The 61994-nt window shown below is 42.1% G+C and overlaps 2 protein-coding genes across 8 annotated transcripts; both read right to left on the bottom strand.

Annotated features, from left to right (window-relative positions):
• Window positions 1-1280: 1280 nt before the first annotated feature.
• NIPA2 (NIPA magnesium transporter 2) lies at window positions 1281-22409 on the bottom strand. 6 transcript variants are annotated; one of them, XM_074965692.1, is made up of 9 exons: window positions 22257-22409; window positions 20962-21045; window positions 18811-18999; window positions 13093-13183; window positions 8795-9018; window positions 6650-6706; window positions 5331-5421; window positions 3964-4124; window positions 1281-2836 (listed from the first exon to the last, which is right to left on the bottom strand). In XM_074965692.1, exons 5-9 carry the CDS (start codon window positions 8973-8975, stop codon window positions 2199-2201), a joined length of 1128 nt encoding a protein of 375 aa, XP_074821793.1. In that variant the 5' UTR covers window positions 8976-9018; window positions 13093-13183; window positions 18811-18999; window positions 20962-21045; window positions 22257-22409; the 3' UTR covers window positions 1281-2198. The 6 variants fall into 6 exon arrangements, with proteins under 6 accessions (XP_074821793.1, XP_074821811.1, XP_074821801.1 ...); XM_074965710.1 differs by having other exon boundaries at window positions 18899-18999; XM_074965700.1 differs by lacking the exon at window positions 18811-18999.
• Window positions 22410-30082: 7673 nt separating this feature from the next.
• NIPA1 (NIPA magnesium transporter 1) lies at window positions 30083-49662 on the bottom strand. 2 transcript variants are annotated; one of them, XM_074945404.1, is made up of 5 exons: window positions 49466-49662; window positions 42594-42641; window positions 36105-36195; window positions 34657-34817; window positions 30083-32723 (listed from the first exon to the last, which is right to left on the bottom strand). In XM_074945404.1, exons 1-5 carry the CDS (start codon window positions 49626-49628, stop codon window positions 32212-32214), a joined length of 975 nt encoding a protein of 324 aa, XP_074801505.1. In that variant the 5' UTR covers window positions 49629-49662; the 3' UTR covers window positions 30083-32211. The 2 variants fall into 2 exon arrangements, with proteins under 2 accessions (XP_074801505.1, XP_074801514.1); XM_074945413.1 differs by lacking the exon at window positions 42594-42641.
• Between the last annotated feature and the right edge of the window lie 12332 nt (window positions 49663-61994).

Raw genomic sequence — 61994 nt, 5'->3', positions numbered from 1 at the left:
TTAGGGGCCATTTCTGACATCTTTGTTAATTTCACTTACAGTTGTTGGGGGGAGGGGGTGCATGACCAACGCAGGGGCAGTTCTTTTCTGCTCCCTGGATGAGGCAATCTCCAATAGTATAGTACACAAAAAAATACAATCAAAATCAGGAACCATTTCTAAGTTCAGATCGATCCCATTCCCTCCCCAGCAGAGGATCATGGACTGTGATGTTTGTAGAGCCTCTTTGGGAAAAAAAAAAAAAAATAGAGAACATGGCGACAAGATGTTTCAGGTTTATTTTAGGCAAAGCAGTTTTGCTAAAAGCAACTAAAGATTCACAGGGAAAGCAAATAGCATAACAGAAAAAACCACAAAGGGAGGGGAGGGGAAAACTGGATATTCAGGGAAATTATTGTGCCTTCTTTAAAAGAAAGAGTAATTTTCATTCCACCCTCTTTATATATTGCATTAAACACCTGAAATATCCTTAGGACATTGGACCAGATCTTTTTGTTTTGACAAAACTTTCTCTAAGCATCTTGTATATTTCATGAAGGCTATTCTAGTTGTCCTTCATTCACCCCTGCCTTCCCCTACTACTAGCCACCCATAGGTGTGCTCCCTGCACCCTTTTATGTGCGTGGAAAGGAGATTACACAATCCTTGATATCTGACTTCCTTGGAACTAAGGAGGGGCTAGGGAAAACAGGGCACTGGCGGGCATGGTGCAGTGTAGCCCCTTGCCGTTTTTTTTTTTTTTGGGGGGGGGGGGGGACGACAAAAACCACAGCCAGCCAGGGGGAGGGGGCAAGGGGCAGCACTTCACCATGCCTGCCAGTGCCCTGCTTTCTCTAGACTCTCCCTCCATACTGACTTACTTTCACCTCTGGTGGCTATCACTAAAATCAGTGAAAGATCTGGACACCAGTTACCTGAGAGATGACCGCATCTTACCTGTGATTCACTGCAGTAGTTAAGATTATCTGAGCTATTCTTGCTCACTGTTGGAAGTGACCTTTCCAAGATTGCAGCAGGACTTTTGAATTGGATGGTTCTCACTTTTGGGAACTGACTCCCACTGACTGAGAAATGATATAAAGTGCATTCAAACACTGATTTGCCCTGTGTAAATCCCCCCCCCCCCCCACCACATACATTTAACCTACTACTACTAGTAGTAACTTTGCATTAGCACAAATAAAATAAAGCTTCCCACAGCTGCAATTCTACACAGAAGTGTAACATAGCAGTAGTTAAAAGCCTACAAATGGTCTTGGAAGGGAAACTCCTAACTGTCTAGGGTTTTATTTGTTTCTCAAGAAAATGACATCCAGCAAGCGTTTAACTGTTGCTGACAGAGTAAAAACCCACTACAAGACAGCAAGTTACATTTGTTAGGGAGGAGAGAATACAGGTCTGACAATTAAGAAAAATTTCATTATCAGCGTCTAAATGATAGATATCCTTTTTAGTTAGTACTTACCTTTTACATTCTACCTAACTTGATATTAAATTGATCTTGAAGACTTGCTAGGTTGTACAATTTCCTTTCCCTCTGAAGTATGTTCAAACAATTTAAAAATTCTTTAAATCAGTTTAAATAAAATCAAAACCATTCTGAACATACTCTTCCTGAGTCTTTACTGTTTCAAGTTTACTAGTGCCTCAGTAGTAATAATCAGTTAAACTAGTTTAGTTGACGCTTCCCACAAGCGCTGTAATTAGCTACTTTAGTGACATCTACTGTAAGTTGCTCCCTACACCTTTCAGTGCATTTCAGGTTAATAGTCTTACACTTCCATATGCTGAAACAGACACAGTGAATATTCGTTTTGCAAAAGATTCAGGTTCATGTCAACGTGCTTACCACCAATGCAAAATTAAAGCAATTTATTTTTGATATAGTTAAAATTGTCATTAGTGCAATAAGTCTTTAAAATGGAAAATTCAAATTAAAAATATTTACAAGTTTACACAGATAACTTAAGAGCAACAAAAACAAACCATCTACTGAGGTCATTTCAGTGTGTCTCTTTAAAGTAAAATAAGGCAAATTAAAACTCCATCACTATTCTTGGTCCAAACTAATCAAACCTAAAAATTAACGATTGTCTGTACATATTGTTCAAGTACATCATCTGCTTCCAAACGCAAACTCAGACATTTTACAGAAAAAAAAAAAAAGTTACAGAATTGTTCTTTTCTTAAACACATATTCAGAATGCTGCCAGACTTCCATTTCTCCTGGAGGGGACACTCTCATTGGAGTGTATTTCACCTACACAAGTTGAGCTTTCTTCGTCATGATTAAAGCATTCATATGTGGTTGGCAGAGTGCCATTGATTGCTCTGTCATCTTTCCGCAAGGAGACAGGCAGATTTGCTAGAGTGAAATTTACATCTTTAAAGGCATGCAATAAGAAGATCCCCACAATGATCGTGAGAAAACCACTGAAGGTACCAATAATGTCAGCAGCAGACATGTGTTGCCACTCCTTGAAAAGGATAGCAGAACAAGTTAAAACAGATGTTGTAAAGAATACATAATATATTGGAGTCACTATGGAAGTGTTGAATATATCCAGAGCTCTGTTTAAATAGTTGATCTGTGTGCTCACACAGATTATAAGACTTAACAGCAGAATCCAGGACAAAGGATGTTTTAGCACAGGTTTTCCTGAAATAAGTTCCTTGATAGTGATGCCCAAGCCTTTCACACAGGAGACTGACAATGCTCCAATTACAGAGCAGATTGTTATGTACACAAGAATGTTGGTCTGTCCATGGCGAGGTCCTACCACAAATATCAATATTAAGGACACAATGACGACAAGTGTTGCAAAAACCACAAAACCTGCAGTGGGGGGGAAAAAAATCACTTATTTATATACAGTACACAAGAGCATCCTGTTAGGTACCAAGAAACATAGTGCATATTTTAAGGGCAACAAGTCAAGGCGGATTTCTCCCCTTCACTTTATTAATTACATGTTCAAATGATGATTTTTCTTCTACAAGTCTTCCAAAATGGAGGCTACAACAAATCTTATGACAACTGATGAGCTGGCTAAAATAAGCATGGAACTACGATTGCTGGCATGCCTGCAATTCCAAACTCTACTTCTCTCCCAGGCTCTGAAATGAAGAATATGGCGCTAGAAAGCCAGCCTCCCTTTTACCGCACTCCTTGGATTATTAAAAAGCACAGAACCAGGGGTATGGAGAGCCCATAGGGTGTAGGCATATATCTGAATGCTGTCTGATTTGTTTTGATTTGGGTGCTTCACTCAGCAACAGGAATTTTAAGCCACCAATCGGACATGCTGATAATGCCCTCAAATAAGTCATATCACCCCTCAGTTTCATCTGTAAAATGGAGCTTTACCTTCTTTGTAAAGTGCTTTGAGATCTACAGATATCAACTGCTATACAAGAGGTAGGTATCTCATTTTTATTAGAATATAATGTGAAACATAGACAACTCTCTGACCTAAATTTTAGCTACTAGTCCTAATGGTAACCCTCTGATATTGTAAATTTTCCGCACAGTCTATGCTTCATTTTTAAAGATAGGCTCAAAATTACCTTAAACAGATGACGTTTCTTTGCAGAAAATGTAACAAGAGGAAAATAGCTGTCTGCTTCTTAGGTTAACATATTAAACTGCTAATTTATTATTCTTTCAGAACATACTTTTACTTGGACAAAAACTGACCTCATTGTTTAATCCTGATATTCTGTACAAAATAAATTCACTGGTATCCTTCAAAGCTCCTGCTAAGTCTATTGTAGAATTCAAACCCATATTTTATTTACAGATGTAGAAACACAGAGGTGGTCTTTAACTTTTTGGTACTAGAAATTTGCAACAGTTGCAACTGTAAATGAACCACAGTCCTTTTAGCAAAGTAGGTTAAACATACTTACCTTCCTACATTAGCTACCCTGCTACCTACAGACGAACTTGACATTTTCTCTCACCTGGATCTCCTAGCTTGTGGGACATTTCATTCAAAGTTTCTACCTCCTCTTCTTGTGGAGCATGAATGACCATCACAGTTGACCCTAATATACTCAACAAACATCCAATTTTTCCATGCAGATTAAGTTTTTCCTTTAAAAAATAGGATGAAAGAATGGCACTGAAAGGAAAAAACACATTGACAGATTATGAATCAGGAGATATTTAATTAATTTGCCCACAGCAGACATAAAAAAACAGTAGTGTCAAAGTTCAGAAAACACTTTCCTCTCAGTAATTAAGAGCTGGTAAGGTTCCAAATAAACAAAGAGGGCAAACAATCTGAATACAGAATTTAGTACATACTGCCTTACTATGCGGATAAAAGCTCTACAGCTCCCTTGTTTCAATATTTAATACAGTGCACAGCATCTAGTCATCTGCACCATTACTCATGTCCATACATTTCTATTAGACTAAATCCACTAATTAAATATATTAAGCGTAATTACAATAGTCTATATTAACATGTCTGCTATGCACTAGACTATTTGTAAAAGTCTAGCGGCCCAAAAGTTGTTTTAAATTATGCTGCCTCCTCAAAATTGCTAGGGAGAACGTTATACATCAGTGGCTCCCAAACTTGTTCCGCCGCTTGTGCAGGGAAAGCCCCTGGTGGGCTGGGCCGGTTTGCCCGCATCCGCATGGTTTGGCTGATGGCAGCTCCCAGTGGCCGAGGTTCGCTGCTCCAGGCCAATGGGAGCTGCTGGAAGCGGCGGCCAGTATGTCCCTCAGCCCACGCTGCTTCCCGCAGCCCCCACTGGCCTGGAGCAGCGAACCGTGGCCACTAGGAGCCACAATTGGCCGAACCTGCGGACGTGGCACGTAAACAAACTGGCCCGGCCCGCCAGGGGCTTTCCCTGCACAAGCGGCGGAACAAGTTTGGGAACCACTGTTACACATCATCCTCTCTATAAAATCCCTCTCCAAGACGATGTGGTGTACTGGTGCAAAATCCTTGAATCTCTAAAGACAAGTAAGATCCTGACTTTGATCAGGAATGAAAATTAGTTTATTAGTCTTGTCTTCCTTTTATTTGTGCACATCATAACTGGCTTCCAACCTCAAGCGATGCAGAAGACAGGAATAGCAGGGTGTTGCAAGTCAAGGTACACTGCTAGAGCTGTGCAAGGGAGCTTGTAGAGTGCTGACTCATATGATGCCTGGGTTAAGTCAGTGCTACCCCTTCCATTTTTATGAGTCCTAAGTTTAGTCAGAGTTAAGCAGAAAGCCATATTTAACAACTCAAAATAAGTGATAGAAATTTCTAAATACGTACTTCACTTCTACCTCTCTGAAATAGTGCTTCTTTCTAAACAGTTCTTACCTTACAAGAACACTGAGAGCTCCCAATGGAGTCACTAATGTAGCTGGTGCAAATGCATAAGCAGCGAAGTTAGCTACTTCACCAGCTCCCACTGCAGAATAAAAAAAGAATTAGGAAATCTTAACACATGTAAGAGAAACCTCTGAAACTGAACAAGTGTTCCCACAGAGAAGAAATTCAGCTAAAATGTTCAGCTGACATGGAAGTTTAATATAAGCAGAACTCAAAGCTAGCAGCTAGATATTCCCTATAACAAAAATAAATCTCACCTGTAATTTAGGCTAACCCATTTTTATTTAACAGCCTCCGCATTTCCACATCCTACTAACTCAGGTCATTTAACTCTCACATAAGCAAAATAATCTGCAATTGTATCTTCTATGAAGCAGTATATAAACTACAATGAGTCAAGTTAAATGCACACAGTCACACTGTTTAAGTCCAAAGTTTAGGAGATGTGTAAAAAGATTTAACAAAACCAAAGAGAAGGAGAGAGAGGAGGTTTCAAAATATTTTAAAGTAACTTTTTCAGTGAATGGTTTTGTTTTGGCTGGGGCTCTTGCAGAAGGGCCACATACACCCAGGAGGCAGGGATAAAGGAGACAGTCAAAGCCCTGCCACCTGGGCTGTTCTCCCCCCCTCCCAATCTCTCACAGGGAGGAAGCCCAGGCTCATGCCCCTTTTCCCCCTCCCCAATCCCTCACTTGGAGGCAGCAGAGCTCCAGCTGTCAGCCCTGGGTTGCTGCAGCAATGCAAAAGTAAGGGTGGCAATGGGGTGCTAAGTCTCTGCTGTGAAAAGTGATATTGATGAATATCACTTTTCACATTACCACCCTTACTTCTACGCTGCTACAGGTGCAATGCTGCCTTCAGAGCTGGGCACCTGGCCAGCAGCTGCTGCTCTCCGCTCTGCATTCAGAGCTGGGCAGCGGTATATGTACCGGGAAGACACACAGAAAGGAGATCAAATAAGTTTAAGAACCACTGGTCTAGTTTAACTGCCCAAGCTTAGTGAAGTGAAAAATCAAAATACATAAATGGTAAAAATTAAAAAGGGGTCAAATTCTCTGCTGATCAAGAAAAACTACTGAAAAAATTCACTGGAGATGTATCTTTTTACACCCAAGAATCTTATTTTTAATTTGATTTTAATTACAAAGATATTACTAATAATACAATTTATTTTTTAAAATATGGATTTTTATCTCAGTGTACCGAGGTATACGCTATTTCTAGCTTTGGTTATTGTGTATTCAACAATTTTTTTGAACATTTTGATATTTAAAATTTTTTAACACTGGTTATTTTTTTATATTTACTTGACAGAAGTCCAGCCCACCACAGCCACTCTTTAAGATATGCATGACCGCCTTGACCTGGAATTGGAAGAATGAGCAATTAATCAGCAATACATAGGGGCAAACGTCGATCACTTATGATTTACAGTTCTATTTAAAAAAAGACAAGAAAGAATTGTTTTCTGCCCATGTTATAAACATATATGCAACCACTCATTAAACAAACACCTGCACAATTTGATGCATAATCAGAGGCTAGGGTTGAAGTCAAAATATTTTCAACCTCTTAAAATGTGCAGATATTCCTGTGTAATTCACTTTAAAGATTAGTGGCGTATATATATATATATTTCTTTGGGACTAGAAATGGCATTACAGACCACACAATATTTGCCTATTCTGAAGTAATGTTCTAGATTCATAACAATGTTAAAACACAAATTAAAGAAAAGGGGATTTAACAGAGTCCCTATTCTTACAGTTAACGTAAATAGTTCCATGGTTTGTAATCCCAGTTGACTACTCATGTTCTTCCTTTTATACAGTAAATTAGGAGGATATCCATAGAAAGATACAACTTTATCTTGGGGAAACAGTCAATCGTGTAATCTAAGGAGCGTATGTGTATACACTAATGTACACACTTTAAGCCACACACCACCATGGTATTCAGGTGAACTTCAAAGGTAATGGCCATACAATGTTTGCCCCCCCAAACTGAGAACACACGTTCTGTGTTCACTCATACCACCACCAACTTCTCTGGAATCACCAGAGATAGAAGGTTCTAATCCATACACACACAATTAACCTTTTAGTTTCTTTGATACGCTGCAACTGTTTCAGTGTGGTCACTTAACTGGGTGCAATAGCACAGACCAGTTTCACACTGATACAATTGGTCAACAGAGGGCAATTGGTGTAGAAGGGCAACAGTCAATCCAACATCATCTTGCATATTTCTAGCCGTTTTCTATCTATCTCAGCTCTTATGTTGTGCCCGTCATTCTAGTATCTCAACACCCAATGCACGGTTACCCCGCTACTACTTCAAGTCTTCACCATATTTATCAAGTGCACAGTCAGTTGTAGCAAAAATCCAAAAAGTTCACAAATATCAATTGGATGGAAGCAATGCAATATTACCAGTTATTAGAGTTATTTGCCTTTGTTTTTGATGAAGTATATTAACTGCTATTAAATTGTCAATATAACCAATTCTTTTAGACTACATACACAACCCCTTTAAGAATTAAGTAAAATAACCTTATGTTTTTGTGCTACAGTAAAATATTTACCCAAACCACACAACCATCTAAGGTTCTGGAATGTCATCTTCCTGAACACTGCCCTTCCCCCCTCCCCCCCCCCCCTTTTTTAAATTAAACTTCAGCATTTCTGACATAACGAAAGTCTTCAGGAGACAGTTTAGTTTTAGAAAATGAAAGCTGTGATGTATTCTGATCCAATACTTTGACACAATTACACTATTTATTATGAGCCCATCCATTTCGGCAATCAGGATCGATCGTATTAGTTCCCAAATCATTTTCAAGTACAATTCAAGGTGCAGTTTAGACCTACAAAGCCCTGATTTGGGTCCTACGTATCTTAGAAATTGCCTCTTTCATCTCTATCTCCATAGAGGAGATCATCTGAGACAGTCAAACTGACAGTTCCTAGGTTTGTTAACTTGGAGGCAAGCACTCTCATTGTAGGGGCCCTGACTCTGGAATTCATTCCCCTCCACATCCTCCAACAGGCCAGTATGTTGATCTTCCAATTACACTGTGAAGATCATCTCTTTAAAGAGGCTTTTTCCTAGGGGGGAGGGGGGATGTAACCAGGTTTATTCTTAACTGACATGTTTTTGATTAATATATGCAAATTTATAGTTTGTTTTGGAAATGTACTTAGAGGGCACAAACTGAATATATTACAGAAAGGGATTTCACCCTTTACTATACCTAATAACAAAACTAGAAATAATGCAGAGTCCAGTGAAAATACAGAAGCTGAATATTTTAGGTCTAGAAGTTTCATCTCTCAATAAGGAACCAAAGTAAATCAATACACACAAAAAATTAGAGTGAAAATTCAGTAGCCATTCACAAAGCATTAAAATAAAATTAAAAACAGGCAAGAGTTCTCAAATGCATACTATACCTGCTCTCATGGAGCCCTTCCTGGCCAGCCGGAGGAGACCTTTCTTTTTTAGGATGAAACTCCCTCCAATGAAAATGCTGGAGCTCATAGCCAACACGAGACCAATATAGAAATCATATTTTCCTCCACTCTGGATCATTTCGTAAGCTACTGAAGTGTTCAAAACCGTCACATCGATCATGGAACAGAAGAGCTGCTGTTACTGGAGACAGGGTGATGCAATGCTGAAACCCGAACAAGTGCATATTATCACATCAGGATTTCATACAAATAAATCGCACATCTGTTTTCTTATGGAAAAACACCGTCTGCAGCCAACAAAGATGGCAGTGTGGCTGGGCCTGCCCCAAAGAACCTGAACTCTAAAGGCAGATAACAAAAATCAGACAATACACTGGATGAAGGTGCATACTTGAGGCAGGGGTGAAATAGGACAGATTAAACTGATTAAAGGTTTTGAGGAAGTTCAGAAGAGCATCTGGCACTCCAGATGAGAGTTCACACTACAAGAAGCAACAAGGAATGATGCTTGAAGACAAACGTAAGCAGATCCATGTATTTTCAAACATATAGTGTGTGTTTTTTCTTCATATTCACACAGTTCCATTCCATATAACACACACAAAATATCGCTATTTACGTTAAAATTAATTTACAATCTGGGTTTGAGTTAAGACAGCCACAGCATCCCAATAGCCATATAAGATTACTGGAACAATGGAAGAAGAAAGGTTACAAAGGATTGTTCAAATCATATGGTAGTTCAGTTAGCACAGACTCTTTTTCAGGATGCATAAAAATAGTGCCTTTAAGGAATAACATAGCAGAAACTGCAATAGCCACCAGTAATCTTCTGTTTACCAGTAGTCTTTGCAAGGGTTGTTTTTCTCAGTACAAGTATAACAAAGCATCCCTGATGCTTAGCTACAATGGCAATGAAAGAGTTTACTATGGAAAGGCCTTCACTCAGACTATTGGAGTCTCAAGCCTAGTTATGTGGAGAACCGCAGCAAGGGCCCAGGGAAAGTGTCAATAAACAAGAACTTTTAGAACAGGACTCAAAATCTTCAATAATGCACTCCTGTTTCTGGCAAGATATGACAATTGTCTATTTGCTCTAAATTATATTACTTTTCTGACACATGGTGCAATAAAGATATTGGAGTTTCTTTCTGAGACATTAGATTTTGGATTTTTAAGATATGTGCATAAGCAGTCTTAAAACACTGAAATGTTCTGCTTAATTATATTTCGAGGTGGTTTACTAATTTCTGCCAAGTATGACAGGGAATGAAGATTTCTCTCATTTCCACTTTTAAGTTGCAAAGAATCTTTTTAAAACAGCTGACCAGTAGAGAGCACTACCCTGATATACTCCCACAAAAAAAACTGGATAAAAACAGCATCAAGTTTCTATATACTGGAACTGTAGAGGGAAGAGGTCAACAACGTGTTGAAACTTACAGGAATATATGAAATTTTCATAATATTCCTGGTTCACATATGTAATATATGTTCCAGGTATAAAAGAAACTAGCAAAAAGTGCAAGCCAATTTAGCATGTATATGACCCTAAAGGACGGTAATAAAATATTTCTACTTCAATGTTTATTGCCAAGCTGAATTCAGAGTCTCTGCAGACACTGTAAAACCATACCACAACCTACTGCTATTTCCCAAATGTGCAGGAGGTGTGAGGGGGTGCTAAGGTGCTGGTGCATCAGGGCCCCAACACTGGTACCTTGGCTGAGGACACACCATGCTGCGAGGAGCCCCTGACGCACTAGTATCTTGGCATTCACACCAAGGTCTTATCCACAGCAGGTCATATGGACAGCCCCGGACCCCCACTCAAATACCATCACCCCACAATCCTGACTGCCCCCTTGATTCACATGACACACCTTAAAGGAAATGAGGGATATGAATGAGTAAGCAAGACTATGGTTCTCCCTCCCCCACTATGCTTCCTTAACTCCTCTAGTATATTAGGTTTTTAAACATCGATATATATCAGTGTTTCGAGGTTGAATATGGTAAGGCAGTAGGTGGGCATGGTCAGAGAATGTTCCGAGATGGCGCAATGGGTGGGGAAGGGGCTGACAGAAGCAGTGCTGTGTAGGATAGTGAAATATGGGGGCAATCCAGGTTGTGCATGGAAAAGTGGAATGAAGGGAAAACAGGACTCAGTCAGGGAGTATGATGGAGTGCAACTCTGTGGTAGGCCAGGATGGGAAGAGGGTCACAGGAGACATTCAATCGCTGCAGGGAGAGCATGCAAAAGAGAATACACAATAATGATTAATTTTCAGTGTTTCTACTCGTTAAAAAATTGGGAAATTCCCAGACAAGACCTCTCTGACTTTGCTCGACTGTCTAACCCATGAATGCAAAACTGTAAGAGAAATCAGTTTAGCTTGGCATAGCACCCCAATACTCCACCCCTACCATAACCCCCTCCCACAAAAAAAAAATCACCCCGACCCACACTGAGCTAATATTCCTATCCTTGTCTGCCTGCTGGCAGCTTTTGAGGGAAGGTTAGGGTAATACTTTTGAAAGCAGGGTCCCTTCCATTCCCTGTTGGGAGAATTATGTTTGGTCAATGTTTTCCATTTTAGAAATCTGACAGATATTCATACTGATCAGCAGCAGGTTTCCAATCCAGCAATCTCTACAAAGTGGATGTGACAAACTGACAGTGCTCCTAGTATTCTACTATACCCTAAATAAACTTTATGAAATTAAGTTAAATCTTACTGAATTAGTGTTAATACCTTTGAGGTACATTGTCTTAAAAGTGCAATTGTGCATGTGTTATTTGGGCATTGTATGTACCTTTTCAGTAGGGAGGGGGATGCTCATATACTTTCCGCCTTAATAAGCCCTTTGAAACCACTCCGCCCCTCCCACCCCCAAGAGGTTCACAACCCCTTCAAACTGGATTTTCTAGGGAACGACAAAGGAAGGGGTTTTGGATAAATAGCCTGTTTTTAAACTGTCTCAGTGCCTTCTTCCTGATCCACCAAACAGACAGAGGGCCCCAACCCTTAGCAAAGGATTGGAAGGAGTGGCCCCATAAGACTGTGTTTGTTCCGAGCTGAAGCTGTGATAAACTTGTCACCACAAAGGAAACTTTGTGGATGGGGTAATGAAGTACTGCTCTTACCAGAGCTCATGCTAGGGTTGGGGGATCATCTGGTAAGCTTATTCACACACATGTAGGTTCTTTTATTCTTTTAATGTTTTCTCTGGAATGACTTTTACCTTAAGAATAAAATAGGGTTGCACAGGAAGTGCTGGGTGGTATCTTATAACTGTAGCAATTACACCTGCTAACCATCTCCGAAGAAAAAGCAAGCAGCTGTCACTGTGCAATCTGCCTATGGTGGGAACAGCACAGTGAAGGCAGGGAACAGTTCAGCTTAGAAATACCCTGATCTGAAGAGAGAGAAATAGGTCTCCACTCAGAAAGGCAACAGCAGGGGAGCTGCACGGCTGAGAGTGGGTGCCCCTGCTGGACCACTGAGGTGGAAATACAGGTGCAATCACTCTGAACTGTGACAGTGTTTATGAATAATGACTACACTCCCTAAAACTTGGCTATGTCATTCATTTCATGCGTCTCTAGTAAACAATTCACAAATTATAGATTTTAAATAAAGCTAAGGTGCCGCTGCACCCTCCTTCCCCCAACATATAATCAGAACACAAATATTTTTGACTCCTCAATCAAGTGCTTAGTTGTGGAAGGCTTAATTTTTAATAGAACAGACCAAGGAAAGACAAAAGGTATTCAAATAATTCTAACTAGAGGAGGTTATCTTATATGGCTCAATCTAAAAATTGATTAACAGAGCAACTGAAAAGTCAGTTTATTTGCTGCAAGTCCATTCAGACGTGAAATTAATTTTTTTTATTGGAAATAACCTAGTGTGCTGTCCAATCTTCATAGATGCACCCACATAGTTCAAGCACCACTCTGTTTTCTTAACATGCAATAGTGCTTCAGCAAATACCAGTATAACAACAACTTTCAACACAGCTGTTTCCTGCTCAAATATCTGTTGGGTTGGGAAAACAGCAGGAGTAACTGTTCCATTCACAAAATATACCCATTGTATTGGCAATGCTCAGAATAACATCAGGTGAGCAGTTTACAAAATACAAAAGAAAAACAAACACTTTCCTTAGACAAAAATAGTTTTACTGCATACAAAAGAAGATTTTATCACAAGAAATCCAATCCCAGTGACTTGTACTAGGGGTATCGCTTGTTTATTGAGTCGTTGACTTACCTGTTTATAGCATAACAGAGCCTTTGTAATACTCTTGATAGAGCTCAGAATCTGTTTTGACTTTCTTCTAAATGAACTTGCATTCTTCCATCTTTTATAAATAAATATAAAAATGAATACATTTAAAGACTAGCATTTATGCAAATCCTTGATGCTATAAACAAAGGACAGTACAAGTCTTTAAGTGCAAAAAGAGATGCAATCCCCTGGTGAAGAAAGGCTCATTTCATGTAGTGGAGTGAAGAAAGATAGTCCTAAATGGCTGTCTCCCACTCCTCAATCTCAGCTGAGAGGAAGTGAAGAATAAGGTCAGAACAAGCCATATACCCCTTAAAGGCAAAGGCCAGGATTACATTAGAAACTACCAGCATAGCAACATCAGGTACGGGTATGATTTTTTATGCTATTTTTATGTCAGCAAAACCCTCCTTGCACAGATCACGTTACACTGGCGTAAAAGAGCTTTTGCTAGCATAGCTATTGGTGAAATGGTATATAAACTATATCAGCAAAGGCACTTTTTTTTGCCAGTATAAGCTTCATCGATACTAGGGGCAAGATTACACTTAAAACACTGTCGCTGTAGCGCTTTAATGAAGATGCTCTAAACCAATGGGAGAGAGCTTTCCCTTTGGCACAGTTAATCCACCTCCTTGAGAAGTGGTAGCTATGTTGGCAGGAGAAGCTCTCCCATCCCCTTAGTGCTGTCTACACCAGGGATTAGGTCGGTATAACTATGTTGCTCCTGGGTGTGGATTTTTCACACCTGAGCGACATAGTTATACCAATGTGTCTGTAGTGTAGACCTGACCTAGGAGGGTTTTGCCAGTATAGCTACAGCAACAAAGCTTTTAAATACAGACTAGGCCAAACTCATTTTCTCCACACCTTCTTTTTTAGAAGACAAGGGGATAGGACAAAGGTGGGCAAACTATGGCCCACGGGACCCTCCTGCCCAGCACCTGAGATCCTGGCCCTGGAGGCTAGCCCTGGCCCCTCCCTCGCAGCCTCAGCTCACTGCACCGCCTGCGCAATACTCTGGGCAGCGGGGCTGCGAGCTCCTGGGGCAGCGCAGCTGCAGAGCCCAGCCTGAGCCGGTGCTTTGTGCTGCGTGGCTGGCTCCAGCCAGGTGGCGCTAGCCACTGGTGCTCCAGGCAGCGTGGTAAGGGGGCACGGGGGTTGAATAGAGGGCAGTCTTAAGTCTTTTACCGAGGCAATTTTAAGGATTGCAATTTTGCAAAAGAAAAGCTTCAAAAACAGACTTCAGCGAGAAACTGTTGAGCTTGAATTAATATGCAAACTAGATACCATTAACTTGGGTTTGAATAGAGACTGGGAGTGGCTGGGTCATTACACATATTGAATCTATTTCCCCATGTTAAGTATCCTCACGCCTTCTTGTCAACTGTCTAAATGGGCCATCTTGATTATCACTACAAAAGTATTTTTCTCCTGCTGATAATAGCTCATCTTAATTAATTAGCCTCTGACAGTTTATATGGCAAGTTCCACCTTCTCTGTACGTATATATTCTTAATATGTTCCATTCTATGCATCCGATGAAGTGGGCTGTAGCCCACGAAAGCTTATGCTTGAATAAATTTTTTAATCTCTAAGGTGCCACAAGTACTCCTGTTCTTTTTGCAAATTTTTTTGGGCATAAGCTTTCGTGGGATAGAACCCACTTCATCAAATGCATGGAGTGGAAAATACAGGAGCAGGTATAAATACATGAAAAGATGTGAATTGTTTTACCAAGTATGAGGTTAGTCTAACGAGACAATTCAATTGATAGCAGGATACCAAGGGAGGAAAAATAACCTTTGCAGTGGTAATGAGAGTGGCCCATTTCAGACAGCACTGTGACTGGTTCTCACTTGAGCTAGGCTAACTTCTGAGAAGTACCTGACTGTAGATAACTAACTCTGCAGTGAAGACATATGATGTGAAAGGCAATATTTGAGCTAGACAGTTAAATCTTTGAAAAACTCTGACCATCCTGAAGATTTTTTCTCTCTCAGTGGACCATCTCCCAGAAGGTGGAAAATGAAATGGTTTTGCCAACTTCTCTTTGCATATTTGTCTTCAAAAAACTGCTTTGGAAAGCTGGGGAGGGGATTTAATAAGTATATCAAGATGGACAAAGAAGAAGTCTCCCTGTAAACAGCAATATGATGCTAGCAGGTGGAGAGGTCAGAAAGAGGGAATTGTTTTCAAGGGATGTAAGCTATTCACTTTTCCTTTTTCCTCTGTAACGACACAAATAGTTTAGCTTATTCAAAATGAGAGTCTAGATACATTAAGGAAACCAATATTTTTGTTTCAACTTCATTTTCATTCTGTTTTTAATAAATCTTGGTTTTACTAAGATGACTGTTCATGGGTAATTTCATGCAGCATCCCCAGAGAAAACAGATCCCCAGAACCTCAAAGGAGAAGAGCAGAGAGCGTCTGGAAACTACACCTCTCTCAGCCTTGGTGAAGGGGCATCGACAAAGCTGTCTTCTCCCAGTGACTTGTGCTGCCATTATGCTGAACACAAGGGGAGAAGCCAGAAGACCATGGAGAAGATATTGTTTTGGTCACAAATGGTGTAAATTTGCTAAGTGTTCTCTTACTAAGTGCACGGCCCAATTCAACAGGAAATTAACCCACTCTCACAAAGCTGGCCGCAGCTCAACTGTGGAAAGTCAGCTTGCCACTGAACCCATAAAGTTGTGACTCAGGGATCAGTTTACTTCTGTAGAATAAGAGCTTGGAACCACAGCCATCCACATGTAACAGAATATATACTGCCCTTAGGGAAGCATCTACTCATAGCCTGTCCATTGTGGAAAACTTCTGTGAAGTAGGAAAGAGCACCAATCAGCCGCTTGAAAGGAAACTCATTTGTCTTCAAAATATAATACAGGACTAGGCCACACCTGACAACGTAAGCCGTGAGAAAGCTCTTTGCTTTCCAAGTTGTTGTTCTCTATGTGCCAGTGGAGTAGCAAAGCGATATTTTCAAGAGACTTTATCAATTTCACATTCCTGTTTCAACATGAGCAAAGTGACTAAGTAACATTTACAGTAACGGTTCAATTTCACATTCCCACTCCATTAGGCCGTAGCAGCAAGCATCCAAATAGCAAAAAAAAAAAAAAGGTGATTTTCAAACTAAACCAAGTTTTTATTAAGTGGAGCCGATATTGATTAAAATACCTAAGTTTGTGAGAACAATGTGCACAGTGTAGCACTTGAAATATATGCAAAGAAGATGGAAAAAATAAAAGACAATGTAACCTTTCACCTTGTGCATGTTTACCTACAGCTATGACCATAAAAGTTTCCTTTTTTAAGCAATGAAAAGAGGAAGTGGCCTTACCTGGTAAAAGTTTACATGTTTAGAAAGAGATGAAGGGGCTGGTCTACACTGAACAGTTACGTCAGCCTAGCTATGGCTCTGAGGGTGTGAAAAATCCACACTCCTCAGAGATGTAGTTAAGCCGAAGTAAGTGTAGGCAGCGCTAGGTTGACAGAAGAATTCTTTTGTCGACGTAGCTACCACCTGTTGGGGAGGTGGATTACTTATGCCATCATCATAGGCAATGCCTACACTGAAGCGCTGCAGCAGCACCACTGTAGCATCTTAAGTATAGAAACACCAGCTAAAATCAATTGTGACTAAAACGTTCTAAACATTCAACAGTAAATGAAGGTGGTATTTCATGAAGCAAGTTAGGGAGCTAGTCTTTTTTGCATTTAAAATGAAGCAGTTGTAAGTCTAATACCAAGAGGGTCCTAACTTAGCCAAAACGACAAGTTTTATACCCTGTTTGCAAATGGAACACTGCTCATGGAGATGACTGTACTCTTTCCATTTGTGAGCAGAATTAATTGTTCCAACTTACCCTGTTTTGCCACGGAAAGTAAACAAAGCCACATCAATCACTGGACAGGGTCTCCTTTATTCTAAAATAATCCATGCTGAAAATACTAGATGTTATAAGAGTTGTGACATAGCTCTAGCATACAAAGAAGCTGTTAAACTGTCAAATATTATTACTTTTGAGGCCACATCTACATTGGAGAACTTTACAGTATAGGAATACCAGTATACTACACGGACAAAGCCAAAGCACTTAGTGTAGATGCAGCTATGCTGGCAAAGCTATTCTTTGCACCAATATAGTAAAACCACCCCACAAAAGTGAAACAAGCCATACACCTGTAAAAGCAGAGTTTTGACCGTATAACTTTGTCTACACTGGCGCTTCTGCTGGCACAGCCATGTCTGTCAAAGGATCACATCTCACTGACACAGCTATGCCAGCATTAGTCTGTAGTGTAGACCTGGCCTGAGCTACATCACTGTAGTGTAGATACTTACTATAACAATGGAAGATTTTCTGTTGCTGCAGTAAATCCATGCCATGAAGAGGCTGTAGCTAGGTTGATGGAAGAATTCTTCCAGCAACCTAGCAGCATTTACATTGTGAGGTAGGCCAACCTAACTACACTGCACAGGACATGACATTTTTCACAGCCCTGACCAACATAGCTAGGAGGACCAAAGTTTTAGGTATAGTTTCCTGTATAGGTACAGTCCTGAGAATGAAAAGAATTTAGTCCTCATAACATTATCTGAGTATGTGGATGTTACCATTCTGATTCATTTGAAGATATACTGATTTTTGTTTTCACAAATTTAGCAGAAATAAAACAGTTAAAAAATGCAAAGAGATTTGATTTTTAGAAGATTTCAATTTTAAGTTTCTGAAGGATTAATAAATTTAAAATAATTTTAAATAAATTTTAGGTGGCACTACCTAAGAAAATGGTCATAAAGATTGTGACATTTATTGAGTGAGACCCACTCAATAAATAAGTAGCAAGTACAAGATGTATGCACCACATGTACCACTTCAGCCTTTGAAAGAGATTGTAAGTGAGATTTAAGCAGCACATATGCCTGTGTTTGACCTTCTGCACAAAAACAAATTTCATTCTTTCTACCTATTGAATCACTATTCAATTTTTAATTTCAAAATTGGACTGTTTTCTTACAGATCTCTTACCTTTTGGATATACTATAGATACTTCTTCACATGCCACTTACCTTCCATTTTTCTAGTCAAATGGACCATACTGATAGAAAACGGAAGCTAACCCAAGATCTTACACTGACACTATTCTTTTTAAAAGTACCATGCTGAAGTGTCAATTTACTGAGCAATAAAATGTCTTGAAATTAATTGATTCTTCGAGTGCTGAACTCCTTATATAAAACTCTTAACTTAATTACATTAAAATATTGCTAAAATAACTGTTATGGTTAAGGAGTCTAAGATTTAAGTATTGTGAGTAAATGGATCCTCCACAGCAGCAAAATCAAGGAATACTTTCAGAATCAAGACCCTTTTAAAATGGATTAAGAAAGTTCACACCTATCTGTTTCAGCATGACTACAGATTTCGGAAAGAAGCCAAGTACCAGTTTTAAAACAGAATTTTGAAGACCTTTCCTGTGGATTTCTGTAGACTATTTCAGAAAATAATCCTGCATGCTTTATTCACAGATTTCTATTTTCCTAGATAATAATAAAGACTAAAATCTAAGATTTTCATTCAGAAACCATGATATTTAAATTCAATAAGAGTGCATTCTGAAAAACCTGCCAATACTAGGAAGTTTATCCTAAGGACCAAACTACACTAAAAGTGTTTGTAATGTTACCTGGACCTCCTCAACTCTTGCCATGTCTCCAAGACAATTTTTATTAGTTTGACATTGAAGAGCAGTATTGATATTTCACTTAGCTCACCCACGGAGGGGAAAGAGAAAATCTGTTGACACTTTTCATCATTTGCTTTTGTTTTCCGTTATGTAGCAGCAAAATGAAGCAAACCTACCACACTGCAACATCTGGGGAGGAAAGGAATAACGGATCAAATATACTATAGGTACTACTTCATCCTATTTAGCAAGTCTCTGTTAATCTACATATTTGCATTTTTAAAATATTCTGCAGTATGGAAACATGACATTTTTTAAAAAGATCCTTACGTGAGAGTAATAAGAAATATACCCCTCTTTACTATTGTCACTTTACACGGTAAATTAAGCATTTCAGTGAGAATATAGTTTTGATACTGGAAGCCTTTACTTTAATTTATACAATAAATTATATATATAAAATCTCTATGAGAATAACCAACAAAAACATCAAACAAATATTCTGAATATACGTATGTTAGAATGTTAACAGTAAAAGTACTATTAAGTTAAAGCCACCCCCTAGTTTAAGCATCTTTTGTCCATTCATGCCCCTTCTCTTCTTTAGTGTCAGGTACAGGTACCTCTAAAGAAGGGCAGCTGCAGCACAGCATGAAACCAAGAAAGACCAAAGAGCAGTTGATACAAGAGTGAATGAACTTAAAAGTCAAGTACCATTTTCAAGATGGTGAGATGTATGCAGAATGGTATGTATGAAGAGAGTATGTAAAAACTACTCTGGAAAAAAGTAATGCCACCTTAAATTTTCTGGTTAAAATACAATTCTCCAAATTTATCAAAGCAATTATATAGTCACAAGAGACCTATACAAAAGCATGTTAGCCATAAAATTCAATTGTGCATATACTACCCACCTATTATGTCAGGTAACTAAACTAAAAAGTGATTAAAATATAACGGTGATGTAATGAAGCATTAGTACAGAGACACTGAAAGCAACAGCTGTGTTAAAATTGGATTCTAAATATACCTATTAGTGTAAACACCTTTAAGTAGATCTTTCTCACTTCTTAAAACAATTGCCTAGCAGTTTAAGTTTTTATTAACAAAAAGTTAAAGCTGCAACTGACATGCTTTTGAAACCCCCCACATCTCAAATGGAGCAGGAAGGGCCCATGTTCCGGGGGAGGGCGGCTGCAGGGTGACCTCCAACCTCTGTGCAGCCAATGGCCTGTGCTCCCTACTGCCATGTTGGAGCCTCCATACTTATTTATTGACAAATAAAATTTGCAGAATTTTAAAATAGTGTGTGCACAATTTTTATTTGTTTGGTGCAGAACTCCCTCAGGAGTAGCAGGTGAAGTAACTCACCAGGGTTACCAGCCCCACACCAGGTGTGGGCAGGCAGGATCAGCCCGGCAGGACCTAAGTGTGGAGGGATCCAGGAGTGAGGGGAGAGGGTTCTATGTGGAGCAATCTGGGTGTGGGTGGCTCAGTGGGGGGATCTAGATGCACAGAGGCTCTAGCACTCTGCAGAGGGGGGTCCAGGTGAAGGTGGTTGGGACTCAGCAGGGGGTTCTGGGTGTAGGAAGATGGGGCTCAGGAGGATGGCTCCAGGTGCTGGGGGAGTGGGGCTTGACGGGGTTGGGGTCCGGGTGCAGCAGGTTGGGGCTCAATGGGGTTGGGGGGTCCGGGTGGAGGTGGTTGTGGAGTAGTCCAGATGCATAGGGGTTGGTGCTCATCAGTGTGTGGGTTTGAGTGTCTGGGGTGGGGTTCAGTTGGGGGAGCTGGATACACAGAAGTTGGGCGGACAGGGGAGTAGCTCCCTATACAGTGACCCCTCCCCCTGCAGTTGAAGAGCAATGGAGGCAGGAAGTGGGGGGGAGAGGGGAGATACAGAGCTGGGGAAGGTTTCTGGGAGTGGGTCTGACCCAGACCCAGCCGTTCTGTGCAGGGCAAGTGCACTCTTTCCTCCACCCCAGGTGGGACTAGCCGCTGAGTCCAGTGCAGAATGGGAGCCACCAGTCAGGGTGGGGCTGGGGCTCGGTGGGGCTCTGGATGCAGGGGGTGAGGCTTGATGGGGTAGAGATATAGGGGGTCCACAGCCCCAGCCAGAGCATCCCCAGCCCTGCACTGCCTGCAGTGACTTACCTCTCCACTGGCTGCACCCGAAATGACTTGCCCGTGCTGCTGGGTAGGGGAGCATGACTGCTCTTGCAGCTTCTCTTTGCTTCCCTGTCAGAAAATAATTTTTCTTCAGGGAAGCACAGAAATCTGCATGGGACATGCATTCTGTGCGTACGCAGTGGTGCAGAAAACACTCCAAGTTTTGTGGCTTGGCTACTACAGTAGCATTAGAAATATTCAACGCCACAGGAATTTACAAAAAAATCTGAGAACGCTACATTTTACAGAGTAGCTATTTAGAAAAGAACAGAGATAATAGGTTATGGCAGCGTTTGTAATGAGAAAAAGTAGAAATTCAGGTGACTAGTTTAAGGATGTCCTTTTGTCTACCTATAAGCTAGTCAGGGCAGGTCTGACATCTTCCTATAGATCTGTGTAGTACCTAGCACACTGGCTGCATTGTCTCTGGGAAAAAAAGGTGCGTTAACTTGGGTGAGTTAACATACACAAGCTAAAGCCTTCATGTACATATAAAACATTTGGATAAATGGTTTCAGATAATGAAGGGAAATGACAAAATATAAACCAGGTGTTCTCAAAATGGGGGTTGGGACCCCTCGGGGGTTGGGAGGTTATTACATGGGGGGTCGCAAGCTGTCAGTCTCCACCCTAAACACCGCTTTGCATCCAGCATTTATAATGTGGGGGGGGGGGGGCAGAGAATCTCTGCCACGCTGGCAGCTTTTCCCCTAAAAAGTTCCCACAGCTGCTGCCAGCGGGCTCAGCGCCAGCGGCCCCCGAGCACGGACGCGTTGCGCTGCTCACGGCGGCTGTCGCCAGGGCCCGGCCTGAGACGGGGGCGCTGGGCTGGGCGGGGCGGCGGGGAGGTTACGCGCCAGCAGCCCGACTGCCCGAGCGCGCTCGCCGCCAGCGGGGGCCGGCCCAGCAACGGCGGGAGACCCGCGGGGCGGCTCGGCGCAGGCGCAGCCCGAAAGCGGCGGCGCCCTCCCCCGCGCGCGCCTGTCATCGGAACAGCGGCTCCGGGTCGCTCGGTACCCGCCATAAGAGCGCGCGCGGGGGGGCGGGAGCGTTCAGACTGGGAGCCCCCAGGCCAGGGCGCCCTGCGCCACGTGCCCCCGCCCCGCCCATCGGTTATCGGAGGAGGCGGGGCAGGTTCGGGAACCAGCCTCGTTCCCAGGGGAGGACATGAACTACCAGCCCCCGCCTCTTCCCACGCAACGAGTCGCCGCGCGCGAGGCCCCGCCCAGGGGGCCGGAGGAGGGCGCGGCCCTCACCCCGGCCGCGAGTCCCCCACTCACCTGCGGCGGCTCCTCACATCCCCGCCGAGGGGGGGCCCTGGCCCGGCGCGGGAGGAGGGAAGGTGGGGCTGGTCCCTGCGCGCTCCGCTGCCATGGAGAACCCGGCGCCGACTCGCGACTCACTCTTCCGGCCCGGGCCGTCACAGCCGGCGGAAGGGGTGGGGCCAGCGCGGGGAAGAGGCAGCGGTGGCCCCGCCCCAGGAGCCCCTAACCACGTGACCACCCTGTGAACGGGGGCGGGGCGGGCGCTCAGGCCTGGCTCTGGCCGCGCGGCCGCCGCAGCCGGCCTGGTCTGGGGCCAACCCCCTGCGCCCGCTGCCTGCAGGCTGGAGCCCAGGGTCCGCGCTGCGTGGGGCCCGGGCTCCGAGGCGGGAGAGACGAGGTGGGGCAGGGAATATGGCTTAGGGGACCCGCTGCGGCGGGTGGGAGCCAGAAAGCGTTTTCCAGCCGCGCCCGGGGCGGAAGAATTGCTCTGTGCAAGCTTGTCTCTCCCCGACTGCGGTGGGGACGATAAAAGACACCACCTGCCTCTCCCACCGTGTCGCAGGAGGGGCAGGTCCTGATCTGCTGTCAGTGCCGGGAACCAGAGCTGGGGGCACGAGCTCGCCTCCTCCAGCAAACATTAGTGCTACCATGAACTGGACAGAAAGGAGCACAAGGTGGGGAGGCGAGTTATTGGATTGAGGGTACCTGTTCCTTTCCTAAAAGAAAAGGAGGACTAGTGGCACCTTAGAGACTAACCAGTTTATTTGAGCATAAGCTTTCGTGAGCTGAGAAGCTTATGCTCAGATAAATTGGTTAGTCTCTAAGGTGCCACAAGCACTCCTTTTCTTTTTGCGAATACAGACTAACACGGCTGCTACTCTGAAACCTGTTCCTTTCCTGACCAGCTCACACCCGCTCTCCCGCGCCAACCGTAGTTTTTATTTGTTTAAGCAACACAGATAGGCAAACCAGTTATCCCCAAACCCTCTCCCTCCCAGGCACAGTCCAAAAAATAAATTTAACCTTGTTTCAGACAAAAACATGAAAGTTTAGCCTACCCCATGTTTTATCATAAATCATTATGTCAAAGCTCAAGACTATGCTCTGTAACATGAAGTGTTCACAGTATCTCTGAATAATTCATAGCAGGTTTAGTTACATAACGTTTCAACCACGTTTCAGAAATACTAGCTGCCACATGGAGTGAATCCCAAATGTCAGGATGATGGTGACCCAACTAATCTAATCCATTTTTGCAGTGTAACTTCTCATTTAGACCCAGTCAGGAAAGTGATTCAAGTGTCTCATTGAATTTCACATTGAAGGTCTGCAGGGGCAGACTCCTTTGCAGGACTGGGGCCAAAATCCTTATGAATTCTGGACTAGATTCTCTGGCCTATTCTGGTCCCTTTGCACAGCTCAGGTGGTGCAAAGCAGGTAAAAGCTGCTCACATCTCTACAGCTAAGTACTCTCCTTATGCTGAGAGTCCCAAGCACACAGTCATATTAGCTGTTTCATAAGCCATACTTCCCACTCCAAGAGAACCCGGGGAAGGGCTTGTACTGTGGTGGGGAGAGGCAAGGGCAGATACCCCAGGTGGTGCATAGTCTCTTGGGTGACTGTTACCAGCTGAAAGTTTTAAAACATCTCCTAAAATATTCTAAATTCAATAAGGGCTGTAGCTGGCAAAAAATGGAACTTGGAATCAGGGAGCCCCCTCCCTGATGGGCCTCCCTCTACTGCACTTAGTAAACGGAGCACAGCAAAGAATCTGGGTTTCTGAGTTCACTAAGACAATAATACTGTAGTATGTCTTACCCAGGTTATTTGACATGTTACCAAATTACTGATTATCTTCACTAATATCAACAGAGTAAATTATCTTGCTGTCTCTATAATCTTTTAACTTCTTGCTAACATTCACATCTTATTTTATTCCTGTCAATATGTACATTTTATTTCCATTTGTATATCATAATGTTGCTATTCAGCGAAGAGTTAAAGGGACATTATTCAGGTTGACAGCCTCAAAATTCTCAAGCAGAATGTGCAAGAGATAAAAGCAGGATGAATATACACTTACAAACGCCGTTGTCTCACCCAGAGCAGGAACTCCACCTTAAGATTGTTGTAGCTCTCATTTTGGAATGTTTTTGGTAAGAGGAGTTGACTGTCAAATTTTTGGGCTTGTTAACTCTGGCCCCCTCTAAACCTTGTAGATAGAAATCCTAGGAACTTGTCTAAACTGAGGTAATTCGCCTCCAGTGCAACTCTGCTGTCACACCCCAAAACCCCCTCCCTCAGGGAGTCCCCTGGGAAGGCAGATCAGCATTGTATATTGCTGATGCTGTTGCTAGCATTGCAAAGCATTTTAGGGAGGGTCAAAGGTGTGTGAGTGGGGAATGAAAGATTCCTTTGCAGGAGTACAAGAGGCTGAGAGAGGAGGAGAAAAAACCAGAGGACAGGTTAACTCAACACTGCAGCTAGCAAGCTCAGTCCGAAGATAAGATGCTAACTCCAGCCAGCTCAAGGCCACAGCACACATCTGATTCTTAGCTGCCAGCCAAGAAAGAGAGGGGCCCGGAATCCACAGACCAATCATGAGAAAGGAAGATTCAACTGAACAGACACAGACCTGTAGAGCCAGCCCATAACAAGTGAGGCAAGCAAAGGCCAGCACAGAGGAAAACAAAGAGGACAACAAAGTCTAGCCGGTGTGTTTTGGAGAAAGTCGAGGAGACCACAGAAAGCTGGTTTGGACTGGCACAAAGAGCACCAGGAACAGAGGTTGTGGAATAGAACACCCCCAAAGGAGCCCAGGACTTAAAACCCTCTTGAAAGCTGGAGCAATTCGGAGAGCACAGCAGATCCTTGGACGGCCTGGGCCCAGGACAACACTCCCATCCACCTCCCCCCCTGCCTTCTTCCGACATTGCACGACCCAGACTGGCCAAGTCTGAGTGTATGTGAGAATATGAAAGTGGGTTAGGGCTTAGGGCATGAACTCTTTCTTTCTTCCCCTGAGTGACGTGGGAGCGTTCCCAACACTCTCTGCTGTTATTTTATTATTTTATTAATAAAGCTTTAAAATTTAGACACGGTGTGCCTCATCATCTCCTCCCCAAAAAGATCCTGTGACCCCAGCGTGATCAACTGTAGCCCCAGACAGACTGGTAACGAAAATCTGTCCTTCTAGTGATAGCAATCATGAAAGCAAAACTAATGTAGACAGGACACAGCTGGTTTTAACACAGTGCTACATAAAATAAGTGCCCTCCGTTTCTATATTAAAGCTTCCACTAATGGTGCACTGGTGAAGCTGCTTCAGTGGAGAATTACAGGTCTGAATTTTCCTAATATCAACATCCCTAAAGTACATATCATCCATCTTATTTCCTATTCAAAAGGTTCAGTGATCATGCATGTGGGAAGAGAAGTGTCAGCCTGTATAATTTTTTAGACTTTACATCTGATCACATCTGAATTATCACTGCCACCTTTGAATATATAATAGAGCCTGGGTGCACAGTCAAGAGTATTGACACTAATTGTTATTCACTACCCACAAAATACCATCTTTGACAGACACCTTTTTCCTTTTTAAAATTAATCCAACTCTGATTTGCAGTAGCAATGGCGTAACCCCTTCAACACAGGTAAAGAAGCTAACACAACAACATTAATCATTCCTGCTCATAAATCCTGCACTCAGAAAGACACACTTGATACTCACTTTTGTTAGCCTACACCATCAGACATGATAGTATAATGGTGACTCCCAAAATGTTGCCAATTTCACTATAGCACTGGGTCCAACTGAAGGCAGAATTTGATGGTCAGCCTGCATAATTTTCCAAGTGGTTTCTACTTTCACTTGCTGACACTCATTCAGCAATGGGGTTAGAGGTGTACCCTGCTAAACAACTAGCTAAAATATAGAAATGTATGGACAGAGTAAGTAATGACATTTGAGATACAGTTTGCAAAGGACTTCAAGCCCTGACAGGTATTTATATCTTAAGAAAAATGCTCAGTTAATCTGTAAACAAACTGCAATGGTATTAACATATTAAAGCCTTGACCCCTTGTTGTCAGTGTGCTTAATTCAATCATTCACATGACTTCTTCTATATATGTACATCTACCATTATTCAAGGCAGGACTCCGAGTTTTGTGGATGAACAAACGAAATAATTTTGGTTCATGCATCAGGATTAGGTCCTGTGGTGGCCAAGCCTGTGTGAAACAGAATATTTTCTTTATGATAAAAAGCAGAGCAGGAAAAAGTCACAAACAAGCATTGAGCTAGAAATAAGTTATTTATTTTAAAATGTTACAGATTAATAAATAGGTTAGTTATCAGAAACCTTAATAAATAGCCTTTTATAATTTACACAAGGCAAATACAACATGCCTATATCTATTTTTAAAAATCAAAGATAGTAAGCTAAACTTGTAAGCCATTAACAAATCTATATACACATTATTCGGAAGCTAAAATAGTCCATTTTCATTTTACCTGTAGTAACTATATTGCAGTAGTATTTAAGTAACCAAACCTCTGACACTGTATATTTGTTCCCATCCATTTTTTCCACATTCCATTAAAATTAATTTAAACACACACACATGGGGGGGGGAGGGGAGGAAAAGAGTCCCCTCATTTAAAAAATAGTTCAGGATTATCCCTTCTGTGTAACATTTTTTTCTCCGCAAAGTGCAAACCACCTGAATAGAAAAAATAAAAACTTATAATTCTTTAAAAACATTTCCCCCAAAAGTATTCTGGACTTTCCATTTCCTAATTTTCACCCTTTGCAATCTTTCAGTTTCAACACTGCTGTATGAAATACTTTGGCACTAAGAGTTCTGGAGCTCCTAAAATTATTAGTGCAAATGCTACGTGCACTAACATGTTCTGCAGCACTTAAACCCCATATTCCCTGGCCCCAAAGAGTTAATTACAAAGGCTAATCTCCTTGAAGGCAGGAAGTTAAGTATAATTAGATATAAATTTGTTTCACTAATAAACTTCAGCAGTTCTGTAGATTACACTATCTAAGGACAGTATGGGAAGTATTACAATGTCCTATGTTTAAGTAAGAAGGTGAGAGTGGTACATTTCACCTTTCAGTGCATTGCAGTTTGAGGTCCCTGTATTTATTTTCTTTAAATCCTTCTTGTAAAAAAAAAAAAAAAAGCCTCTTATTTTAAAATAAAAAGTGAAAGTAAAGCTTACAGCTTCCATTATTTTAACAAACAAAATCCAGTGCTTTCACTGTCAGTGCTAGTTACTTCAGAAAAATACATATACAGTCAGTCTAAACCAAAATTATTATTAGGAAGCATCACTTGTCATAGTGTATATAACATTCTTATTCATGTTAGTTTCAGGTGACTAATGAATAGGCTTTATTTGCACATACAGTATCCTGGATAATTACTACAAGAGCTATCTTTAGACAGTTTGCTTTTTATACACAGATATTTAGGGTTTAAGAAAAAACATTTTTTGGTTGTATCAAAAACGGTTCTATTCTTCTGTTGGATGTTTGGGGGATTTATGTGGGTAACACCTACTAATGATAATGGGGCCTACACATGTCAATCCTCCATACTTTGAATGGCTAATAGATCTCAAAAATCTATCTTCAACAGATTAAGAGCACTGTATATGTAAATATGTCTGATAAATTTAACAGAAGCCACAGACACTAAGAAACTCCTTTCACTGTGGAAATAAATATATTTTAATGAATCCCATCATTATCATCAGTCCACTTTACAACACTTTTTATGTATATCCTCTGTCATTTCTGCTTTGGAATCAGAATTTAAGTAATCTGGCTCTTGGCTATCGATATAAATAATTTATGAAGCAATGTGAAAAGGGTGGGCCCAGTAGCAGGAAGACCAAAGCTCAGGAGACAATTATTTTCTCCCTGAGACGATGGAACTCAGAAGTATTATTCAAAGGTGCTCCCTTGCCTTGGGGGAGGGAGAGAGAAGAACTGACAGTTCCCTTCAACAGTGCAATTTTTTTTAAATCAGAGAAGCAACATGAAAAGACCTAGAAAAGGTAAGAGGTCTGGGATAAGGGGAAGCGGAGAAAGAATGCCATCAACAGTGACAATACACACGTCAATATAGTTTTAAAATTAGAATTGAGCCAGATCCAGTTAGAGACAGAAAATAAAAAACACCATTATTTGCTGAACAAAGAGTAGCAAAAATAAATTTTTTCATTATTTATCATTCATGATGTAAAAGGCTATAGGTATAAATGATGTGCAAGGCCACTTGAAAAGCTTTTCTCTATATGTGCTGGCTTTTGGTATCTCCACTTCAAGAAGTTCAGAACATGGATGAGGAGGAGCTGGGGAGAAGAGGAGAATTCCTGCAGAAGTTTATCAGCTCCAAGGAGGATAGGAAGACCAAAGAATACAGCTGTTATTTCAGTCTTCCCCTGCATAGAGACTGCTTATCACAACTTGGTTTTAAGATGTGGAAAGAGGTTGCTTTGGGACAGGGTAATCTTGTTGGTTTGGGATTGTATAATTTTAAAATTTGCATAAGCACCTAGCATATGAGGATAGGCACCTTTTTAATAAATAAAAACTTAAATAAGCAAACATACTTGACCAAATAAGGACTAGTATGAGATATGAGAGTCATTTTCACTTTGAACTGAGAAAGAATTTGGATGAGTTTGCAGAGATTAATGGCTAGCATACCAAACCAATATGCAACCCTTAAACCCTGAATTTATGCTTTGAAAAAATGGCTTGACTACTTTTGAGAACAGCTTTCATTTGAAGAAGTGAATTACAAGTCTACTTGTCTATTTTTATTTATTTAGGATCCAGTTTTCAAACAGACAAAAGGGAACTACTACCATTTACAAAGTCACCCTTTAGAGTAATCAAGATATTTTCTTCCAATCAATACTATGTAAAAAAAGAACTCAGCCAAACCTTATTTAAAATTCAACACCTGATTCCCTCATCTAGAAAAATCCTGCCTAGAAAGAGTGACATACCCCCATATAAAAGTGTTTTTAAAATGCACAAAAATTTCCTTTTGTTTGCTAGTTCTTTTCTCCATTCTCCTGGCCTAATATCATAAGATATATTTCCATCATTTCTCAAGTCTAAATCATAACAGCTGAGATTTTTGGATGTAAAATGCTGTCTGTCCTTTCCTCCATGTATCAAATTATTTGATTTGATAACCCCAGTATTGTCAACCCTGTATGTTCACAAACTATGTCAGGCCTCCAAAAACCATGACACTGACTTAAAAATAATACATTTGGGGTTCTTTTTATTTGCCTTCAGGTTTCTGAACCTTTAGTGTTCCCTGGGGTTGCATTTTCATGATTTTCTCTGTAACTATGAGAGCTAGCAACTGACTTTTCTTTTAAATCAAAAGCCAAGCGTCTCAAGTAGTCACATGACTCCAGTGAGCTGGGGTTTTAAAACAAAACACCAATTATTGAGTTAGCAACACCTCTAAATAACCAAGGTTTGCATTACCTACAGCTAGCCCACAAACTTAACTATGGGATACTGTTCTTGACCTCTTGTTACACACCAGGGGTCGGCAACCGGTGGCATGCAAGCTGATTTTTACTGGCACACTGCTGCCAGCCGGGGTCCCGGCCGCCGGCCCCACTCAGCCTGCTGCCTGCCTGGGTGAACGGAACCCCAGGTCGGCAGTGGGCTGAGCGGGGCCAGCGGCCGGGACCCCAGCTGGCAAGAGCCAGCGGCCAGAACCCCAGACTGGCAGCAGGGGAGCCGCTGCCAGTCTGGGGTTCTATCTGCCACCCCGCTTAGCCCGCTGATGATCTAGGGTTCCAGCCACCGGCCCCTTGCCAGCCAGGGTCCTGGCCATCGGCCCCGCTCAGCCTGCTGCCAGCCTAGGATACCAGCCGCTGGCTCTGCTCACCTCACTGCTGGTCTAGGGTTCCAGCCGCCCAGCCCCCTGCCAGCTGGGGTCCTGGCCACCGGCCCTGCTCAGCCCCCTGCCAGTCTGGGGTTCTGTCGCGGGCCCCTGTAAATGTAAAATTTATTACTGGCACGCGAAACCTTAAATTAATGAAGACTTGGCACACCACTTCTCAAAGGTTGCCGACCCCTGTTATAGACTGACATCTGTAACCTTCTCAAATGGTGTCTGGTGACCCCCCGTTTTGTCTCATGAGAGATTCTGGACTGCCAGGTGTTCAGTAATTATATGCTACACAAATCTACTTTTATCTCCAAATTTAAAACAAAAGAATTTCTCTCTCACTTATTTTCAAGCTTTTGGTACACTCTTCCAATGACATTATGTATATAATGATCACTGATTACATTATACTATGAAAATTATTTTCACTCCAAGGACAAGATCAATACATCCTTCTGTGAATATCAGTAATTTCTCCTATTCTTTGACACATTCATATACTGTACTCCAGTCATCCAAACCAATTGTACCATGGCTTGGGCCACTTGCACAAGCCTTTAAAATACTGCTGCAGAACTATAACGCAGCTGTGAAATACTGGATCTGAATGCATGTGTACTGGGTTACTCAACTCCACCTTTCTAAAGGCCATAATCTTACCCATCCTTCTGAGTTAATGAAGAAATCTCACACCTGTACTTCTCACAAAAATTTTGCTCATAACAGTGCCAGTTCACAGCCTGATTTCATAATCAGCAATCTAATGACACATAAATCCATTTACTCATTATCCTGTTCTGAAGAACAATTTTGTCAATTAGCTACTTTATTAAATAGTTTCCTATATTCTGTTGTATAACTGGATTCTACATATACTGGATTGCTGTAAGTAGACCTCTTATCAGTTACTTCTCATTATGATTATAGATGTTCGCAGAAGCCACCAAAGCATCTCAGTATTGACTTCAGGCTTGGAAACCTTTCCAAAAATATTCTGACCTTTCTGTCTGCTTTACATGCTTATAATTTGAATACAGCCAAATATTACAGACAACAAAACTGGATTATTCTAACCTGTTACAAGGTCGCAGAAACAAACTCATTCAAATTAAGTGGTATTTTTAGATTACAAAGGCACTGGATAACCCACCATGTATACAGGAAGACTGTGCATCACGTCCTTCACCCTCTTCCTGTCCATGAACCATTAAAAGCTCTTGGATGAATGCTGTATGTCTTAATGCACTTAAAAGAGTTATGAATAAAATGTATACCTGTAATCTGGATGCTAGTTTCAGCTGGATCTGTGAGCTAGTTTCAGTTGGTAAGTAAGTAGTGCAAGCTTTTAAGGGTTAGATGCACTACTCTATACCAATGACTTAATTTAGAACTCCCCGCCTCCCCCAGTGCATTCACCTGTGTCAGTCCAAATTGCGGAGGCAGTTACTGTACAAAGGACAAACCTGTAGTCCACAATTCAAATCAACATTTTTTTCACAATTCACAGCCTGGACTGTGAACACATTGCTGTTTTAAGGAAATTAACAGAATTGTTCCATTTGCTTACAATTTTTTTTTAAAGGGCATACACCATTCATGAAAGGTGCTGGACTGAGTGCATTAGAAACTGATGTTCTCTATCCACAGAACGAGTACATCACAGGCAGTCTAATGTAAAGATTTCCTATACTGGCCTGCCAGAATGTCATCAAACCTTTTCTGGATAGACCACCTTTTAGGGGCAAGGAGATACATCAGTCTCTATGCTGATTCATTCCTTAGCCTTTCTGCTGAGACAGTCAGCAATGATACCAGTTAATGTCAACTTATTATGGTGATTTTGGGTATGTGGACAACTGTCCATTAAAATTGGATGGAGGCCACCAATTCATTTCACACAAGCTACCACTCTCTCAGAGGGTAACAACTGCCAATCTCAATCATACTGGAATCAGTTACCTAGAAATGGAAGGCTCTGTATCATTCCCTGAGCCATTCCAGTTCCCCTCAAATATGATTTTAATCTGTCTTTATATTAGGTTTATTCAAATCCCCAATATTGAAGTTGAACTCCTTGAAGACTTGTATAAGAACAATTCCAATGGATACAGTGGTGAATCCACAAGCCATCCCCAAGAAATCTACCACTCCCACGTTACTCCACTCCCTAAAAAGGATGGCTGAGGCCAGCAGGACTAAAGTGGTGAACACGACGTAGTAGATGGCACCAAACACAGATGAGTCAAAACATTCCAGTGCCTTATTGATATACTTGAACTGAATGATGATGCTACATCCTAACACTGCCAGAAGAACCAAACAGAGATACAAGGCTCTTTGACTTGATGGATTATTGTAAAAGATATCTTGAGCAGCCAGCCCAATGCCTTTTGTGCTGGGCACAGTGAAACTGCCCAACAGTGAGCAAATACTGATGTAAACCATGATATTAGTAGGTCCATGAGCTGGCGCTATCCAGAAGATAAGCAGGAGAAGCATGAGAAGTACTGTGCAGAGGTAGCCCACAAACACTGAAAAAACAAAGAAAAAAAAAAAGGTAATGGCTTGTTAATGACAAGGTAGAAACATTTGCCCCAGGATAATTTATTAGAAATATTTAAAGGCTCAGTCGTGAACCCCTGAACATGGTAACATATAAGGATATGTACACAAAGCTGAGGATTTCCTATCAAATAAAGAACAAAAGCCTTTGAAATTGGTTAGATCAATGTACAACTATGACAGTTGCTGCTCTTACCCTCTTTGTGCAAGTCAAATAATAATGTATGAATACCAACTGTTTCACACTGTCACTGGATTTAAAGTTTTTTTTAAAGCTGACATTATATTCCTATTAAAGTCCCCTATGAAGAATGGTTGTGATATAACCACATTCATCACTATGACCAAAGTACCTAAGCACATACTTAAGTCTCATTAAAGTCAATGGGATGAACAGGACACACTTCAATAGTTAATTTTGGTCTGGTTGGACTATTAAACACGCAACAATATTTCCTTTACTAACACTTTCAGGTACACTTTAGGTTTGAGTTTCAGTGAAACTGAAAATATTAAATAGTTCCCAATTTAGCTATTCTGAGAGAAAAATTGAAGTGGCTTAGGCATACATGAAGCACAGAGAGTATGCCAAACAACTATCACGTCAGGAACGGTTTAAAAGCAAGTCAGTCCAGTGAATAGGAGGAAAGAAAAGGAACTTCACAACATGTTTTATTGGCACCTGCATACATGCCTTCAGTGTGCCAAAGCAAACATCTATTTGAAACATAAGTAATGTATATGTGCACCATTTAAGACCTAATAGAATCTATTTGGCAGCAAGAAGTGCAAGGATTTTACCCACAAAGATTCAATTTTTGTCTAGAACCCCTTAAAATGAGCTCATGGAATTATAGTTTTGATTCTTTCCTTAAGAGGAAACTACATAAAACAGCTCTTCATCATTTTAGAAAACAGGTTACAAGTCCAACTTACAGCCAACTTGGTTTCATCACTTAAAAAAAGAAAATGTATTTGCAGTTCTTGACTTACCATGCAAATATGCAATGATTTTCATTGTAAGGAAAAACTGAAATGGAGAATTATTTCAAAGCACTAAAAAAAACAAAAAAACCCACCACTTTTGGGAAGTTACCATCTTGACAACTTTATTTCTTCTTTAGATCAGATCCTAGCCCTTGCTATGGCTACTCTGCGCCTCCTTGGTGTCACAAAGCAACTGCAACATCAGTTTACCAGCTAATAGAGGATTCCACCTGCATGGGAGAATCCTTAGGTGGTACAGAAGCTACTGTAGCTCCTATACCACTGTTCCCCATGTTCTCAACCCCTTGGCATAGGGGGGCATAACCAGCATGTTTCTATACCCCATTGAGCCCCAGTTTATAGAATGGTGCTTTGTGGCCAGAGGTAGTTGAATACATTAGAGCAGACTAACTTATGCCAATAACTGTCTGGCTCCTGGACAGCACCAGAAACAGGAAACTACAAACTCAGACAACCCAAGATCAGAGTCTTTGAATTTGTTGCTGGCCAGTTTCTAACTCAGGACAGTTTACTGCTTAATCCATGTTTTTTACTGCTTAATTTAGTTTTTTTAATTAATAGCCTCATGACAGATGCTGTCAAAAGGTACATTTTCAGAAGTGCCTGAGTCAAAGGAAGTTAGGCTCCTAACTCACCCAGGCCCTTTTTGAAAAAATCATATCTATAATTTCTCCTTTATACACCATGTTGTTGGCACACTCCGGGAATTCTATTACACTGAAGAGGTAGTTTTCATGTATAGAAACCATGATGGTGTGTCTCCTTTATACCGTATTTGCCTAGGAATGCAGAAGCCTTAATACCACTAACGTTGCTGCTTTGGGGAAGCAACTATTCCCTTCAAATAAGTGTTCCTGGACAATGCTATCATAATTTCGTAAGAGAACGAAGTACCTGGATTTGTAAGCTTCTCTTCAAGCTCAGCCTGAGTCGTTACACTCTCAGATTTTGGGGAATGAATTATGAGAACAACAGACCCAGCACAGCTCAGCAGACATCCCAACTTGCCGAGAATGTTGAGTTTTTCTTTCAGTAAGTAAGAAGCTAAAATGGACCTTTCACAAAGTGGAAGAAAATTAAAATTAATCTAAATTATTCAATCTCTTAATACACATCTCTCAGCTAGGGTATTACTTGCCAGCCCTTTGTTTACTTCCAAAAATAGTCTTCATGTAGCCCATTTACATGCTTCAGCCCTGACCCAAGACAGGGGAGGAAGGCAGAAAATAAATTCAGTCTTTATGTTCATTGAACCCTCAACCTCTTAGCTGAGAGCACAAGGGGGCCAGGCCAACTGTGAGGCAGACACCTATCCCACAGCCATCTGGTGGGAGACTACCAATCCATTTCACATGGGCCACAAGCAGTAAAGAGGTAGCAATGATTTTTGGTCACTAACACAACAGGCTGGATTCAAACAAGTAAATGGCCCAAACATACCAAAGACACTGTTCAACTCTGTGTTCAAGGCAAAGGAAGACCTGACACCAACCCCAAACATTCTGCAGCCTAAAGTAGATGATCAATGCAGTTCAGATGCATAATTAAGGCTCGGTTTTAGTCACAGGTATTTTTAGTAAAAGTCACGAACAGGTCACGGGCAGTAAACAAAAATTCACGGCCTGTGACCTGTCTTATTATCTATCCCTTTCTTAATGATTCCCAACATTCTGTTCGCTTTTTGATGGCCGCTGCACATTGAGTTGATGTTTTCAGAGAACAATCCACAATGATTCCAAGATCTCTTTCTTGAGTGGTAACAGCTAATATATACTCCATCATTTTATATGTATAGTTGGGATTATGTTTTCCAGTGTGCATTACTTTGCATTTATCAACACAGAATTTCATCTGCCATTTTGTTGCCCAGTCACCCAGTTTTGAGAGATCCTTTTGTAGCTCTTCACAGTCTGCCTGGGACTTAACTATCTTGACTAGTTTTTTATCATCTGCAAATTTTGCCACCTTACTGTTTACCCCTTTTTCCAGATCATTTATGAATATGTTGAACAGGACTGGGCCCAGTATAGACCCCTGGGGGACACCACTATTTACCTCTCTTTATCCTGAAAACTGATCATTTAACACTACAAACATGTGGTGCAATTTTGGTAATCTGTTTAAGTTGTTGATAATAGCTGACATTTAAACACTATTAATCTTTCTGGGCAAAGAACGTGTCAACTACGTTTATTACACTTCATTAAAACGTTAAAGGGAAAGCTAATATCCACAAGCATGATGTTTTCCTGATGGAACACCAATGGGTCACAGATTTTATTTAGAATCTATATTTTACTAGCAAGTAATTCAGCATTCAAATAAATGAATACAATTCTTACCCAAATGGAACGCCAAGAGCTCCTAGAGGAGTCACTAACACAGTTGGAACTGCAGTGTAGGCCAAGAAATTCCCAATTTGACCAAGTGCCACTGTTAAGAGAACCACAAAAGAGTACTTTAAATCCCTTAGTAAATAGGAATAATGAAAAGCTACTCAATACTGGCTCATAACTACTGACCTGACTGGAAGATGAACATTATTGAACTGTTTAGTTCTGCCCATAACTTTTCAGTTATACAAAAACTAAATTTTCCAGCTGTCTGATTTTTTAAATATTATTTTTAAATAAAGGCTGTTTGCAAAAGAGAAGGCACCAAGAGAGCATCGTCAATAATTCTGCTCATTAATGGTCTCTTCAATAATTTTTCATAATTAAGTAGGGAAGAGTCAAGAGACTGAGAATTTGAAACCCTGTCATGGGTTGCACTCAAATTTCCTGATGTAGGGAGCTCTGAATTTAGGCATCCCACGTTCTATATCAGGGGTCGGCAACCTTTGGCACACGGCCCATCAGGGTAATCCACTGACAAGCCATGAGATATTTTGTTTATGTTGACAGTCCACAGGCACTGTCGCCTGCAGCTCCCAGTGGGTGCGGTTTGCTGTTCCCAGCCAATGGGAGCTATGGGAAGTGGCGGCCAGCACGTCCTTGCAATAAGACAGCTTTGATATTAGTTATCAATAATAATAGACAAAAAAAGACTGAATGTGCAGTACAATATACTAGACAAAACTGGAATTTCAAGCTGTGGCCATTATTAGCACTTAAAATCAAATCATTTTAAGAAACCAAAGCTTTCTGCACTCTACTGTCAAATATCATCATCATTATACTACTACTTTATACTTAACTAGTGCTTTACATCTGCAAAGCACTACACAAACATTAATTCATTCACCACATAAGTTCACAGCTCAGTAAAGCCGAGGAACCTCATCAGGAACACTGAGGAAAGAAAAATTTACAAGATCATAGAATCATAGAATATCAGGGTTGGAAGGGACCCCAGAAGGTCATCTAGTCCAACCCCCTGCTTGAAGCAGGACCAATCCCCAACTAAATCATCCCAGCCAGGGCTTTGTCAAGCCTGACCTTAAAAACCTCTAAGGAAGGAGATTCTACCACCTCCCTAGGTAACGCATTCCAGTGTTTCACCACCCTCTTAGTGAAAAAGTTTTTCCTAATATCCAATCTAAACCTCCCCCATTGCAACTTGAGACCATTACTCCTCGTTCTGTCATCTGCTACCATTGAGAACAGTCTAGAGCCATCCTCTTTGGAACCCCCTTTCAGGTAGTTGAAAGCAGCTATCAAATCCCCCCTCATTCTTCTCTTCTGCAGACTAAACAATCCCAGCTCCCTCAGCCTCTCTTCATAAGTCATGTGCTCTAGACCCCTAATCATTTTTGTTGCCCTTCGCTGGACTCTCTCCAATTTATCCACATCCTTCTTGTAGTGTGGGGCCCAAAACTGGACACAGTACTCCAGATGAGGCCTCACCAGTGTCGAATAGAGGGGAACGATCACGTCCCTCGATCTGCTCGCTATGCCCCTACTTATACATCCCAAAATGCCATTGGCCTTCTTGGCAACAAGGGCACACTGTTGACTCATATCCAGCTTCTCGTCCACTGTCACCCCTAGGTCCTTTTCCGCAGAACTGCTGCCTAGCCATTCGGTCCCTAGTCTGTAGCGGTGCATTGGATTCTTCCGTCCTAAGTGCAGGACCCTGCACTTATCCTTATTGAACCTCATCAGATTTCTTTTGGCCCAATCCTCCAATTTGTCTAGGTCCTTCTGTATCCTATCCCTCCCCTCCAGCGTATCTACCACTTCTCCCAGTTTAGTATCATCTGCAAATTTGCTGAGAGTGCAATCCACACCATCCTCCAGATCATTTATGAAGATATTGAACAAAACCGGCCCCAGGACCGACCCCTGGGGCACTCCACTTGACACCGGCTGCCAACTAGACATGGAGCCATTGATCACTACCCGTTGAGCCCGACAATCTAGCCAGCTTTCTACCCACCTTATAGTGCATTCATCCAGCCCATACTTCCTTAACTTGCTGACAAGAATACTGTGGGAGACCGTGTCAAAAGCTTTGCTAAAGTCAAGAAACAATACATCCACTGCTTTCCCTTCATCCACAGAACCAGTAATCTCATCATAAAAGGCGATTAGATTAGTCAGGCATGACCTTCCCTTGGTGAATCCATGCTGACTGTTCCTGATCACTTTCCTCTCATGTAAGTGCTTCAGGATTGATTCTTTGAGGACCTGCTCCATGATTTTTCCAGGGACTGAGGTGAGGCTGACTGGCCTGTAGTTCCCAGGATCCTCCTTCTTCCCTTTTTTAAAGATTGGCACTACATTAGCCTTTTTCCAGTCATCCGGGACTTCCGGATGTGGAGTATGGTAGCATTATGCTGACTCAATTCACTGGTGTTTCCTGTGCATGTAATACTGAATCTAGTGAGGTAGCCAGCAGTCAGTCAGCCACATCTGTGAAGCCCAAGAGTTGGTCATGATCTTTTGCATGTGGTCTTTAGCTAGAACTGGATTATAGTCCCTCTAAGCTCTGATCTTTATTGAGCTCTCTCTCTCGTTTGTGTGCATGTGTTTTCAGCAAGCACATTCGGCAGCTCTGGCTTGGAGATATTCAGAGTTGAAGGGAAAGACCTTGAACTGAAGAGAGAGTATGCTGGATACACCATATCCTCCTTGGGACTCCCCACTGCTCAGTTGCTCAAATTAAAATTTGCTTTTTCATGGCTCAGATCCCTTGACTTCATGGCTGAGGTGGGTTGTCAGAGGCCTAGTAGCAGGGCCGTTCTTACCCATACGCAAAGCACGCAGCTGCTTAGGGCACCATGAAATTTGGGGCACCACATTTCCTGGTGCCCTGTGCAGCTGCGTGCTGCTCCAGCCCCTGGTCCAGCTCTTCCCCAGGCCCCCGCCCCTGCTCCACCCCAGCCCTGCCTCTTCCCACCCCTTCCCTGCCCCACCCCACCCCCACTTCCCTGAAGATTGCAGCCAGGCCCAACCCTGCACTCACGGCGTGGTAAGTGGAGCAACCCGGTCCCAGCCTGCTCCACTCCCCTGGCTCCCAGGCTTGGGGGTGGGGGGGGGGAACTGCCCCCCAGCACTCGCTGGCGGTGTGGCTGGGAGCCTGGGGAGCAGAACAGGCTGGGGCCGGGTCACTCCACTTCCCGCAGGAAGTGGCCAGCCAGCCCCCCCCCCCCGCCGAGTCCTGGGGCCAGCCCCCCCATCCCGCGGAGGCCTGGGACAGGGCCCCACACAGCCCTCCCCGCTCCCGCCCATGGAGGCCTGGGGGGCTGCGTAGGGCACCAAAATAGCTAGGGACGGCCCTGCCTAGTAGCGGTACAAAGAAAAATACATAAGTATCTCTGAAGTTCTACTCAAGTTATTATTCTTCACTATTTGTATCGTAGTGGCTCCTAGGAGCCCTAGTCACTGAACAAATACAGAACAAAGAGACGGTCTTTGTCCCAAAGAGTTTATAATCTAAATTGAATTAACTCCTCAAACAACTCAAGTCAATAATAATCTTGGCTATGTTTCAGTATGCCTGAGCCAACGCCTTTGCTTCCTCTGAGCAGAAAATGATGAGTCTGTTAGTTTTCTACATATGATTCAAGGAGCAGCACTTTGTGACTGAGGGCTGGTCTTCACTATGGTGCCGCCAGGGACCGATTTAGCGGGTCTAGTGAAGACCCGCTAAATCGATGGCAGAGCGCTCTCCACTCGACCCTGGTACTCCACCTCTCCAAGAAGAGTAAGGTAAGTCGACTGGAGAGCAGCACAGTGAAGACACTGCAATAAGTCGACCTAAGCTACGTCAACCTAACTACGTTATTCACACAGTTGGAGTAGCGTAACTTAGGTTGATATACCCCCATAGTGAAGACAAGCCCTATGTCCCACTACAGCCAATCTGTAGGGAGGCTCATTTCTGCTTGTAGTTTGCTTCTTACGTTGGAAACGGCAACATAATGTTTAAAATGACAGGTTTCAGAGTAGCAGCCATGTTAGTCTGTATTCGCAAAAAGAAAAGGAGGACTTGTGGCACCTTAGAGACTAACATTTATTTGAGCATACTGTAGCTCACGAAAGCTTATGCTCAAATAAATATGTTTAAAATGGTTGACCATCTTCTTGCAGACCACATACAGAGGTCTCATCAAGGCTATTTTTAAAAAAGTTTCTTTTGCTGGGCAAAGCACTCAAACGTTCACATTGCAAACACTGGGAACATGTGCAACACTTTCAGTCTTATCTTGGAAAACCACGTGTTTTCTTGGAAAACTCTCAGTAGCAGGGTGCCATTTATTGAGAACACTCAGAAATGCATCTTTTTATAGCTGTTACCACTTGCCTGCTGTTAAAAGCCTTGCACTGCAGAACTATCCATTCTTCTATTTATATGGATCCATCTCAGTAGTATTTGAGCTCTTCTTCTTTGAAGTCTGCAGTAATCCTGTGGATTCCACCACCAAAAAACCCACAGCTGGTGTTTTTTCTAGGTCTAGATGTTTACATTGAAATAATGGCTCTTATTTAACACTGTCACTTGCAAGTGAATTCACTCTTTTGTATCAGGGAACCAAGTTATTTAAATAAACCTTGTGGGAGGCAAACTGATAAGAGTCTCTGATGGTTTTGTTAGTCATCCAAAATCCCAAACCAGCCAATTTCTAATGTATAGGATATTAACTGCTGTAGTTTCCCCAAGGCATTGTGGATATTTATTAGATTCCAAAAAATCCACCCTTCTTTGGGTTCCACAGTTCTCTACCTGGCTCTTGCTGTTTGTGACTGTATTGAAATTCTGAATCCACAGCATTCTAATTCAGTGGTTCTCAACCAGGGGTACACGTACCCCTGGGGGTACTCAGAGGTATTCCAGGGGGTACATAAACTCATCTACATATTTGCCTAGTTTTACAACAGGCTACATAAAAAGCACTAACAAAATCCGTACAAACTAAAATTTCATACAATGACCTGTTTATACTGCTCTATATACTATTCACTGAAATGTAAGTACAATATTTATATTCCAATTGATTTATTTTATAATTATCTGGTAAAAATGAGAACATAAGCAATTTTTCAGTAATAGTATGCTGTGACACTTTTGTATTTTTAGGTCAGATTTTGTAAGCAAGTCATTTTTAAGTGAGGTGAAACTTGGGGGTACAGAAGACAGATCAGATTCCTGAAAGGGGTACAGTATTCTGGAAAGGTTGAGAGCCACTGTTCTAGTTAACACTTTCCATGGTGCTTTTATAAGCTGCTAGATGCTTAGTTTTGACATGCTAGCTGATGGATGTAGCCAACAGATCATTCTCTTGAGCAATTTTGGCTTCATAAAACTCAGTCAGTTGGCTTAATCAAGGTTACGCTGACACATTGAGAAAACCCTCTCTCTTTTTCTCACTCCTTCTGTCCAGATATTCAAAACGGAGGCCTCAAAAGAAATGAGCAGACAGGCTCATTTTAAACACTACAGAACAGAATTGCTACTGCGCCCAGCTTCCAGTGGTCAGAGTAGCAGGGCTGTCAGGGGTCTGATTACAGATTCCCAAATTCCATCCCAACCCAGATTAAAGCAGCATGGGTGGTAATCTGCAGACAGAGGAACCACTCTGCTGGCTTTACACTTGCTGCAGAAGACTTCCCCACACAGAGAGAATCCTCATCAAGGGACCTGGTGGTTTCCACTTCCTTTGCACCACTGGAATTGTGCAAGGGTGAGAATCTGCCTCTGTGGCTAAACAAGGAACACGACTGAAAGTCTAATGACTATTTGCGAGTTACATACATTGAAGGAACCCATATCACAGCAATTCTAATAGTCCCCAACAGATTATAGATTAGAGTACAAAGGTAGGATGCCATCTTTCCCACTAACTGAACTGAGAACAGAACATGCTAACTACTCTGTACCTTTTCTTGGATCTTTTTGATATCACCAATCCATTCAGAGTAATCAGCGAGACTACTTGTGAGAGTGAGGGTCACAGAGGTCTGTATTCATCTCATACTCAGCAATGCCCAAGGACTCACCAGCCTACTTTTTGCAGTAGAGTGACAAAAAGATACTGTAGCTAGAAATGACAAAATACTAAAAGGTAAAAGTTGGCTGAGGGTTTTTTGATCTAAAAATTAACCTCGAATAAATAAGCCCTTATGGTATGAAATTACAATTTCTTATTTAACTGCCTTTTAAAAAATTGAGCTTACTATCACAATTCCTGGATGCATCACAGGTACAGTTACTGTGTGAGTGCTAATAATTTCCATATCGAAGGCTTCTTACATTTTGGTAGAAAGATAACTCTGTGAAGGCTAATAAGCTGTGCTAAAATCAACACTACAATATATAATAGGCTATTTAAAATCCAATCAACTATGCTATTCCATTCTTTACATTATCTTACAACATAAGATACTTACTTGCAATAGTACCAGACCACCATACTATATCTGTTAAATATGAAGTACCTGGAAAAGGCAACATGGGAAAAGAGTGGATGAATTCTACTGGAAAAAATATAAAAGAGCAACATTAAAGCTAAGCTAAGAAATCATTTTCATGCACACTCGCACGCAGTTGTAAGGACATTAGAAAAAAAACTATGATGGTAGCTCCAATCTAGCCTAACTAATCCTGGTACACTTTCTCAATGCATCTGATCATTAGAAATTCAATTTCAAATGCTTACAAAATATCCTCATCCTATATAAAAGGAAGCCTTGAAATATCCACAAACGTTTCTGAAGATTCTATTCACCATATATGTTAGACTCATTACCAGGACATAGTGTGATCTTTCAGAAAATCTGGCCTAAGAGACAAAAAATAATTTCTACAAGCCACTTGGACTGGGACAAATTTAAGACACTTACAGAGAAATCAGAGATGTTTGGGTGTGGACTTTTGGCAAGCCCTTAGTCTCCTGTGGCTACGTGATCTAGGCCTTCTCCGGGATGTGAACATGTTACATTTCAAAGACATGGGTGAAAACTCCAGACTACCAATTTAGCTGCCTACCAATTTTGAGACTGTATATTTTCATTATATTATCAGAAATTGTTATGAATTTTTCATCTCCTATTTTACCTCAGACTTTTAATGTGGAATTTACTAGGGAGTTGTGATATTCTTAAAACTTGACTAAAAGAAAGGCATGATTTTTCAGGACACACTTCACAAATCATGAGTTTTATTTTCCTATTGGAGAATCCTAAAGAAAATCAATATAAAAAAGTTATAAAAGTCCAAGGTCCATTATGAGTTACAATAAGTCCTGGACCAGAGCAAAAAATAGAAAACAATGTTAAAATAAATGAATGCCTGTCGAAAATACTACTAAATAATGTAAGGTCTAATATCATGCAGACCATCAAGGCTAGACACCAGGAAAACTCTCAAGGAGAGTAACGTTTGTGTTTATCTGCGGTAGTCTGCAAGGTGTCAGACATTAACATCACATTATTCTGGTTATTTCCTGCTCGTATGCCCACACTTCAGTTCTGTTCTTACTTTAGCAGATGCTCTCTTATGAATTGCTAGAAATCGAACCAACGTTGTACTCATCAACTGAAAGTTCAGAATCCCAAATAGCATAAAGCAATAACCTTTAACTCTAGGAACTCCTTGAATAATGGTTGCTAAAACCACATCAGAATTGAAATGGGAGAAAAAATTATGACAGTAAGCAGTATGATCAGCTTTTGAGTGGGTGTCTAATTTATCAGATTACATTTCTGTTATTGCAAATAAAATAAAAATGTCTCAATAGTTGTACAAATTACACAAAATATCATCACTAGTAAACTAACTTCATAAAATATTTGTCCCCCTACTGCTGTTTCCTCTCCAAGCACAATCTGATACTATCTCACGGATTCAATTCACTAGTGTAGCAAAAGCTTGAAGAGGCAAGTTAAGTACCAGGCTGTCAATTATGGACCTAATGCAAAGCCTACTGAAATCAGTGGAAAGACACAATGAGCTTTGGATCATGCCCTGTGTTAGTTCTGACTTCCACATTCAAGCTATACTGGCCCAATATATTAAAATGGAGAAAACACTGGCCTAGTAGTATCTTTTAGGATTCCACATCTCATATTTTCACGACTTAATTTTGCTGGGCTTTTGTAGCTCCCTCTTGTATATAGCAATTAGGAAATGCTGTCCTCAGTAGCTTGGCACTCAGATTTTGCCAAGAAAAAACATAATGGAGATACAAGTAACTTTTCTATATATTTTGTGACATTAACGTTATTTTACATATTAGACATTCAACTACCCACACTGAAAAAAGTTAAATTATGTGAATTTGACAGTTCAAGACTTTAGCATAATTCTTGAAATGGTTAGATCCCATGGTTAGGTCGCAGCTACACAGCAAAACAGAAATTTGATTTACTTATGCTGGGGACAACAGTGTTGTAACTAAGTTACTCCTGAAATGTGTTTGTTGTATAAATATCACTTGTGTATGAAAACAAACAAAACAAAACAAAAAACACAAAGAACCCAACAAAAATTACAACTTTCTTTAGGGGGAAAAAAACGTGTGTTTACAAAGCATACTCCTGGAGGAATTCTGCACCACTGCGCATGTGCAGAATTCATGTCCCCCACAGATTTCTTTGCTTCCCCACAGAAAAATGACTTTCTGACAGCGAAGCACAGGGAAGCTGCAGAGCAGTCAGACACCACTTCCTAGCAGCGCAAGTACAATGTTTCAGGCACCCAGAGCAGCCAGTGAAGAGGTAAATCACCGCAGGGCTGGGGATACCCCAGCCAGTGGCTCCTACCCTGAGCCGGGATCAGCTGCTAGTCCCAGCTGGGCTAGAGGCAGGAGAGGGTGCGACTTCTTCCTCCCCAGCAAGGAGTGGCTGGGGATGTGTCAGATCCACCCCAGAAACCTGCCCCAGCTGCAGGAAGCTCAGCATCCTCTCCTGCTTCCTGCCCCCATTGCTCCTCAGCCACAGGGTCACTGTACAGGGAGCTGCTCCCCCATCCGCCCAACCCCCGTGCATCTGGACCTCCCATACCCAGACACCCCTGCCAAGTCTCACCCCATTTGCCCATATTCCCCCTAGCCTTCCATACGCGAACCCCACCCCCCTGAATCTCAACCCCTGCATCTGGAGCCCCCTGCATCCGGAGCCCCCTGCATCCAGATCCCCAACTCTGCACCTAGACCACCCCCACTGAGCTCCCTGCATTCAAACCCCCACCCTGAAAAGCCCCACCCCCCTGCACCCCCTACATCCAGACCCTCACACCACTGACCCCAATTAGCTGCACCCAGACCCCCACCCCACCAAGTCCCACTTCCCCAGCACCCAGATGCCCCTTCTGAGACCCCACACCCAGGCCCCTTCGCTGAGCTCCAACCACCTTCACCTGGAAGCCCCTGCAGTCACATTGCCCCTGCCCCTGGAAACCGCCCCGCCCACCCGCAAGCCTCTGTGCATCCAGATCCCCCCACACCTAGACCCTCCACTGAGCTGCCTGCACCCAGATTGTCCCACACAGAATCCTCTCACCCCACACTGAGCCACTCCACTCTTGGATCCTGCCTGGTTGAGCCTTCCTGCCCCACACCTGTTGTGCCTGGTGCAGAGGGGCAGGACCCCAGGGTGTTTCTGGGGCATACCCAGGGCTTGTGCTGTGTCAGGGTTGGGTGCAGCCTCACCACTGAGTCCATGTCCCGGGGTTGAGGAGGCTGCAGTGTGATCTCCCACCTTCGTACAGCCAATAGCCTGTGCTCCCCACTGCCACGCTGGAGCCTCTGCATTTATTTATTGACAAATAAAACTTGCAGAATTTTAAAATATTGTGTGCAGATTTTTTGGCACAGGATGCCCTCAGGAGTAAAAACAGCAGTATGTACAGGGCCTTAAAATGTCACACAATGCTGCAGTTGTGGAAAATGCAAAATAAACTTGTTGGATCATGCTGTCAGCTGGTAGTAATGCAGTTGAAAGTTGTTTGTTATGCATGAAAGAGTCCATCACGAACACATTAGACACAGCATGATCTTGAAATGTGAGCTGGTCCTAGACCAGTAATATAAAAAAATTCTGGAGGTCATATCTAACATGTTCTGGTAATTTGAATAGAGATTCCACAAGAGCTCCCTACATATATATACAAATACAAAAAGAATGACTGCTGCAAGAAACATGTAACTGATTACAGTGCAACACAGAGTCTATGAGTTTCCTCTTGAAATCATTCCAAAGCAAGGATTTAGGGGGGGGGGGGGGGAAAGACAAATTTTGCTATTTCTCACAGATAAATTCAAAGCACAAAAACTCTGTTAGCAAAATAGTATCATGCTTTAGAAAACTGACTTCAGAACACACAAAAAATGACAAATTGTGAATTTGTAACAATCATGTTGATTTGTCAGAAACATTTAAGTGGGCAGCACAGTGAGCTACTGCTCTACATTTTTACCTTAGGAATCCAACTCCACATTAAGGCTTACAGTTATATAATAAAGAAAAACGTTTGGTGGTTTTATAATACTTGGTGGGCATTTCTCCATAAAACAAGATAACCACATAATTCAGCATAATTGGTAATGTGTCCTTATGAGAGAACCAGAACAAAGAGGGGGTACAAATAAAGTTAGCTGGAAGTTGAAACTAGACAAATTAAAACTGGAAATAAGGCATAAATTTGAATGGTGAGAGTAATTAACCATTAGAAAAATGTATCAAGGGTCCTGGTGGGTTCTCCCTTACTGACAATTTTTAATTCTAGATGGGATGTTTTCTAAAAGATCTGCTGTAGGAATTATTTTAGGGACATTTTATGGCCTGTGTTATACAGAAGGTCAGACTAGATGATCACATGGTCCCTTCTGGTCTTGGAATCTATGAAAGAATAAAATGGAGATGCATTGGTACAACTTTATGGAAAGAGTTTTTACATCTTTCTCTAGCTAATAACAGAACTCTCTTATCAAACGTACATGAAATATTGCAAAATAAATATTTGTTTTTAAATCAGATGATCAGTGGTGCTGCAGTATTTCACAAAGCAGAAGTACATTGATGACTATGCCTAACTCCTCTTGACTGTTTCAGTTTGACTTCACATCTGGATTTTGTTATTTATTTCTTGCTATTCACTCCAACCATTGACCTCTGATATAAAAATATTTTAACTTTATGGGTGAACATTGAAACCAATTCATCATGTGACTATCCACAATCAGAGAAGTTTCACGGGCTGTATTTTACAATCAAGTTTGCTCAGGCAGCAGGACTGAATAAATTTCGTAACAGGACTGGAAGCAGATTCAAATAAAGAATGTCAGTTCCCTAACTGCATGGATTTTTTTCCATGTAGAGTACCTTCTCCATCCACCCTAATTGCTCCCAAAGGAAGAGCATGAAAGCCCTTGCTGGTGCTTTATGCTTTGAATAGCTGATATAGGATGGCTACAAGTTGGGTGAAAAACCTCAGTAATTTAATGTCCAGGTGACAGTTAAAGTCCTGACAGAGAGCGATGGGTTCCCAAATTACTTTCAGTAAAAGGCTGGGGGTTTATATTTCTTCCCCTATCTAGAGTCAAAAGGTGGGTGAGGTACTGTAATATGTTTTACTGAAAGAGACAAGCTTTCGAGCCACACAAAACTCTTCTTCAGGTCTGGGAAATGTACTCCCAGAGCAGCACAGCTAAATATGGTGGAATGGACTGTTTAGCATAAGTAATCAGCACATATTCTAAGGGACCATTCAAGATAGAATCCACGAGGACCAACAGGTCAGTTATAGAGCAATTGCTTTGTGAAAAGTGTTCATCCTAAGGTCATAGGGTGTTTTTGTTTATCATTTTCCCGTGTAAATTCATTTGAGAGTATAGGGATTGTCTGGTTTCACCAAGATAGTTATTACGGCATTTAGTGCACAGGATGAACTATACCATGTTGTGATATACCATGGTTCTTGAAAGGTGTGTTGTGGGGGAATGTTGATCATTGCAGCAGTGGAATTATGTCTGCACAAAGCAATCACTCTATGTCAGACCTATCAGTCTTCATCACCAAAGGAAACCTACACAACACATTCAAAAGATGAGCCTGGGAGCTTAAATTCAAAACTCTTCTAAGACACTAAAAATCACGGACTGAATAGAGACACTGGATTTATGGCTTGTTACAAAAGTCTGTAACCCACTAAGCCCCTCTTTTTGTCTTATGACTGCAGAGGTGTTAAGGGTCCACTCTCCTTTAAAACATGTGTTAACTACTTATGCTAAACAATCTGTTCCACTTGCATTTAGCCATAGGAGTACCTTTCCAGACCTGAAGAAGAGCTTTATAGGGCTCAAAAACTTGTCTCTCACTAACAGAAATTGGTTCAGTAAAAGATATTACCTCACCCATCTTGTCCTTCTAATATCCAAAGAGCGACAGGACTACAGCTGCACTGCATGTAACAACAGAACTTAACTAGAGTCCACAGATTTGTTTTTGACAGACTAGAAAAGAACCCAAACTTCTCTATCTGGATAGAAGGCTGTTTTCTTCCTCTCCCACACCATTCCCATGATTTTACGATCGTTCTGTAGGTTCAGTATAGCCAAACTACTCAGCAGATCCACTGGGCCCTTTCCTTTCCCTCTTTAGCCAGTGGCCAGCAATAACTCAGATCATAGGACCGGCGCTCCAGCTAATTTCTTTTTTTTAAAGTTTCTTACTGATTCCTTGGAGCAATCAGATTAAGACGAGTGCAGAGACAAGGAAAATGGGCAGGGAAGGTTGAAAGGAAAGAACGTGAAGGTCAAGGACTATGGTGAAGAGTTTAAGTAACAGGGAGGCCAGATCTGTTCTACAGTAGCCACACCGGCTGAAACCGTCTTGCTCTCCGCTCTAAAGCAGTGCGGCAGCATGAGACATAGCGTCGCGTCCCGTCCCCCACATGCACCGAGCACCTCAGCCCGCCCCACAAGCTATTTGAAGGGGCTGAGAGCCTCCCCCACAGGTTATCTGGAGGGAGGGAGCAGAAAAGGCCCCCTCCCTTGGCGGGGGGGGCAAAGGCTGCCTCTGGCGGCGGGAGATGCTCTAGAAGGGGGAAATGCATGAGGCTGCAAGGGCTACCGTGTGCGCCGGAGGGGCTACCCCGTCTGCAGCGGGGTGGCTACCAGCCGGGCAGGGGCTGACCCTCTCCCCGGGCTGTGAGGGAGACATCCGGGGAGGGGGTGGGAATGCAAAACGTTAAGGCGGGGGCTGGCTTTTTCGGGGAGGGGGGGAAATCAGGGGGGTGCCGGGCGGCGCCGCAGCCCCCGTACCTCGTCCTCTCGCCCTCACGATCCCTTTCTTCTGCAGCACGAAGGTGGAACCGTTCACCAGGCTGGAGACCACGGCCACGCTCAAGCCCAGGGAGACGGCGGCGGGGCCGGGGCTCTGCGCGGCCCCTTCCGCCCCCGCGGCTGCACCCACCGGCATCCTCATGCCCGGCAGCACCGCAGCGCTCGCGTCCCTCCCGCCGGCCCGCAACCGGCCGCACCAGCCGCCGCTCTGCGGGACCCGCCCCGAGCCGCACAGGCCCCACCCCCGGCCACCGCGGCCGCGGGGCGGAGCTCAGGGGCCTCTGGCAGCCGAGCCGCCGCAGTGGCTGCCGCGCCTTACGCCACCTCCCTTCCCCCGCGGCCCGAGGCGGCGAGGGAGGGGAGATGCCCCCTGGTAGCCGCTTTCCCTGAGGCGGCGGCCGCAAGTCCTGTCCGCAGACGCGCTAGGACCCTGGCGCCGCATTGCGCCGCGGCCCCACAGCGGAGTTGCATTATGACATCATGCCTGCAGCCTATTGTCATGTATGGCGTCACACAGCGCTGGAATGTGGCGCAGCGTCGCCACGTCATGGTGCGGAGCAGCCGCCAAACCTCATGACGTAATGGTGTACTGGACCCGCTTCTGTTGGTGCCAGAGGCCAGCTTTGGAGCTACAGGAAGCTCTTTGGGTCTGAAAGAAGAGCTCTGTGTAGCTCCAAAATTTGTTCTTTTTCACCACCCGAAGTTGGTCCAGTATAAAATATTACCTCACCCACCTTGTGTCTTTATATCCTGGGACCACCACTGCTACAACACTGTCATCAAGTCAAATCTGCATCTAGACTCTTAGGTCGGTGTTCATCGCCTGAGCACCTGAACACTACTCCCCTGTTAAAAAAAGACAGTGTCCCCCTCTCCTCCTTCACAGAAGGTTGGCATAAAATGCGTGACTAGAATTAAGGATGTTAAAGTTTTGTTTGCACACTGTAATTTTGAGGCCAGTGTCATGACACATTGATGCACCCAGGAAGCCTGACTTATGCAGTGGGAATCTCAGAATTATGTGTGCTGCTCCAATAAACCCTCTTCCTCACTTCCATCCAGATCCAGTCTAATGTAAGCAGTGTAGAATTGTTTATTTTTGTGTTAAATTCAATTTGCTTTCTCATCCTAAAACTTTTCAGTGTGCTGTAGTTTTTTGAAAGGAAGGGAAAACTACACAGAAAATCACTCTCCCTGTAATGTTGTTGATGTGCTCCTTCTGTTCAGGCCCTTCCCTGGCCTTTCAAATTGACAATCTTGTAGCAGGCTGAAGTCTGACATTTGCTTTTAATGGAAGGTGTTACAGTAATACAAATAATAGTAACTTCTGACACCATCTCATCTGACCAGGGTAAAGAATCATAGAAATCACCTTTAGAGGTCAACTCACTGGCAGTTACAACAGTTGTTGGCCAATGAGTGCTGGGGTTACTCTTGAGTATACACAATGCCTTTGTTTTTTGTTTCTCCATTCACATAACAATAGCAATCTGCACATTTTAATAAACCAGTAACAGTATTTTTTCAACTAATGTGACATTTATTTTAAAAGAGATTGGTACACTGCAAGAAATCACATCACAAAATGCAAAGCTGTATAAAAATTCAATGAAATAGCTAGACTTCTAGGTTAAAATTGTCTTAGTAGGCAGGATGTTTATTATTCTATGGCTTATATGTTATTCATCAGTCTTGATCAAATTTCCCATGCAAATAAATGTCCCTTTTGTGTGTCATGGATTTCAACATGACAGATATATTTTAGTAACATGACTGAGACTGTCAGGTTAAATTTGGCTTTATTTTGTGCAATGCATTAGATGTCTAATTAACATTCCTTGGCTTTAATTGGAAGTCTCTGGTCATGGTATTTGGGTCCTAGTAGACACAATATTGTGAGTGATGATGGACTGAATCTTCAGGTTTCTTCCTCAGGTCTGGTTTTATTTTGGCTACTACATTTCCTAGGTCAGGTTTTGTGTTTCTCACACCTGGGCTACAGTTCATAAAGAACCAGCTATTTACTTGACAAGAAGACTGGACACACTAACATACAAACAAGTACCTTAGAAGCAAACTACATCTGACAGAACCAAACACAAATTGCAAGAAGTATTTTTAAATACTCTTTGTCTCAAGACAGTTTCTTCTCAGATAAGGTTGAATACCTAGTAGCTATATTTCACTATGCTATAACAATTATTTCAGCCTGTCTAGAAATAAGCTTTCAGAAGCTTTCTTAAAGTTCTCCTTCTTTATGAGATTCATTCTCTCTTAAATCACAGAAATAATAATTTGCTATCTTAACTTTTCTTTTGGACTTCCTGTGCCTAATTTCAGTATTGCCAACTCCACAAGTTTGAAAATTATGAGTCAGGCCACTGCAACCATGAGATTGGCCCCCAAAATCATGAGATTGAATAGTATTTTTTGACCTATCATCTGATTTTTCTTAATTGTCTCTGCCCACCCCAATATATGCTTGATAATGACAGTGTCTTTCAGTTACATAGCAAGTAAGGTGATTTTGGCTCACACCCCAGGAGCTCTCACTAGAGGATCTGTGACAGAATGTACCCCTGTACTCACATCCTACTATTGAAATAATCATTGTACAAAATATGCCCTCTAAGATATCATTTGAAAACTCATAATTTGCGGGTCTCTATGGTCCTGATAAAATGGGTGGCAATATTGTATGTGAAGTTACAAGATTCCACTGTATGGTGTTATTAACACATGCTCCAAACTGAGGTTGGGAAACAGGTCTGTCTCAGACAAAGAAATGTGTGCTCTTTTTAATTTGCATTTAAGCAATAAACAGAATCATTAAGCAGGAAGGGAAACAAAGGAACCTAAATAAAGGTGAGAAAAAAGCAATACGGTACATCTTTCCACATAGACCTTTTGTCTCCTGATACCCATCTGGAAATGTTTTTTCAAGAGGGCAACTGAAATTATAAAAAAGGAGAAAAACACTCACAGCACCCCCCTCCTCTCTCTGCCCATCAATTCACTGCACCTGAAGGGGCAAAATAACTAGCCATTGGACTGGAGAAGGAGTCCTGACCTAAAAAGTTTGGTCAGTAAGACCGCTGAAAGCACGTGGCGAGAAAACAAAGTGTTAAATTCAAAGCAAAGTTAAGTTAGACTCCAGTTGCATTTTATCTTTATTTTTCTTGTAATCATTTCTGACTTTTTTGCCTTATTATCTATACTCAAAATCTCTCTCTTTGCAAATAATGAACTTGTTTTTATCCAGTGTGTTTAAATTGAAGTGTGAGGAAAACTCCATTTGGGGTGACAAGTTGTCTGCATATCTTTTCCATTAAAGAAATAATGGACTTTATATAATCTGTACTGTCCAGGAGAGGGCTGGGCAGTACAGGACACACATTTCTGGGGGGAAATCTAAGACTGGGGGTGTGTTGGGGGTCACCCTGCAGTATAACCAAGGCTGGTGAGAGCCAGAATGTAATCCAGCTGGGGCTGGCAGGCTGCAGTTACTGACAAACACTTGTATGCTGGAATGCTGTTTGTGAGTGGCCCAGGTGGGCTGCACTGCACTTTTTAAGCCATGGGGGGAGGACGGTGTATAGGCACAATGGATATTAAGTTCAATAGGGAGTTTGTGGGAGCATATGCTATTGAAAAGGAGTAATGGGTGCAGAAAGGAGCCCTTGAAGAAATGTCCCTTGACTTTTCTTTAAATGCTAACTATGCACAGACTCCACTACAATGAAATGAGCTCCACTCCTCAGACAGCAGAAAGACTGAAGTGAGTTGCTCCCTTTTATATATGGGTCCCAGCTGGAGCATGTCCAGCAGAGACAAGGGAGCATGGCCTCTTAGGCCCTCAGAGTGTGATTAACGCCTGCTGAACCAGTGCAGGACTTGTACACCCCATCACAACACCCTACACACTATTGTAATAATCTTTGTACAAGGTATGCCTTGTGAGGTGTCATTTGAAAACTCATAACTTGCTGATCAGTAATGTGTGTAGCACCATTATGGTATAAATTATAAATTTCCCCTTGTATGATGTTAAAAATACATGTTCAGACTCACATAGCACCAAGCTGGTCAAACAGACCTGTCCAGAACAAAGGAGTGGGTATTTGCCTTAATTTGAATTTAAGCAAACAGAGTCATCAAGCATAAAGGGGAAAGGGAGGAAACAAAAGGAAACCTGCATGTGAAAAAACCCATCAGGGAACATCCTTCCACACAGACTCTTTGTCTCCTGGTTCTCGGACAGAAATGTTTTTCAAGAGGGGGACTGAAACAATAAAAAGGAGGGGTAAGAACCCCAAGAGACCCTTCTTCTCTCTCCCTGTTCATCTCACTCTTTGCACCTGAGAAGGCAAAAGAAGCAGCCACTGAACTCTGGGGAAAGAGTCCAGACCTGAAGAGTTTGGTTAGTAATACTATTGGAAGCATGTGGTTAGAAACTTTGCTTTAAATCTAAATAGTTTAAGTTAGGCACTAGAAAGCATTTAATCTTTATTTTTCTTGTAGCCATTTCTGACTTTTATGCCTCATTGCATGTGTTCATTTAAAATCTCTCTTTGTAGTTAATAAAGTTGTTTTATTGTTTTATCTAATCCAGTGTATTTAAGTTAAAAGTGTCCAGATAAATCTATTTAAGGTAATAAGCCGCTGAATATTATTCCCTTAAAGGAATAACTAACAATATATTTGGACTGTCTGGGAGAGAGCTGGGCAGAACAAGATATACATATCTGGGGGGAAATCTGGGTCTTGGAGTGTTTTGGGGGCACTCTGCAATATAACCGAGGCTAGTAAAAGCCAGAGTGTAACTCAAGTAAGACTGTCAGGCTGTGGTTATACACAGACACTCAGGGTGTGGCTTGCATGCTGGAAGGCTGTTTGTGAGCAGCTCAGGTGGGAGCTACTGCGAAAAGGCATTGTAAGGCATGCAAGGTTGCAGGACAGGGGTGACAGCCTCTCACTGGTCTGGATGGCTGGCACCCCAGTATGTCATACATCTCCATAAGAGATACCCCCTAATACCCTCTCCATCAGACACACACCCACTCTACCCCCTCACCAGAGTAATGCCCATCCCCTACAAACATTCTCACATCACCATATCCCCAGTTCACCCTACCTGCCACACCTCCCCAAACACACTTCCATCCATTCACAATCCCCATTAACACACGCATCCACAACTTACACACATTCTACCCACCTTCCTCCAGCACACAGTTAGCCTACCTCCTTTAATCAGAAACATGCTCCTCTCCCCCATTCAGACACACATCCCCTACCTCCAACCGTGCACGAGCCATCAATGTTTTGTTTCTGTGGGCAAAGGAGACATTATGAATGATAAAAAACACACAGGGATTTTGTCATATTTTGTCTGTCGCTTACGAGAGACTGAAAAGTGATCTTCAAAGCTAAGTTTGATATTTTTAGGTGGTAGAAACCATCTTTTGATTTTGGTCAGTTTTTTTATTCAGTGTAAATTTTCCTCTTAACAGCTTATTCTCATAAACAGTTTGTTGGATCAAGATGAAAGACCACTACTAGAAGTTCAGAAATAAGTGTTAACAAGGGGGGGAGGAGGAGTTGGAGGCAAGGGGGAAATCCCTGGGGAGTCAAAAGGGAGAACATTTTGAAAGTGGTTCCAGAGTTGAGAGTCATATTACTTACTCAATTTGTCTCGTCACCAGATTTTGAACAAAAAATAATGTGAATTCTTGCTCGGCTTGGAAGCTTCAGTGGTGACATCATCCCCATTTTGTTTGGCATCACCAGAAATATTATCTGCAACGTCATCTCTGACTTCGCACCTGCAGCTTTGGCCACGGCCTCACCGCCTTCACCAACTTCCAACCTGCCTCTTGTTTGCATTCCAATAAACCAACAGAAGAAGGAAATGTGGAATGGATTTATATTTAGATGCACATGAACCCTTATCACTACAAAAAACAGAATTTCCTTCTTGCTGGAACAAGAAGCAGGCCACTTACTCTGTAAAGGCTAATCTGTGGCTGCTTCTTTCTACTGGGAAACTGTGTTGCCAAGAAGTTAAACACTTAGGAGCAAGCACAAGACAAGGAGTTTCTCAGATATCAAAGGAGTGGAGTACCTATAGTGCTGGATTTTATGGTGCCACAAAAAAAAAGTACAGCACTCCTCACTGAGGAAGAAAATATTTGAACATGCAACAATTGTGATACACTCTGTAACTGCTTGGTTTGTAGATGATACAAAGAAAAATATTCAGGAGAATGCTGTTGCCAAACAAAAAAGACAACTGTGCAAATGTACAGTGAGTGTTTACTTTTTTGTGGAAAAAAATGGCAATTGAATGATCTTCCTGGTTTGACTGATTTGCAGTGAAGCAATGTTTTAGATATAGGTGTTATTTTGCATGCTGAGTCATCAGCCAGTGAAATCACAGACCTTATTGGACAGGAAATGAGAAAAAAAATCTTTGTGATGAAGTTATTGCTTCAGTAGCCAAAATTTCTGTATTCATAGACAAATCAACAATAGTAGCTTTGAAATCAGGGTTGATTGTCTATATATGTACAGTTATTCATTCCAAGGCTGTTCAGTTTTTTCTTGACTTAATTTAATTAGAAGGAAGTGATGCAGAGATGATTGTTAAAGAGGTCAAAGCTTGTTTAGCAAAACAGGCTTTCTGCAATGAATATTTGATTAAGAACTTTATTGGTGTATTCAGTGACTGTGCTAGCATTCTGGTGAGGATAAAAAGTGGAGTGCTGACTAGTTTAACCAAGGTTTCAGAGTAGCAGCCGTGTTAGTCTGTATCCGCAAAAAGAAAAGGAGTACTTGTGGCACCTTAGAGACTAACAAATTTATTTGAGCATAAGCTTTCTCACGAAAGCTTTGTTGGGGATATCACCATTGAGGAAGTTGGAAAAATAAATCACTTCAAAGTTTTCATGGATAAGGTACACTCAGTTTATGTTTGATTTCCCAAAAACCAACAGAAACTTGCTTGTGCCTTAAAACTTGGTGTACAATGTAACACGATCCAAAAAATTCTGTTATGTTGATGGGCTTCTAGTTTTAAAGCAGTATCAGCCATGTAGTAAAATTATTCAGCTGTTCACATGAATTTCACATTTGCATCTGAAGATCAGTCCTACAATGCCAAGACCCAAATTTGGACTTTTGATGGATGCTCTAGAGGAGTTAACTAAAGTGTCAGAAGACCTTAAAAATGATAATCTGATATGCTTGAGCTAAGGTGGCATCAACAGGATGGTTTGGGCAATCAAGAAGATGAAACAAGATGCTCCCCACATATATCAGCTGTTGCTGATCAGGTTTTCAAGTCAGTACCACTGTTGAAGAGCGCATCCATCTGTAAACAAACAATCAGCAATCAATCAGCAACAGTTTCTCCAAAGCTTAGGCGACAACCTTATCTCTGTTGTTTACCACTGTTGCCTGGAATTGCTGCATCCTTCCTGTGAGGCATAATCAACAGAATGTCTCCAACTTCAATGCTGATTGATCAGATACAACTCTTAGGTCTGGGTAAGTGGCCCCTAGATACAGAGAGTCCTTGGCATGAGAGCAAGAGGAAGTTGAAGAAATAACAGTATGTGAAAAGTTACATTTGAATGCTTTTGTGACTATATCAACAGTGAAGACAAAGATGTTCATGGGGAACTCAAACCTCTGGTCTTTGCTATTGAAACAAATCCCATGTCAGCTGACACAGAAAGAGGGTTCAGCCCAATGAACAGTATCTGCCCCCCGTTATGCAACAGTGTCAAAATGCTTCGGCTTGCAGTGTTGATATTCATTAGCTTGCTTGGACCTTCAATTCATTCTTTTAAGCCAGTACCATACATGAAAAACTGGCTTGCAAAACATTGATCAACAGATGTCACAAAATCATAGAAACAGAGATCAGAAGACGCAACACAAGCAATATCATCATATCTGGCATATAGTTGCATAGAGTCCAGTGTTTCTCAAACACAGCCACCATGGCCACATGCAGCAACCAGGGGCTTTTCTTGCAGCCACCGCCTCCTGGAAGATGATTGGGGGTGGGAGGGGGAAGCAGCGACCTCTCCTTCAGGGCCGCCAGCAGTGGTTGGGCCCTGCCCCTCCTCCCCCCGCCCAACATAAAAGCTGGAGGAGCAGGCACCCAATGAATTTCCCACCTTCCTGGGGGCAGTGAGGTCAGGCTTCAGACCTGGGGTGGTGGATGGCAAGTTCCATTCCCCAGCCATGCGGTGGTGGGCTCTGGCCCTGAGTTCAACCCCCCTCAATCACTGCTGGCCCCCGCTGCCTCTCCCAGTGCCCCATCATGCCGTGGCTCCCACTGCCTCCATACCCATCTCCCCATTCAGGACTTAATTTGTCCCCAGGCTTGCGGGGGGCTGACTCAGCGCTATGAAAAGTGATACTTATTTATATGTTAATATCACTTTTCACAGCAGACTTAGTAGCTAGTAAGTCTTGAAAAAAAAAAAAAAGCAACCAAAAAAAGCAAAAGAAACAAGAAAAAAAAACATGCAAAGCACCTTATTTGTGTTTCTATTCTGTTTAGGTACTGTAAAGCATAGAGACAACTGTACATTATTTTTGAGTCTCCAAAAAAAAACCCCTACATAAATAAATTACAATGATTTGCACATGTATATGTGCATATTTATTTGTTTTCCCCAAAGTTAATTAAGTATTTTAGGAAAAATTGTCAGAGTGGCCACCAGCAAGAGTTGGTAGCTATACTCTGAGGTCACCAAAAATTTGTTGTGAGAACCCCTGGCATAGACAATAAAGAATGTGGTGTATGTATACAGCATCTTTCAGGTATGGAATAGAAAGGTATGTTACAGTTTTTCTTGTTGTCAAAATCATGGGTTTTGGCATTTCTTGTTTTTAGGACTTGAGCACTATAAGTTTATTAAATCAAGTTCTGACCTTTTTGGAGCTTACATAGGCAACATCTTCCATTCTCTGGAATCAAAGGCAAAATGTCCCACATGCCACTTTCATTCTCAAACTCTATTCTTAAAGAGGCAGCTCCCCTTAACAAAAATACAAACACTACAAATGCAACAGTAAAACAAATGTTAACACAACATGGACATTCATTTCTAAATATAATATTTTGCGGTATTAAATCATTCCAATCATTACTCCAGGGTTCTTACACTAGCTTTCATATTTATTGTTTCCCCATTCACATAGGTCATCACCAGCATTTGGCCCCACAACCTTCAGAGCCAAAGTACAGACCTCTTGCACTTCCTCAGTACCTGAGGAGAGGGAAAACCTATTATTGTCTATGTAGACATGGGTGGCGCGTGACTCCCACGTGTGTGCAAGCAGCTTGCAGACTCCCGGACAGGAGCCCTGTCTTTGCAGTGATGTGTGTCTCCTGTCTGGGAGTGTGCAAGCCATTTGCACACACTAGCGCGACTCGGACAGCTGCTGGTGAGCCTGGTGCCTGCCTCAGTGGGCAGTGCTGGGGGCGGTACTGAATGCAGGGTGCTGGCTCCTGGGAGCAACAGCCCAATGTGCTGCTGCTTTTGCCACTGCGGTTCCCAGTAGAGCCCTGCAGGTGTGGGTGGTGCTTGAGGGAAGGGGAGGAGCAGGGATGGGAAGAGGGGGAGTGAGGGTGGGGCCTCGGGGAAAGAGGCAGAGCAGGGGTGGGAGGAGGAGCAGTGCAGCTGTGGCCCTGGGACGGAACATAGGTGGAGCCATGAGGTGGAGTGTGGGCAGCGCCATGGGGTGGAGCATGGGTGGGGCCACAGTCCCAGCACCCTTTCAGCAGCGGCGTGCCAAAGGCAGCGGGCTGGCATACCTCCAGAGTAAGGTGTGCCACGTCCTGTGGCAAGGATGAGGCCCTTCCCCTGAGAGGGAGAGGAAGTGACAGCTGGAGAAGAGGGGGATGGCTGTGGGACAGAAGCAGGTGGGGGGAAATGGGGAGAGAGATGGAAAGAAACAGAGGGTCTGTGACTAAACAGAGAAACAGGGCAAGGGGATGGGGCCACCTGGAAACCAGGGCGGTGAGAAACCAGGAGTGAGTGGAGAGACTGACATTGAGCAGGACAGACAGACAGATGGGCAGGAGGGGGTCCCGTCAGTTTAAAGCTGGGTGGTCAAGTCAGTCCGTGTTTGATGGTGTGTTTCTGAGCACCTGTTTTTGTTTGTTCCTGAGCATCAGTTCCAGTGGTCTCCGGTCATAGATTTATATTGTCCTGAAGATCTGGAACCATGGAACCAAAGGTCCTTCAGACCTGGTCTGGTCTAATGTGCACCACTGGAGTCAAGTACATCTCTTCAGAAAGTCACGAGAGGTGCTTGAGGCTCAAAAACTGACGTGGGTCTTAGATAGTACCCAGTGAGTGATTTGAGGAAAGGGGAACCTTGAACTAAAACAAATAAGAAATAATAACCTATAAGATAATAGCATATGCATACAGAGAGAAAAATCAATTTCTTTATTTAGAGGGTTATATTTAGTTAAGTACGCTTAGTATTAATTTATAGTGTGTATATTTGAACCGTTTTTATTATATATATTCTTTGTCTGTTTAATGATATTTTAAGTAGATGGAAACCAGTTTTGTTTGCTCCTATTTAAATAAAATCCCCATTATGTTGTTGTTTTCTTTTCTTTTGACAACTAGTTGTATTATCTTGGCTACCATTAAAAAACCTTTTAATCATGGTGTCACAAACACACACAGAGCTCTCCCCTGCCGGGTAACTTATACTACTACTGTATTATTTGGGCCATTATTAAATCTTGGTTGGTGGTTTTGTGACTGGGTGACCCTCAGATGTATTTCAGATTATAACACAATAATAACCCCAATCTGAGAGATTTGTTTACAGTTACACAATCATTTGTGAGACAACATTGTAACTCTGGGCATCAGGATTATTGGTTTCTTCTTCCCCTTCCTGGGAACAGATTGTTACATACAGCATAGGCAAATGTAACAGTGTTCCTATTTGTGTCATCTGTGTGGACTGGACCTCTGGATGTAAAAGCATGAATTTCTACCATTGAACTAAAGTACCAGGTAGAGGTTTATTATTCTGCTAATATTTCCTTATGTGTGGTCTAGCTGCTAGAGGGTGAAATAGAGCCACATGATGGATTACTGGAGCACCCAGTTTGTGGCAAAGTGGATGAGAGTTGGCTCTGTTATGTTAGAAACCTGGATTTTGTTTCCAGCTCTGCCTTACATGCCTTTGTACAAGCACTCAGTTACCGTAACTGTGAAATGGGTGAATTATAGTTAACCCCTAAATCTGATGTATTAATCCTTACTTAATAATCAGGTTTAAGCATATAGAAGGATTAACAATAGCCAGTGGAAGAGCTGGGACTAGAATTCATGGTCTCTAGGCTTGCAGAGTAATACAACTTGCTCTACATAACAGTGAATTGTGGGGGGCTCATGTACTTTATTTTGCGTCCCAGAATTGCATGATAATTTTCTTATCACAAGACTGTATGCAGCAGGAGCCAAAATTGTGTCACTTGCAATACAATTGTGAGAGTTGGCAAAACTGTCATTTTGACTGCTGATTGTCATTTGTTGCCTACTTGGCTGTTGCTATAATCTCTCTCTCGGTGCTGGTGTTCCAGTATTGTGTAGGCTTCTTTATTCTTGTTCTTCATTCCCTTTTTTAAAAAAAGAAGCTTTTCTGAGTCTTTAAGGACTTGCTTAAATTTTTCTGACTGTTTACATTTGCTTACTGGTGTTGTTTTGATGAGTTAAAACTATATGTTCTTGCTAATCTTTTTTTATTGATTCTTGAATTACTGACATGCTCTATGCCACCCTCCTTTGTCTTGTCCAAATAGTCTGTTTCATAATAGTTTGGATGAGAACAATTAACGAATTGTAAACAGGGCCAAGTGACCCTCCAGCACTTTTGCCAAGAATTGAAAATGTGTAATTTTCTAGCCTTCCTCTTGGAGATGAACTAAAACCAGCATCTCAAATCCAAACATCTTAAAATTTCAGGGAGGAAGGGGTGGAATTTGAATCCACAAATCCAAACCTGCCCTACAATTTTAGTTCTGGATTTTGAGATATCCTTTCCAGTTATGGTTCAGGTACAATGTGAGAACAGCCATTCTTAACAAGAGAACAAGCCTTCCAACGGATCATGGACCCAGGGGTGCTGGAACAATTTGTATATTAGGGGTGCTGAGAGCCACTGAACCAAATTGTAAACCCTGTATATAATGGAAACCATTTCAAGACAGGAGGTGCGGCAGCACCCCCAGTTCCAGCACCTATGACAAGACCAGCTGAGTCACCACACTAGTTTCCAGCATCTGGGGCCTAAGTCTTGAAAGGAAGACTTTTCGATACCATTGAATCTGAAATCAAACTCTAGTCCTTGTTCAGGCTGATATACATACCTTAGCCTAAACCTAATCCAGATTAAAACATTTAACTCTCCATTTTCCTGTAACGGGTATTGTTTTTTATAACATGATAATACGCTC

The sequence above is a fragment of the Natator depressus genome, chromosome 1 (genome assembly GCF_965152275.1).
Source record: "Natator depressus isolate rNatDep1 chromosome 1, rNatDep2.hap1, whole genome shotgun sequence".
In the NCBI taxonomy this organism is placed as follows: Eukaryota; Metazoa; Chordata; order Testudines; family Cheloniidae; genus Natator; species Natator depressus.
Note: the sequence above shows the minus strand (reverse complement) of the source record. Positions and strands in the feature narration are given on the sequence as shown.

Bases quoted from the DNA above. Each gene is read 5' to 3' on its own strand.
- NIPA2 (XM_074965692.1), bottom strand. From the start codon at position 8,975: ATGATCGATGTGACGGTTTTGAACACTTCAGTAGCTTACGAAATGATC. The intron at 6,707-8,794 runs GTATAGTATGCA...TTCCAATTCCAG, and splicing joins GAAGGGCTCCATGAGAGCAG to GTCAAGGCGGTCATGCATAT. The intron at 5,422-6,649 runs GTAAATATAAAA...TTTATTCTGCAG, and splicing joins GTGGGCTGGACTTCTGTCAA to TGGGAGCTGGTGAAGTAGCT.
- NIPA1 (XM_074945404.1), bottom strand. From the start codon at position 49,628: ATGAGGATGCCGGTGGGTGCAGCCGCGGGGGCGGAAGGGGCCGCGCAG. The intron at 36,196-42,593 runs GTAAGTATCTTA...TTCTCTTAACAG, and splicing joins GTGGTCTGGTACTATTGCAA to TGGCACTTGGTCAAATTGGG. The intron at 32,724-34,656 runs GTACTTCGTTCT...TTGTTTTTTCAG, and splicing joins AGAGAAGCTTACAAATCCAG to TGTTTGTGGGCTACCTCTGC.